General features: G+C 45.7%; 5 protein-coding genes across 5 annotated transcripts; 4 read left to right on the top strand and 1 right to left on the bottom strand.

Annotated features, from left to right (window-relative positions):
- Positions 1-25319: 25319 nt before the first annotated feature.
- LOC136540557 (multiple organellar RNA editing factor 8, chloroplastic/mitochondrial-like) lies at positions 25320-28930 on the top strand. The gene is made up of 4 exons (XM_066532557.1): positions 25320-25789; positions 27127-27224; positions 27326-27391; positions 28046-28930. Exons 1-4 carry the CDS (start codon positions 25416-25418, stop codon positions 28681-28683), a joined length of 1176 nt encoding a protein of 391 aa, XP_066388654.1. The 5' UTR covers positions 25320-25415; the 3' UTR covers positions 28684-28930.
- Positions 28931-31400: 2470 nt separating this feature from the next.
- Positions 31401-38169, top strand: LOC136540558 (multiple organellar RNA editing factor 8, chloroplastic/mitochondrial-like). The gene is made up of 4 exons (XM_066532558.1): positions 31401-31825; positions 32679-33324; positions 33623-33791; positions 38055-38169. Exons 1-3 carry the CDS (start codon positions 31467-31469, stop codon positions 33767-33769), a joined length of 1152 nt encoding a protein of 383 aa, XP_066388655.1. The 5' UTR covers positions 31401-31466; the 3' UTR covers positions 33770-33791; positions 38055-38169.
- LOC136537400 (uncharacterized) lies at positions 34078-37758 on the top strand. The gene is given in 4 exon segments (XM_066529384.1): positions 34078-35622; positions 35624-36258; positions 36744-36879; positions 36976-37758. Coding segments are annotated over 4 exon segments (3099 nt in total).
- A 5890-nt stretch (positions 38170-44059) lies between the features above and the next one.
- LOC136537402 (multiple organellar RNA editing factor 8, chloroplastic/mitochondrial-like) lies at positions 44060-46443 on the top strand. Its single transcript, XM_066529385.1, has 4 exons — positions 44060-44067; positions 44762-44859; positions 44962-45027; positions 45833-46443. Exons 1-4 carry the CDS (start codon positions 44060-44062, stop codon positions 46441-46443), a joined length of 783 nt encoding a protein of 260 aa, XP_066385482.1.
- Positions 46444-47485: 1042 nt separating this feature from the next.
- On the bottom strand, positions 47486-51435 carry LOC136540559 (omega-amidase, chloroplastic-like). Its single transcript, XM_066532559.1, has 10 exons — positions 51166-51435; positions 50952-51068; positions 50127-50351; positions 49589-49682; positions 49043-49117; positions 48651-48729; positions 48404-48419; positions 48209-48289; positions 47926-48008; positions 47486-47840 (listed from the first exon to the last, which is right to left on the bottom strand). The coding sequence occupies exons 1-10, from the start codon at positions 51385-51387 to the stop codon at positions 47762-47764; spliced, it is 1071 nt and encodes a 356-aa protein (XP_066388656.1). The 5' UTR covers positions 51388-51435; the 3' UTR covers positions 47486-47761.
- Positions 51436-64845: the final 13410 nt, after the last annotated feature.

Here is a 64845-nt window from a genome sequence, read left to right on the forward strand (position 1 = left end):
ACCAAGAGTTTGGCGACCTCCTCGCCTATGGCCCTACGCCTCTTGTCGTCAAAGCGATGCAGGCATTGCTTAGCGGGTTTCGAGCCTAGGACAAGGCGTAGTGCGTGCTCAGTGACCTCCCATGGTATGCCCAGCATGTCAGATGGTTTCCATGCGAAGACATCACGATTGGCATACAGAAAGTCAATGAGCTCATATTCCTATTTGACCAGAAGCTGGGTCCTGATCCGCACCATCTTGGTTGGATCAGTGGGGTCGATCCCCACCATCTTAGTTTCCTCGAGTGGACGGAAGGCCATTGAGGAGATTGGTTTGTTGCAGTCTGGGACTACTGGGGTCGATGACTCCCGGAGCCATGGGAGCTCGGATGAGTTGATGACCGTAGTGGCGAGCTTGAAATGCTCGCAGTCGCATGTGAAGGCGTGCGAGAAGGTGCTACCCACAGTGATGATGTCATTTGGTCCTAGCATCTTCAACTTCAGGTAGGTGTAGTTGGGGACTACCATGAACTTGGCGTAGCATGGCCGCCCCAAGATGGCATGGTAAGACCCTAGGAAGTCCACCACCTCAAAGGTGAGCACCTCCGAGCAGAAGTTGGATTGGTCTCCAAACATGACAGGTAGGTTGATCTGCCCAACCGAGTATGCCTACGCTCCTAGGATCATACCATGGAAGGGAGAGCTCGCTGGGCGGAGCTCTGACTGGGGGATGCACATGATGTTGAGGGTGTCGATGTAGAGGAAGTTGAGGCCGCTGCCTCCACCCATCAGCACCTTGGTAAGGTGCTTCTTGTGGATGATGGGGTCGATGATGAGTGGGTAGCATCCTAGTCGGGCGACATGGGATAGATGGTCCCTCTGATCAAAAGTGATCAGAGATTCCGACCAGCGAAGGATGGAGGGGACGACCGTTTTGATGATGCATGCCTCTTGGTAGCGCACTTTGTGCTGGTGCTTGGAGTAGATGGCATTAGTTCCCCCAAAGATCATGATGCATTCCTCAGGGTCAGGGAAGCCGTCCCCATCCTTGCCCGCCATGTCTCCTTTCTTGGTCGTTGCCTCTTTGCCTTTTCCTTCTTTCAGCCCACCGGCCTATCGCAGGAAATGCTTGAGGAGCTCGTAGTCCTTGTAGAGGTGCTTGATGGGGCAGGCATGGTTGGTGCAGGATCTATCTATGAGCTTGTTGAAGTGATCAGGCAGGCCTTACTGGGGCTGCTTGCCCACGTGATCAGCTGCGGCGACCAACGTGGAGTTGGTCGGTCGGCATCGATCCTTCTTGTTCTTTTTGCCCCTCTATATGGAGGGGCCCTTGTCTTGGTCCTTACACTTGGCCTTGCCTTTGTCCTGGCCTCTGTTGAAGACTACCCTGACTGCCTCCTCGCTAGAGGCATGGTTCATGGTGACATCGAGCAGGTCACAAGTGGTACGGGCTTCAGGCAGCCAAGCTTATGGATTAGGGACTCGTAGGTTGTCCTAGAGAGGAATGTGTTGATGATGTCCGTGTCGATGACATTAGGTAGGGAGTTGCACCGCTTTGAGAATCTACGGATGTAACCCTATAGGGACTCACTAGGCTCCTGCTGGTAGCTCTTGAGGTCCTAGGAGTTTCTAGGGCGGACATATGTCTCCTGGAAGTTTCCAACAAAGATCCTCTTAAGGTTCGCCCAGTCACGAATGCTGTCGTGCGGGAGGAATTCGAGCCATCCTCAAACATGTTCCCCCATGCAGATGGGGAGGTATTGAATGATGAAGTGATCATCATCCACTCCCCCTAGCTCGGCAGGTGAGCCAGAAGTTTTCGATCCATATACCGATATTCGTCTCTGTCCGCACAAAATTTTGTTCCATGCCGAGGCACACGAGCAAGTTGAAAGGGTCCACTCGATGGAGCTAGAGATCCACCTAGCTTCAATGTAGGGATTACCAATCCTATGCACTCCTCCTGAGATGTGCCAGTCAATTTGACTCTACAATTGATAAAAAAAGAAAGCTAATCAGTAATTTAAGGCAGAACATGTCGGTGTTAACAGACAGTTCCGAATGTGCGGCTCTGAGAGCTGATGTGGAAGGAAATTAACTAAATAGTCGATTCCAGCATACTCATAAGAATAAATCAGTTAAAGCTCATGTGGTTGTGAAAGAAAAATCAGTTATCATTTAGGGTGGATATTGTTATTTAGGCAAATATTAGTCAATGGCAATTGGATGTCAATAATAATCAGTTTATGCTAAGCCAATGACTGCAAATAACTGAATCCCTTTTTATATAAAAGAAGCTATCGGCATGAAATTTTATCCCGTGCCGAGGGCACACAAGCAAGCCAGAAAGGTCCGCTCGATGGAGCTAGAGATCCGCCTAGCTTCAGCGTAGGGATGGTCGATCCTACGCACTCCTCCCAAGATGTGCCAGTCAATTTGACCCTGCAATTGACAAAGAGAGAAAGCTAATAAGTAATTTAAGGCGGAACATGCTGGTGTTACCAGATAGTTCCGAATGTACGGCTCTAAGAGCCAGTATGAAAGGATATGGAGAGACTAGTTTTGTAAGGTTTTTGTGAGGAAGGGTGGAGATTGGGAACTTTATGACCTGAATCAATGCTTGACCCTTTCGTTGTCTGGGATGGAGAGGAATGACTCACTTCTGATTGCTGCATCTTATTTCTGGTCTACCACTCTAAACACCTTTGTATTTGGTCATGGCCCAATGACTATCACCCTGGTCGATGTCTACATGTTGATAGGCCTTAGAATTATTGGATCAATGTAGCCTTATGAGTACTTGAGTGCTGACTCCAAGAAATTAGTCAAAATAGCAGAATGTATAGGATGAACCAGTTACATTCTGGACCATGCTGGAGATGGATCAGTTGTCAGCAAAAGCAAATATGTGGCCTTCTTGAACATGTGGTTGGAAAGGTTCATTTTTTGCGGGTCATCTTGTGGTCCAACCTACAATCACAAACTCATGGCGGAGCATCTAGCATTAGGCAAGGATATCCCTCTTCGAAAGTATCTGCTAGGAGCTTCTTATCATCTGATGTACCAGGTGGTTGCCTAATTGCTGAAGAATGAACCAGTGCATACTATTAGTGGCCCTTGGTGGTTGATACAACTGTGGCTTAATCTGTTTATGCACAAGATTGCAAGGTCTAATCTTAGAAACCAAAGCTTTTCTTCCTCTAATTTTGATGAGGAATATGAGGGTGAAGAAGAAAGAATCCGCCAGTGCACGAGCTACGGCAACGGTGCATCGGCCATAGTAATTGATTTTGATGTTGGTCATCTCTTTAAAAAGTTCTACAAAGGGTTTGATGCAGAAGTCTTGACTTGGCTACCATACAATGGGATGAAAACAATGAGTTGATCTTTCCATTCAAATTCTGATTTGAATCAGGTTGTTCGGATGAGATGGTAGTTGCGATCTTCAATTCTTTTACCAAGCCCTATGTCCTTCTAGCCAAATTTTATCATGGCCGCGGCAAAATGGCTATAGGTTGCTTCCCCCTAGGCAACCTTTCAACTTATGATTTTTACAACCCTTCATTTGTGGCTCATGAGTTTGGCCTTGGTCAATTGCCTCCTCAACTATTCTTCAAGAACACACTGAAGCCATAGGAAGATATCAGTGATGATGAGTACAGGCCCGATCTTCCGAGAGGTAGCCGGTAAGTTCGATTTGTGGAGATCTCGACGTTGGCGATCCGGCTTCAAATCAGACACGATTCGAACCCTGCAACCGTTACACCACTGCTCCGTTGGTTATCAACCAAGCACAACTTGATTGACCTCACCAAGAAGGCTTTTCCTGCAAGCGAATCGAAGAGCACAAGCAAGAAGGTAAAACACGCAATCTGAAATTACAAATATGAATGACGCGAATATCAATAAAGGATTCAAGAACTTGGTTCCAAAGGACTAATCGACACAGTGGAGGAGATCAAGAACGGGGGCCCTGGATCACTATAAAAGGATTTGTCACCACAGTTACAATGAACGATTTAGTTCTTCGATGGAAAACTAAACTCTAAACAAAACCCAATTGTGTAGCAGTGGCGGCGGCTGTATTTATAGTCTAAGACTCGACCTAGAGTTGGGGACGGCCAGGGGTTGGGCGCCCACAACTTGGGCTTAAGGCCCGACACGATACATGGCCAAGTTGGCCCAAATAGGTGATGCAGCACCTTGCTGTGGTCACACAGAATGATCCATGGACCTTCTAGAGCTAGGACCAGATCCAAAACGACGGCGTCGTCGTCCCCTTTCCAACGCATCCAAGAACGGCCCATTTCGATGTCGTATGAGGAAGTTATGATTGAAACAGTGACAACGTGTCTGCTGAATCCGAGGGCGACGTGGACAGCTGAGTTGGGAACGAATTGGAACTTGGGGAAGACCATGGCGTCGGTGTGTCTAGCGTGGCGATGTCCTCATCATCCTCCCCTTCTCGAATTGGAGTCGTCCTCGACTCCATCTTGGCGATGTCCTCATCAAGTGAGGTGATGGAAGCCTCCAGAGTCTTTCAATTGGGATCAGAGTTATCTTATCTTCCACTCTTTTTGATTCCTAGTGGCAAGAATGGTGGTCCCACCTCTTCTGTGGGCTGGTTCACCCTTTGTGTATAGCTCTAGGCGGAGAATTTGCTTCTGATAGCAAGGTAACTTTTATTCACTTTTCAGAGAAATTACTTGGTGAATTTTCTTGCCAACTGTTTTAACCGACTCTTTTAGGATACTGAGTTTGATCCTCCAAGTTTGGATAGGAAAGGGCACTCCATAGATTATCAGCCACCATGCCTAGTCTCAAGAATGGGATTGACTACACCTTCACTGAATAAGTTGATGAAAACTCATGTTGCTTCCACTATCATCACATGTCAATCTTCCAAGCGCAAGGCAGCTCAAGGGACAACCCAGAAAACTACTACTGGGAAGAGACTCCACAGAACGAGACCATCAACTGCTCAGGTAAACAATTTATCTTCTTCTTAAAAAAGTTATTCAATTGTTGATCCCGTTCTTTCACAGCTATCATGCATTGCGTCCCAACCTGTTCTAGGTGCAGGATTGCTATCCTAGGCGTTTGACTCAGCACCAACTGAACCCCCATTGGCTGATCCTCAAGAGGAGCCAATTTCGGTTGAAATAACCGATGCTTCCATATCAGTAGAAAATGTGAGTTTTATCCTTGATGCTTGTTAGAGCATTTTCTTTAACTTTTGATCTATTCGGCTTCCATTCCTCATCTGGCTTTTACCATGTCAGATACTTCCTAAGGAAACACCCATGCAAGAGCAGAAGCTAGACAGTCCACTTACGGATCATGCCAGCGTCGAATGTGATCCTGTTGGTTCCCCAACTCAACATGCAACTGATGGTAACAAAGTTAAACCCCCCCTTTATTCTCCTACAATAGTTATGAACTAAAATTTGACATTGCAGATACCAATGTTGAAAGCTCAGAGCCGATTCAACTAGATGTTATTGGTGCATCATCAGTTGTTCCTTCTTTTTAGATAGAGGCTACTACAGAGAAGGTACTGTATCCTTTTTGCCATCCATTCATTATAAACTGATTTAAGCCTCTTAATCAAGATTTCTTTATACACAGGTACTTAATCTTCCAGCACTGAGTTACTCTTTCAATCTTGAGGAGTATTTTGATGAAGATGAAATTAGTTCGTCAGCCACTTCCTCCAAGGAAACCTTGCCAGAAGAGACCAGAAACCAGCTAAGAGATGTCCTGCCAATGTTTGAAAAGAATATAGCTGATCTAGTCCAAGATGTTGATCCAATGCATAGAGTTTTCTTGGCCATCAAGGGTAATCCATCCCTTGCCCTCTCTAGAGTCTTGTCTCCTTTTTCCATTTTTGAAGATTAGTTCTTGAAGGTGAAACAGGCTTAGAGGAATCTATTTGATCGTGAAACCCTTTTGGCCAAGGGGAACTTGAACAGGCAAGAGGCTAAAGAACTATCACAGTCGATTGATCACTTGAAGAACTCCTCCCTCAGTGTTGACCTAGAATTGTCTCGACTAGAAGCCAGGCATACAGAACTTGAGAAGGAGCTAGGAGACATGAAAGCTGTCATTGATCATCATAAGTCCATCCTGGCTCAAATACCTGATGCCATTCAACAAAAGAAATGGGAACTACTGGCCAAAGTCAGAGAAGGTAGAGCCATCTGAAGTAGCCTCGAGAGCATTCCTAAATCAGCCAAAGAAGACAAACAACATATCGTAGAAGCTGATGCTATTCGGCTAGAAGTGTTGAAAGTGATCCAGGATGTTCTATACTTGTAATTCGTATATCAACATATTTCTTGTGTAAAATCAATGACAACCACACTATCCATTGTCTCATTATGTTTTCTTTTGTTCTGGCTAAAGAGCCGATTCTAGACCCTGATCTTAATCCCATTTAGGTCTGAAAACATGGCCTTTATTAAGAGAGCCCTTCGATCTTCTATCCTTAGTCATCTGGCAACATATTCTCTTCGGTATTAGTGAGGTGACATTGCGCCTCATATTGATTGCGGTTGCCTTTTGCATGTCCCGAGGCGTCCACCCCTTCGTTCCGTGGCTTCAAATATAAGCCGAGGGCACCAGCCCTGAACACATCTGCATTTGCAACCATTCATATTCCTTTGCTTTTCTCTGCCCTCGTAGAACTCTATAGCGGCCTCCCTGTCTTCCTGTAGATCTGATCAACTTCATGACCGGCGAGGAGAACCGCGGCAAGCGCGTGGCGAAGGAGGTTCGGGAGGAGAACATGCCTGACGAACCAGCGCCTCCGACGCATGAGGTGAGATCAACATCTTCTACTTGTGATGATGAACTATTTTGACTTACCTATAGGTTTGTCTCAAATGACAGTCTTCGTCCCCTCCCTAGGGTCGGCAAGCCCTCTGACACTGCATCTTCCACGCCGGCTTCGTCTTTGAATTCTTCTAACTCAGTATAATAGCGACGATGCTCGGTGCTTCTTCTGACAATGGAGGGCGGCCGAGGACCGCTATTTCGAGGCGATTCAGAAAAACGGCCAGATGGAGATCTGTCTAGGGGTCTTCCAAGCGGCCCTTAATGCGGCTAAGGTGGAGGCCAGTACCATTCGAGTGTGGCTGGCTGAGTCTAACACTGCGGTGGTAGGTAAGATGAATTCTAGAAACATCTCCACTCTGATTTCTACTGTCTTTATATTGATAGTCTTTCTATTTCTATGATTGCCAGCTCTAATAGTGCAGTTGGAGTCTCCCCAACTAGCGACAAATGTGGCCGTGGACGCCGACAATGCTCGGGGTTCCCTCACTGACGCTTGTCCCCAAGACATCTTAGCCCATGTTCAGGAGATTGCCCTCCACGATGTTTGAAGGGGCACCGTGACTGCCTAAGAGGGGGGGGGGTGAATTAGGCAACTTAAAAATTCTACTTATCAACTATGGCCTCTTTTTCTAACCCTAGCAAAACCTATGCAAAAGATAAACTATCTAAATGTGCAACTATGATTTTGCTAGTGTGTTGCTATCTCTACCGTAAAAGAAGTAATACAATCAATGTAATTGTGGAAGCTAAAGAACAAGGTAGTGATATACAAACTCCCATCGACAACTCTGGTATTTTTACCGAGGTATCGAGAAGCATGCAAGCTTTCCCCTAGTCCTCGTTGGAGCCCCTCGCAAGGGCTAAGCTCCCGGTCAGGTAACTCCGTGGATAGCCTCAGGCCTTCTGCACGCGCAAGTGGGTCTCCGACGTGCCTTTCAGCAAGCCTCTCCCAGATGCTCCCCGCCGTCTTCACTATCAAGCTTCTGACCAAAACGCCGTAGGCCTTGTTCCCTTTGGTACATGGTGGCGGCCACACCACAAATGCAGTTGGTGTGATCTCGCAAGACTACAAGCCCCTCCGATGTACAACAATGGTGCGTGTAAGCACCGAGTGGTAAGAGGTATGCAAACCTCACTAAACACTAGGCCTAAACCTAGAGCAAGCGCATAAGTGGTGGTCTAATCAACCTAAGCACTTTGCAAAGCACCTACGCTAATCACCTAATAAAATACTAAGCACTATGCAAGTGGAGATCACTAAAATAGTGTATCAACACCCTTGGTATGTTTCCTCAGTTCCACACTATCCAAATGGCCGGTTGGGGGTTGTATTTATAAGCCCCACTAAGAAAGTAGACGTTGGGGATGAAATCCCGCTTTTTCTGCTACTGACCGGATGCTGGAGTCATCCTGATCAAACATGTCTGGTCGTCTCGACCGTTGGAGCCGTGAACAATTGATCGGATGCTGCTAGCGTCCGGTCACTTGCCACCAGACGCGTCTGGTCTCAATTTCGCCACTCTAGAACCTCTCTATACTCGATCGGATGCTGCTGTCCTACGTTCGGTCAATGCTGAGTGTGTTGCTGGGCTGATGAACAGTACCATTGGTGCGTCAGGTCGATTTACTTGTTCAGCATCCGGTCACTACTGCTGACACCTGCTATTATTGAGCCACTAATCGAAGTGTCCGGTCACTTTCCTCCAGCGTCCGGTCCAACGTCCGGTCACTTCTATGAGCTCATCTTTATGATCTTCCGTGCGGCTTGGTTCCTATCTTCGTGTTTAGACTTTGCTTGATATCTTGGGGTCTTCTCTTATGTTCCTAAGGTCTTGCTTGTGGTGTTAATCATCGGATCATCATGTCGCCTTCGTCTAAGTCACGTCTTGCACCCTATTGAACTACAAAACAAACACTTACAAATTCATTAGTCCAATTTGGTTGTGTTGGTCATCAAACACCAAAATCCAAAGTAAATGGGCCTAGGGTCCATTTTCCTTACAACGTTCATCACGGCGCTTCGGTGGCGCTAACCGCAATGCAAGTCTAGACAGGGTATGAGCTCCATGCCATGGAGACTGGCTTCTCAATGGGTGATGGTCCTAAGGAATATGAGGACCTACTCGAAGAATTCGTCGTCGCCATGGAGGCCATTGTGGACATTACGTCCGCTCAAGACGTAGTGAACAAGGTCTTCGATTAGTTTGTACTTAGGGTAAACCGATGAACAAAGACTCTTGTTCTTTCATGAATGTGCCTCAGCGTAATGCCCCTGTATATGTTATGAACGCTTTGTTTTATTCTTTGCTCTAGAGGCAATACATGCCGTATCAGCTTTTATGTCTTTTAAGTTTTCTCATTTTTTGAACTAGAGGTGATACCTTTCCGGTACCAGCTATTAGAGCCGATGACTAAACGAATCGGCTATCAAGTGTTGATCAAATGCTAGTACAATATTCCTTCAAATATGTTTTGTCAATTGCCATTAACAAGTTGCACCAGAACTCTTCAAACCAAAGGTTAAAGATCGATCTAGAGCAAGTATCTCATCAATTGCAACAAAACTTTGTTTAAGAAATCCACTCTGAATTGCGCATATGACTCGACTTAGCATTCACATATGCTAGCCTAAGCCCATCTCTAAAACTAGTGTTTACTCTTCCTTAATCCAATGGCCGACATAGAGCCGTGACTATTTACTAAAATAAACTCTTAGAGTTGATCGCTTGCATCAGCTGTTGGCTTTTATTGCTGGTTTTAATGAAGCCTCCTTCCCATAACTTGCTAGAAAAGCATTCAAAATCTCCTAGTTCCCAAAAGATTGGATCGGCTGTTGTGATGCTCATAGATTCATCAGCGCGAACTAGCTCGACATCATCTCCATGCCATTGAATCAAACACTGATGCATGGTCGATGGTACACAATAGTTCGCATGAATCCAATCATGACCAAGGAGCAAACTATATGTCCCTTTTCCATTGATGACGAAGAACGTGGTGAGTAGAGTCTTACTCCCGATTGTCAATTCAACATCCATTGCCCCCTAGGTCTTAGACGCATTACCCGCAAAGTCTTTAAGCATCATGTCGGTCTCAATCAGATCTTTTGCATTCATTAGTGGAATGAGAAGTAGCGTTATATAACTTGTAAAACTTCTTATTCTTCAACTAATTAGGGGCAACATAACATGATTACTGGGCAACTTGATTTGCCCCTTCACAAGCAAGAAATCGAAGAGCTTGTCTGATTTTGTAACATCAAAGTCATAGCTCTCCTCGACTCCTCTTTCCCAAGGATTTGGCACCATTACTATTTTCTTGCCCCAATCCCATTCAGCCGTAGCAACATCTTCTTCTTCATCTTTATAGCCGTCATCGACTGAGTATGGATTATAAGCTTCGGGTACTGTAGTGCTCTTTTGAAATCAGGTATCTCTGCGTATACTCTGAAATTGGCTATTGAGCGCTGCCACTCATTGAGCCAATTGATCCAAGTTGTCAAATTCTTGTCCCAGTAGTTTTTCATTCCACATTGGCAACATTCCTTGAACGGCTAAAGCAGCTAGTTGATCATCTGCCAAGTTTAATAAGAAGCATAAGTTCCTAGTCTCCTAGAACCTCTGAAGAAACTTAGTGCCTGATTCATTAGTCTTTTGCCTTATAGTTGTCAGATCGGTAATCTTCTTTTCTCTAGTCCTAGTATAAAAATATGTATGAAATTTCTTTTCTAGATCAGCTCAATTAGCAATGGAGTTGACCGACAGTGATGAAAACTAAGTGAAGGCTAGCCCTGATAGGGATAAGGAGAAGAAACGAACTCGATGGGCCTCCTTAACTGATGCCTCGCCTAATTGTGTAAGATACCGACTGACATGTTCTATTGTGCTTATACTGTCTTGGCCAATGAACTTAGCAAACTCTAGAAGCCTGTAATTTACAGGAAGAGCGACCAAATCATACCATTCTAGATATGGGCGCTTGTATGAAAAGGTCAGCTCTTTTGGCTTCAGACCGAACTAATTCTTCATCTTAGTCACCTTTAGCAATAGGTCGTTAGCATGTGAATTTGGATTTCTCGGCACCTACTGACCCGTGTGTGGATTGAAATCCTATGTGCCCTGATACCCTGGATTTGGAATCATATGAAGGGTGTTATAATCTATGCCATAATGATACCCTTGTGGAATATCTATCTGTTAGGTCCTTTGCTGGCTTGCTGCTTGAAGTCTCTGATTATAGACATGAGGATCTATATCTCTATGGATCCTTTGAACTAATGGTGCTATTTTTTGAACCGATGACGGTATGTAGCCTGATGTGCCAAAATTAATCACCTGGTTCTGACCTTGCCTTGTCAGCTATTGCACATGCTGTACTAACGATCCAGGATTATACTGTATTTGATTTATAGTAATACCTCGAGCTTGTTCAGATGAACTCTAAACTGTCTGGATATCATCATTACCAGCTGGTGCTGCTTCTTGATGACTAGTACCAACTTGAATAGTCCCTTAGGTTGACGAATGTGGAATGTTGTAATAAGCCGGCCCAACTTGACTACCCAGAAACCCATGAATCGTCGCTTTCATGGTGCTGTGGAATGTGTCCAAGAAAGTTTCATTATGACTTGATATGGCATCATGAACATATTTGTTTACAATTTCCATAAAGAAACACCTATGTTCAGCTTCAACTATTTTTGTCTGTCCATGTAATAGAACTCTTGGTAGTGGATATTTCTAAACAATTGTGTTGTCACGTATTTTGGTGTAGGACAACAAACACTTGTTCTGAAATTCTTCTATAGCTTTGCCGATGACATCTTTATCTCCATCAGGTAGATCTTCATAATGTACCATAAGGATGTCATTTTTGTTATGAACCGCCATGATGATTGCGGGGTCCCATCGGGCGTGCCAAGAACGTGTGTTGGCACAAAATTTCATCCCATGCCGAGGGCACACGAGCAAGCCAGAAGGGTCCGCTCGATGGAGCTAGAGATCCGCCTAGCTTCAGCATAGGGATGGTCGATCCTGCATACTCCTAAGACGTGCCAATCAATTTGACACTGTAATTGACAAGAAGAAAAAGCTAATTAGTAATTTAAGGCGGAACATGTCGGTGTTGCCAGACAGTCTCGAATGTGCGGCTCTAAGAGCCAGTATGAAAGGATATTGACTAAATAGTCGATTCTAGCATATTCATAATAATAAATCAGTTAAAGGTCATAGGGTTGTGTAAGAAGAATCGGTTATCGTTCAGGATGAATATCATTATTTAGACAAATATTGATCAATGGCAAAAGGATGTCAACAATGATTAATTTATGATAAGCCAATGACTGCAAGTAACCGAATCCATTTTTTATATAAAAGAAACAGCTCATCATTATTTAACCATTTAATAAAGATAAATTTAATGAACATATTAGATCTCATCTATCGCTGTGACTAGTGAGGCATGAGATAGAATTATGTAGGTTATAGAAACAACAATAGATTCGATGACCCTAACTTATTAATAATATCAGTGGGGCATGAGACAAAATCATGTAGGCCGTAATACAATAATAAGATCATGGGTTAACACATCTTTCAACCTATCTTTACTTCAACGGTCTCGTGACTGTGAATTGTTCGTGAAAGCACTCGATATCGGCTAAAACAACCGATTCAGGCATAGCGCACAGTTAAGGTCATGCCCTATTAGGAATAGATCTACCAAATAACAATTCCCACTCCACGGTGCTAACACTGGGTGTGAGGTAGAATCACACAGGCCATGATAATAGGCTATAGAACGGTATTCGCTAGCCAACAGATCTACTCAAGACAAAACATGCCTTAACCATACACCATGCACGATCAAGATTGACATAAAATGACCGGTAAAACATAACTCATCGTTTAAGATGTAGATTAGATCAAAATTTAGATTAACAAACGATGGGTTAAACAGGATATAAGGTCGATCTAGATCAATCCGAATCGGACGAAGTGATATCGCTGTAATTAAATGAATAATGGAAGCAATAAGCAATATCGGTAACTTAATGAATCTATCCGAAGGAATGCCACCCTTAGATAGAGCTGATAACTTGACCTTAATCTAGTTCGAGCAGTGGAGGTCGACCAGATCGATGCAGCCGTACTTAAACTAGACAAGAGTCGATAACTAGCTTATACTAGAGTCACAGTGGAGGTCGACTCGATTGATGCAGTCGTATAAACAGAAGTATAAGTCATGATGATACTTATAGACAAGCAGTGGAGATCGAGCGGATCGATGCAGCTATACTTACTGAAGAACTTGCTGAGATCTACTCTACTCCTACTCCTAAGGAGTGGTCGAAGCTGAAAAAAGTAAGTAACTTGTATTTGATTGATTGTGTGTCATTTACAATACCCGAGGTTTGATATTTATACCCGAAGCCTAAACATGAATCCTACTTGAGTACGACTCATTACAATCTTCGGCATAGAAGAAAACATTCCTAATTTAAGATAACTTGGACCCTAATCTTTCCCTTTTTGTAGAGTTCGATATGTAGTTTCCTAGCACCAATCGTAGCTCATCATCGCTATCTGCTGACGTCATCCAAAGAGATCCGACTCCAGAGTCATATCTGGATCAGCTGATATCGATCCTTATGCAATCGATTCTTTAATTGGCACGATTTTGGAAGTTTTGAGTTCCCGCGCTTTTTTCCTCCAAATTATTGTGTAAACAGAAGCAGCCCATCATCGTTTAACCATTTAATAAAGATAAATCTAATAAACATATTAGATCTCATCTATCATTATGACCAGTGGGGCATGAGGCAGAATCATGCAGGCCATAGAAACAGCGATAAATTCGATGACCCTAACTTATTACTAATATCAGTGGGGCATCAGGCAGAATTATGCAGGCCATAATATAATAATAAGATCATGGGGCTAACACATCTTTCAACCAATCTTTACTTCAACGGTCTCATGACGCAAACTGCATATGTGAAAGCACTCGACATTGACTAAAACAACCGATTCAGGCATAGCGCACAGTTAAGGTCATGCCCTATTAGGAACAGATCTACCAAGTAACGGTCTCCACTCCACGGTGCTAACAGTGGGGTGTGAGGCAGAATCACATAGGCCGTGATAACGGGCCATGGAACGGTTCTCATTAGCCAATAGATCTATTCAAGACCAAACATGCCTTAACCGCACACTATGCACGATCAAGATTGACATAAAATATCCGATAAAACATAACTCATCGTTTAAAGTGCAGATTAGATCAGTATAGATTAATAAACGATGGGTTAAATAGGATATAAGGCCGATCTAGATCAATCCCAATCGGGCGAAGTGATATTGCTATAATTAGATAAATAATAAAAGCAATAAGCAACATTGGTAACTTAATGAATCTATTTGAAGGACGCCACCCTTAGATAGAGCCGATAACTTGACCTTAATCTAGTTCAAGCAGTGGAGGTCGACCGGATCGATGCAGCCGTATTCGAACTAAACAAGAGTCGATAACTTGCTTATACCAGAGTCATAGTGGAGGTTGACCAAATCGATGCAGCCATATGAACAGAAGTATAATCCATGATGGTACTTATAAACAAGCCAGAGGTCGGCCGAACTGATGCAGCCCTGCTCACTAAAGAACTCACTGAGATCTACTCAACTCCTACTCCTAAGGGGTGGCCGGAGCCGGAAAAAGTAAGTAACATGTATTTGATTGATTGTGTATGTTTTATAATAGCCGGGGTCCAATATTTATGCCCAGAACCTATGCATGAATCCTACTTAAGCATGACTCATTATAATTTTTTGGCCTAAGAGAAAACATTCCTAATTTAAGATAACTTGGACTCTAATATTTTCCTTTTTGTAGAGTCCAACATGATTTTCCTCGCGCCGATCGTAGCTTTTGTCGTTATCTGCTGGCGCTATCTGAAAAAAGCTAATTCCAGTGCTGCATTCGAATCAGCTGATACCGACCTTCATGCAATCAATTCCTTGATAACATGATCTTGGGAGCTTTCGAGTCCCTGCAATTCTTCTTCCAAATTTTGGTGTAAACAGTCGCCCTGGTATATTTGGCAATGTTGGTCGGTGGTCGGAAGCATTGTGGGAACGACGCTCTCTAGATGTGCTGGCCAAAGGCCCGTGGTCCTAGGCCATTCGGACTAGGACTCCAATCATTGGGTCGGTGACCACGCCTGAGGTGCGTTTCATCAATCCCCTCGATGGTCCAGACGGAGCCCGTGTCGTCTGCTCTCACCACTGCCCGATGGACATCATCATCATGATGGGCCCGACGTCAGTTGCTAATGACCCTGTGAGCGTCTTGGTTCGGCCCAAGGCGTTCACACGCAGGTGGTCAGTGTCGAGCGGCTGATGGGTCAGACTGTGGCACAGCTGCGTCCTCATGTTCCGTGCATGGTGGCTGTAGAGGCGAGCGGATGGAGCGATGTGTCTGGTGTGTCCCCACTCCCCTAGTGGGGAGAGAGGCCATGAGTCGGTGGCACGATGCGGAGCTTTCCGCCTGTTGAACGGCGGCGGTCTTCTCTAGTGCCTGGAGGTTCCAGTGGATCGCCTATTCCTAGGGGTTGTCTGGCTCGGGAAGGCCGCGTTGAAGCATTGTTGCAGCGACGATGTTCTAGCCAGTCTGAGCGAATTGTGGGGGATCATTCCCCACGTCCATGATGTTGCGCTGGACCTGGTGGGCGCGACCCCGGGCGCCGCTCACCGGGTTACGCACACGGGGCGCATCGTGGTGCGCTGAGCGCACTAGTGCAGGTGGTGGCTGGTTCTGCCGCCTTTATCGTAGATCCTCGCCGTGTGCTTAGGCACACACGAGGGCATCTGTGCGAGGGTCCAGAGGGGTATGGGTCTGTAGAGACTCCGCCACCACCGGAGGCTATCCCGGAGTGCCTGCCATAGCGCACTCATGAGACAGAGGGTGGTTAGGTGCCATGATGTCACCGATGCTGGAGCCGTCGCTCTCAACATCGTCATCAACTGAGGTCATGAAAAGAGGCAGGAGCGTAGCTCACCATCCCCACGAATTTGGATGTGAGAGGGGGCGGCGCCAGCATCCTTCAGAGCCCCTAGTCGTCCGCGTCCATGGGAGACGCAACGCCGTAGGGAAACCGGTCACATGGTGGTCGCGGTAGGGACAACGAGGTCCCTCCGGAGGATTGGCGAAAGGTAGTAAAGAGTGAGTAAATAACAAAGCGTATGTTACTCATAGTTGGGTTTGAGCCCTACGCAGGCTTGGAGCAAAGCATAGGCGTCTCGTCGTAGAAGTCGTCGGGAGTCCTTGAGCCACCGGAGGACGCGCCTCCTCCAACGGGCGCTAGAACAAGTGCCTCCTCACGGAGGTGCAGCACGCCAAGCCGGTCGGCGATGAAGTCCATGCTTCCAAAGAGGAAGGCCTAGGATGGCTCAAAGATAGGAGGAACCCACATCCCAACAGGTGGGAGCACGGGAAACTCTAGCGAGCCAAAGCGAGTCGTATCGCTTGAGCCCGCCATGGTGAAGATGGTGGAATGGTGGGCCATCCGATGACCAAAAGCGTGAATGTATGGTGTCCTCTCCACGGACGACGCCAACTGTCGGTGCAGAAAGTGACCAACATGTAAATATTTAGTAGTTTTGTCATACGTTGTGATCGAATGTGGCCTAGCACTCAATGACATAAGGTTTATACTGGTTCAGGCAACGAGCCCTACGTCTAGTTTGAGTCAGTCGGTGACTTTATTCCTGAACCTAGGTGCTCAAAGTTTGATGCGGGGTTACAAATGAGAGGGATAAAGATGGGGGTACAAGAGGTTCAGTCGGACTCTGGACCAAAGGACCAAGAGAGATGGGAGCTCCTATGTGCGCTATGTATTTGAGCATGTGCTCTGTTGGAATCGTTTGAATCGTAGGTTGTGTGATTCACTGGTGGTTGAGTCATCTATGAATCGAATCGTCCGATCGATGGTCCCCCTCATTGGGAGAGAGTGTATCCTCTTTTATAGATGAAGGGGATGGCCTTACAAACGAGAGAGAGAGAGTTTACGTATGCTATTAAGTCTTGTTGCCCATGCCATCGGGTACAATGATGTTTGTAGGCACCCACAACACTGTTAATGTCAGGTACATGTGGGAGGTTTTGTCATCTTCTTCTGGTATGGCAGATGTCAGCGCCTACCATATTGTTGGTGCCCAGAGGCATGTGGGGGGTTTTACCGTGTTCGCCTGGTGTGGGAGTTGAGGGCGCCCACAACACTGTAGGGCAAACGTTGATGCCCACAATACTGCTAGGGCTCTAACATGCCTAGAGGGTGGCACGGCACCCTTCTAACATGCCCTATCGATATTGTGCTGCAGGTGTACAGGGTACGGTCCTTGGTATTACATTTGACTTGAGCGCCCTGCCTTTCTTGCTCCGCTCATTTCCTGGGTCCTCACCGAGCAGGGCGTCCCCGATCGGTTGGTCCTAGTCAGTTCTAACTGCGCGAGTCGGAGAAGAGCCGCAAGCATCGGCCAGGCCTTTCGGTCGAAGAGGCGGGCCAGAGTCGGAAGCGAGCATCGTTCCTCCTTGGCTAGGCCTTCCGGTCGGAGAGGCGGGCCAGAGACAGAAGCGAGCGTCGTTCCTCCTTGACCAGGCCTTCCGATCAGAGAGGTAGGCCGGAGTCGAAAGTGAGCCAGGATCGCCCTTCTAGCCTGTTGTGAGGTTTTTTGGGCCAGCCCAGGAGTTGTGCATCGTTCGCAACGTCGTCTGCTGGGCTGAGCTTTTGCTGGGAAGCAGGTCCATGAGGGACCCCGGGTTTATGAACCCGACACAATCCATCACGTATGTGGCAAATGAACTCACTTGTTGAAATCATGTATGCATGCATTATATTGCATAACATGATTGTGGAGGATGAGAGGGATTTTTTAGAGTTCGCTACGACAACTATGAGAGTGAATATGACTGGCCCAACTCTTCATCCACATTGTCTGGATTTGGACACGGGCCTATTCACGGATTTTCAACGCTGCTGGAGGTAGAAGAAGATATTAGGAACCGAGATATGCATCGTAAGCTAAAAGAGGACTTAGTTGAGCATATATGGTAACGATTTGGACAAAATCAAGCTTAGTATATTATGTAATTTCTAGTTGTAATGTTTATATTATCATGCTCGAATCGATGTAATGTTTGTATTATCATGCTACAATCAGTGTTGTTTACTTAATACCCGATTCCAAACTTTCATTTTAAATCCATCGCAACATACCACTATTATGCTTCCGCACTTCCAATTTGCAATATCATCAAAACTTTTCATCAACAAGAAAGGGATTAGTTGGAGGACACTTGAAGCTAGGGTCGGTTAACTACAGCTCCCACCCGAGCATCGTCGAGAGCTGTTGTGGTTGCCGTCGGTCCCCGCGATGGGGCTTCGACTGCTAGCAGCCATCGCGGTGGGGCTTGCGGCGACCCTTGCCAAGCAGCTGATGCTGATGCTCGCAACGTGGCTGGCGGCTGATGCCGGCCCCCACGACGTGTCTGGTGGCAACGAATCACGATGGGCTGGTGGCCACATCGGCTGTGCGGCATATGTTGACCTGATCGACCATGGAGAGCTATGGATTCACGATTTGGAGGAAGGCAGGCTTGATTTGGGGATGGAGAGATCGATTCACGTGGTTCCACGGGGCGATTTGGGTGGAGACGGAGAGATCAGAGCAGAGACAGAAGGGGAAAAGTCCTCGTGCGTGAAATATGGAGAAGGAAAGGGATGGTTCTATGGTCGGGGTCCACACACACAAAAAGGCATTGGTGCCGACGTTGTGGGCATGGAGGTGTCGGTGTTTTGTAAACCGGACTGGTGAATTTATATAATTGCCATGCTATTCTAGATAGACAATGGTAGCATCCAAAAGACATGAGGATTTATACTGGTTCAGGCCGGAGCCCTACGTCTAGTCTCAGAGACGATCGAGTGTGTGTTCCTCGCTTGAATGACCTGAAGTTCTTACAATGGGGGTGCAAGAATGGTGGAAGAGGTAGGAGATCTAGAGATAGGAGACATGTTGCCTGAAGGGAAGCTTCAGGAGCCCTTCTACGGTGTGAGAATGAGAGAACGAGAGTTGGATCGAATCGTCTCCAAGATGGGTGCCTTGGCCACCCTTATATAGAGTTCGAGGCCTGGGCGTACACAAAGAAGAAGGTTCTCCTGAGCGAAGGGTCGTGAGCCTGAGGGAGGTCCTAGCTAAGTTGGCTTGCAAGTTACGCCGTCTTGTCCAGCACGTGTGGGCATGGTTGTCGTCATGGTCTTGTGGCCACGTCGCGGCATGGTGTGATGTGGTGCTACTATGCCGGCCGTGGCGGCACTATAGGCACGATGGGGGTTCGCCAGCCATCCTGTGCGACGTGGGTCTCGCCGTGGCCTTCATCATCGCCTCCTGATTTTCTAGGGCGTCGTACAGGAGTTGGTAGTTGCCCCCGAGTCGTCGATCGCCTTGTTAGTTTGAGGAGCCGAGGGACACGATCCCGATCGTTGGGGTCGTGGCTCTAGCCGGGTTGGATGGCTTCTAAATCAAGGCCTTCGTCATGGATCCCATCCCGTGGTGGGTAGAATCGTACATGCGCCATGTCAGACTGTATTTGGACGGTGGATCGTTGTACTCGCTATCACCGTCGTACGGTGTTGTTATGTCTGCACAGCGTGGCGCAGGGATGTGTCTGATCAGACCGAGGCGACCGTTGTCCCCTCGGTCCTTGCGGAGTCAGAGTAGCGTGCTTACCTTTGTCAGAGTGGCGTGTTTGGTTGGGCTCCTCCCCGTTCCTCCCAGGGGTCGTGACGGTGAAGAGGTCGTGAGTCTTTTGTTCGTTATGCGGCTAAAACAGAAGGAAGGGGTTGTGGTTGACCCTAGCCTTGTTCGCTTGGCTTAGTTGGGCCTTGGTCGTTTGGGTCTTTGCTAGCTGATATATTATGCGCCGCGTGACCTACGAATTAATCGGTGTCTTGAGATACTCCGGAGTTTTAACTCTGACAGGAGGAGTTGAGGCATCGGTAGCCCATTGCAGGGTTAAATTTTTTTGAGCACCCTTAACGCTGTGGACATTCTAGCTACTATTGTCTGCAGCAGCCAGCAGGAGCCCTTGGCTCCGCTTGCTAGTACTCTACCTTTTTTTCAAAAAGAGGTAGACAATTATACGCAGACAGGCAAGCGCTCTATTTTTATGAAAAATCAAATTTTTGGTAGTCACAAGAGATGTTTCGTTGTCAATGAACACTTCGCTTACTATTAAAATAATAACACTGTTAAATCCTACTATAAATTTAGAAAAATACAAGTAACTACGTCAAGTCAAGGACTCCAACGTAGGTGAAATCTGCTTGTTGTTTCACTATTCTTTTTATACACAAACACAAACAAAAATAACACACACTACTTTTAAACATACAGGTAAACAGGCATGACCTACCGTTTATATTACATAGGGGAAATTAGCCTTAGTCCAAAAGTTATATAAAACAACAAAGGAGAACAAGATAAAAAACAATCCTGTACATTTAAAACAGAACACGCGGCAAAAACAGAGTGAAGGAAAACTTCCTTCAGCATCTTGGCAATGGCAACGCACCAGCGTGCCTCCTCCAGTCCTCCTTGATCTTCGCCACCAGGGTGGCCATAGACGAGCGTGATCTCTCAAAGACTAGCATTTTGGCACTTCGGCAGAAGATAGGTACACAGGCTAAAGAGATTGCACACAAAATCGATTCTGCAATGGCGCGAAGATCTGCATTTTGATATGTACCGTACCATTTTTTGAAAATTTGGTTGGCAACTAAACACGGGCTCACTTTAGCCCGTGTTCAGTTCCAAAAATACTTTCAAAAAGTGCTATAGTACCGATCACATCGAATCTTGCGATACGTGCATGGAGCAGTAAATGTAGACGAAAAAAAACTAATTACACAGTTTGGTTGGAAATCGCGAGACGAACGTTTTGAGCCTAACTAGTCCATGATTGAACACTATTTGCCAAATAAAAACGAAAGTGCTACAGTACCCAAATTCCAACTTTCCCTCGGGCCTTGTTTAGATTGCAAATTTTTGCAATCTGGACACTGTAGCACGTTTCGTTTGTATTTGACAAACTTTATCCGATCATAGGACTAACTAGGCTCAAAAGATTCGTCTCGTGATTTACAACCAAACTGTGTAATTAGTTATATTTTTTTTACCTATATTTAATGCTCCATGCATGCGTCCAAAAATTGATGTGATGAAGAGAGAGTGAAAAAACTTAGAATTTTGAGGTGATCTAAACGAGGCCTTCACAGCCTTAAATGGAAGGCGTGAGAGGCCTTAAATTGGCTTCACAGGTCACAGCTCCGCCCACCAAAAGGCTGAGCTTCTTCAGTTCTGGGTTCATGAGCTCCCCATGCCTGAGCCTGACAGTGTGAGGCACCTGCGGTAGCAGTGCGCAGCGGCAGCGCCTGTCGTCTTCGGAAGCCCTGTGCCCCTCCCTGTTCGGCTTTTCCTGACCTGCGGTGGCGGTGCAGGGCTGCAGCCCGTCCCTGCAGCATCGCCAGGGAACCCTGCCTCCTCATTATGCTTCCCGGCTTCCCGCAGTTCACAGGTTTGCCCTACCCTGCCATCATATCCATTTACTCTGGTACTGTGGCTACTGATGGCCAAACAAATGGGGGGATCCATTGCCACCAGGACGCGCACAAGCTAGTTCAAACTCGTAGTGCACAAAAGGAAATGGAGAGAGAGGTGTTCTTCAGTACATTAAAGTAATCAATTTATTTGGCAACTGGAGACACTTACACCGATGGTACAAACTATACTCGCCTTATTCGTCCTCTCCATCTTCACACATCAGATCGATCGAATCTCTAGACAGGGCATCGACATGCATATCATGAATGAAGCAGTACGAGCAAGCCTGCAGAGTCAACTGCTCTCCTGCTTCGTCACAGGCTCACAGCTGCGTCCAGGCTCGCTACTGAGTAGCGAGAACCAGTCTCTGGGATATCTACCAGCTGATAAAGATCGCCACGCCGTTGGTGTTGCAGAGGAAGAAATTGCCTAGAGAAGATTTCCGCGACCTCATTCAACCAAGGGTAAAGATATATAAGACTACAGGAAAGCATATATAATTTCACTCTGCGTACCCCTGCTCGATCAGCGAATAGTCTATTTCTGCTATTATAATTGCCTCCTCATGCTCAGTTGTTGCAATCACCTCTCCAAACTGGCAGTATGCAAATGGTTAGTTATGGCATGGCATATCTTTGCTAATGTACGAGTTTCAGATTGTTAGAATGGTAAAAATCACAAGAGGTTTTATAGGAAACAAAAGTAGTTTTGACGTGGTGCAGTGGTGGTTACTGATAGAACCAAAGGGCAGTAAATGGAAACCTCATGTCAACATACAGGCACAACAAGAGTGCAGTGTACCCAAGCAACATAACCTGCACTGGTATGTCGAGCTGGGCCGCATGTTGCAATAAACAGCTGGCACCAAACAGTTGATTAACATTCTAAAGCATAAAACTGGCAAAACGAATGCCAAATGAAAGTTGAAGTCCAGGAAAATGAAACACCAGCGCACAAAGAAGCGCAGCATACCTGGTTGTCTGCAGCCCTGTCATTGGAGAAATGATGTCATCAGCACAGGGCAAACAAAAGTAGTGGAGATATTTCAGATATGAAATTATCCCTAAGAATTATGATGAGTTATGATCGAGGTTTTGACTAGTTTTGAACTTTTTTTTAGATCAGCATACAAAAAAGCAGCGAGCGTTTCAGCTCGCTATGTTTCCCTTGCATAATTACCATAACTCGAGGTGCATTCAACATGACTACTGGACCATTGCATTGGGAGTTGCTGCAAAGAGCGAGTTAATGAATGACAGGATATCACAAAAAAATAAGCACCTGCAGTGAGTGAAATGAGCTTAGTCTGTTTAGTCAGTTTCAATATTTTTCAAATTATCAGAAAATAGTAGTAGTAAGCTGTAAGCATGTGTTCAGAATTGTTAATATAACTGAAAATCTGAAAATTTTAATCAAACATAGAAGAATCTGAGACTAAGTGTCTATCCATTTTACATGTGGAGTAGGTTAGAAGATGACATGGTCCAAATACGGCACATGCCACAGTGTCTTTAATAATTATAATCGTTTACTTCATGAAGTTACAGCTTAATAGAGACGACTACAATAGAAAAACACACATGAGGAAGTCATATCTCTTGCAGCATACAACATTGCTAATTCCTGGAAACAGATGCCATAGCATATACCAATACCAATTCGTCCAACATTTGAAAAAAGGAATCAATAATGCCATTAGAATATAAGAAAGACTTAAGCAACACAAACAAAAGGCATTGTAAAACTAAGTAACACTAACATAGCATATAGAACGGTATAACTTGAATGGAACTATCCCAATCATCAAACTCACATTGTAGAACCCAATTCAAATCACCTAAACTCAAAATTAGAACGCGTGCACAAAACTTGCTTTACTACTTGGTGACTGGTGTAAAACTCTCCTTTACTTATTTCTTGACTAAGGCTACAAAAATATACAGTGGAGGGCTTAGAAATTGTGCAAATGTTGGAAACCACACAAAATAGAGATACATGCTGGCATAGAATCCTGCAAACCAAAGAAACCAGACGTGTAAGTGTAAAAAAAATAACACAACTGATGAAAGCATAACCCCCATAATATAAGGCTAAAAGACCGGTATTTAAAAAATGTGAAAAAATCAAGATCATGTGTTTGGAAAAAAAGGTAAGGTCAAGCTCCTTGAAACATTAAGAGCACTTCTGTATTAATTTAGTGGCTCAACTTCTTATCTGTGTACTTTGACCTAAGAATGGCGTCCACAATGCACAGGACACACTGCCTTGTTTTCTCTAAATACAAAAGGATACTAGAAAAATTGCCTGTGTGTCACCACGACACCACAAATCAAAGTATTGTACAGGTGTACACTATTCCAATTCTATATTTCTTTTTTTTCACCAGAATATTAACGTCCAAGGAAGACAGTCAGACACTGATTCAAGACCACGTGTTTGTGTTTCACGAATTTCCTGCAACACCTGTCGTCAATAACATAAAGGACTAGGGCCTGAATACCAAATTAAGAAGCTGCAGCACAAGGAACTATAACTATTAGGCACCGTTTGAAACCTTTCTAGATTTAACATAGATTCCCACAAAAACTAGATTCTGCAAAGCAGTGCAGCACAAAAAATCACGTCGCCTTAAATCATTCAATTGCAGTTAATTATAGGATCCATGCCATCTAAGAACAAAGCAACATTACGCACACATATCTCTAATGCGCAAGATCTACTCTGCAATTTTGATAGGGCATTGGGTATTTGGGTTATAACGATAGGATTTAGCTCAAGGACTTATCAACAGCAAGACCACCATTTTGTATAAGTATGTTATTCCATAAACTCCAAACTTTTAGTTCTTTCATCAGATGAGCGATGCTCCTAAGTCCCAACGCTCAAGATGTATGCAACCATCGATGAGCTAATGGGTTTTGTCGTTAAAATCTGACAAAAAGTTGATCTAAAGTTTGAATTTCTTTAGAAGCAAACTCAACTCTAGGAACGGTTTTACCATACTACTAATTCTTCTTCATACATACATGCCCTGCTCCAAAAAGGAAAACCGTGCGGTCTGTGCCTGCCTCTAACATGCAAAGTTGCTTGATGGATTCAATACCCAACATATTCTAAACTCTTGTATCCAGTGTTTGAACAACAGTTGCAAATTCTCATTCTAGTTGGCACATGCACATTTGAGCCAAGCCAAACGTACAATCCATGCACTTACCTGTTCGCTTGGAGGAATTTGGATGAATCTGCGGGAATTTGGGAGATCGTGAACAGTGATTTTCATCCATGCACAGTGAAAACCGGCTGGTCTTTGTACCAGCCGAACGGCGCCATAGGACAATTAACATTTGTTAACATCAATCCACAGAATTGCATACGGATGCCACTGGTAACATTACTCCACAGCGTGACTAGGACCTAAGTTAAGACGGACGATGGGCGATTGAGTGCGAAACGAAATTTTACACCAACATTGGCAGGGAATAGTAAAGCTAACCCTTCACAAGGTCCACGGGCGTGGGCGCGGCAGCAGCTTCACGGAGGCGGACGAGCAGTACGGCCGAGGCGCCGAGGAAGCACCACCCGCCGCGCCAGCACGTAGGCACCGGCGGCCACCGCCACGGCCAACGAGGGAGAAGGGCCGCCATCGAGCGGCGAGGCCGTATTGGAATGCGAGCGGCGGGGAAGGCGACGGCGAGAAGAGGAGGTAGCCCATCCCGCTCGGGAGACCACAATACCGTTCGAGAGCCCACGGCCCACAAGCCCATGTACAGTCTCGACTTCTCCCGATATTTCGGCCCCGAAGCAACTAAACTAGCCTCACTCGCCGCAATAAGACACCTCACCAGTTGCGGCTTAAACCCTTATCGCCACCGCCGCGTCCTCTTCCCTCATCTCCGCGGCCCGTCTCGTCTCCCACTAGGGTTTGGCACTTTGGCCTGCCGCCATGGCGTCGGCGTCGCGCGCGCTCCTCCTCTCCCGTGCGCTCCAGGCCGGCGGTGCGTCCCGTCGCGTCCCCACCCTCCTGCGCCCGCTCGCTGCGGCCGCGAGCCTCCTCCCGGCGGGGACGGGGGCGGCGGCGGCGGCCCCCGGCGCGGGGGTGCGGTGCTTCGCGACCCAGCCGGCTACGTCCTCGCTGCGGGACTCGTCCCCGAACTGGAGCAACCGCCCGCCCAAGGAGACGATCCTCCTCGACGGGTGCGACTTCGAGCACTGGCTCATCGTCATGGAGCCGCCGCCTGGTGACGCCTCCAACCCCGACATCACGCGCGACGAGATCATCGATAGCTATATCAAGACCCTCGCCCAAGTCGTCGGGAGGTATATATGGCTGTTTCCATTTCTCTGTTTAGTTGTTGGCGTTTTCCTGCTAGAATAGATAAAAGTGCTCTGGTGTAGCATGAAGGTAAGAGTGTATTGTGTTTTATTTTATTTAGTGGAATTAGGGCTGGTTGGATCTCTTCCTGCTTGATGAGATGAATATGTAAGATCAGATGGATATGTGGATATTACAACGAATAGGAGAAATGGAAGTTTGGGTTTTAGAAGGATTTGGTTATGTGGATATTACAACGAATAGGAGAAATGTAATTTTCGGTAGAAGGATTTGGTTATGTTGATATTACAATGAATACGAGAAATGGAAGTTTGGGTTTTAGAAGGATTTGGTGTTGCTCATATTTTACAAGAGATAGTTATAAATCTGATCATGTTATAGCTCTCTAAGAAATACTTAATGCTACAGTCTGGGGAAAAAATGTTGCATAAAGAGCACTACAATCTTTGGCTCTACAACTGAACCATTTCCTTGTATCTAAGAAGAACTTACAGGTTAATAGGGAGGATGCTTGATGCGGGCTTTATTGGGTTCATGTTGAATGTAGTTTTTTTTAAATGATTTTGTTTTTGGTGACTGTACAAATTATGAGAGCCTGTTAGTTCATTCTCTGCCTGGTGTGAGCTTGGGTAACGGTTTGTCTGGATCCATTAGTTTTAATTGTTACTACCTCCGTTTGCCTGGTTTGAGCTTGGGTAACAGTTTGCTTGGATCCATTAGTTCTAAATTGTTACTAGAAGCTAAAGTCAGCACTAGTTGATCTAAACACCTTAGCGAATAGTCCAACTAATAGCTCAAAATAAACTACTTAGCTTAGCTGGAGTTATTAATTGGCTTCCCTAACCTGATCACTACTCCCTCCATTCCAAATTATAAGACGTTTTGGCTTTTCTAGATACATTGATTTAACTATGTACTAGGCATAGTGTATGTCTCTGTCCATAGCAAAATCTATGTATCTAGAAAAGCCAAAATGTCTTATATTATGGGGTGGAGGGAGTACTAACTATTAGATGGAGGATCCAAAGAGGGCCCAACTAATAGGTTAACTAATAGCCCTGCTATTAAAAAGCTATTAGCTGGCTTCCCTCTGCTAGATGCTAATTATTGGCACCAATGGATCCAAAAGGGGCCTACTGATCTGCTGCTGTAATCTTTCTGATTTGTTCTTTAAATTGGTCCAGTTATGGTTCTTTTGTGCGTCTAGGACATTAGAGTTTAGAGTGTTAATATCTGTGCAATTTTCAGTTCAGAGAATGAAGTTCTTTTTGCCCATTTTATCTCTGCAAGGCCTGCATCTAAAACAAATTCCTTGTTTCAGTGAGGAAGAAGCTAGGCAAAAGATATATTCGGTGTCGACTCGTCATTACTTTGCCTTTGGTGCCCTTGTATCTGAGGAACTTTCTTACAAACTGAAAGGTATTTATGATCTCATTAAGTAATATAGGAGTAGGAAGTAAATCATTGTTGAATACCATAAAATGTGTCCTTGGAATCTTATGCCTCTTAATCATTTGCAGAAATGCCCAAGGTCCGTTGGGTTCTTCCTGATTCATACTTGGATGTCAAAAATAAGGACTATGGAGGTACTGATAACATGTTTTCTATCCAAGTATAGACTATAGACTATTTGCATTTTCTTGGTCATGTACAAAAATCCTCCTCATTATACTCGAATTCCCTTTTTCACATTCTCTTTGTTGTTTGTTGACACTGTTATGTCTTTCTGGCTTGTACACAATATATTAAACTTGAGTAATTTAAATCTTCATTATTTTGTATGGGATGTGAATGTCTTCTCAATATTTGCTAGTGTCCAAAAACTGTTCTATGAAATTTTGCTCCTCACTACTTAATTGACTCGCCTGTTTTTCTGCCATCTAATTTTCTTGTCTATAGGCTTGTGATGTAAGGGTATCAGTGTCCTTGGGTAAAGTATAATGAGGTGTTTGGTTTGCATCTCGTATGTGTTCCTTGTGTCTTGGAAAACATCAATACAGATTTAAGAACCTATATCTTGGGATAGCAGTTCACCACACATTACACCCTCTGTTTCGATCAATTATGCATGTGTGCCATTCGAAGCTGTTTTAGATTTTTTTATTGATGTTTTTAATTGAAGTTTTCTGCAGCTATAGTTTATGTCCATCCATGTTTGGACAACTGATTCTACAAGTATATAATGTTAATATGGACTGATTATTCCACAAGCTTATGATACCTTCTACTTCCTGTTTCAGGAGAACCCTTCGTAAATGGGGAAGCTGTTCCTTATGATCCTAAATACCATGAGGAGTGGGTGAGAAACAATGCCCGTGCCAATGAAAGATCCCGGCGCAATGATAGGCCCCGCAACTTTGACAGGTCAAGGAACTTTGAGAGGAGAAGGGAGAACATGCAGAACTACCAGAACAGAGATGGGCCTCCTGCGCAGGGTTTCAATGGCCCCCCACTTCCACCTGGCCAGAACCAGATGCCACCTCACCATGGTCAGGGCAACATGCCGCCGCCACCGCCGCCACATGCTGGTGGTGGCCAACCAAACTATCAGAACCAAATGCCAAACCCACAGGCGGGCTACAACACTGGCGGTGCTCCTCACTACCAGCAAGGTGGTGCTCCTGGCTACCAAGGTGGACCTCCGGGGTATCAAGGTGGTAACCAAGGTTACCAAGGGAACCCAGGCCCGGCCTACCAAGGTGGTAACCCTGGCTACCAAGGTGGCCCACCTGGTTACCCTGGTGGCAACCCACCACTTCCACCTCCCTACCACGGAGGCAACCCCAACACACCGCCATATGCGGGTGGTGGCAATCCTGGCTACCCTGGTGGCAGCACTGGCTACCAAGGTCAAGGAGGCAACTCGAACTACCAATGAACATGAACATGACCACGAGTATAAGTAGGCACCCCTGTTCCAGAGTGAGATGGTGTGCAGTAGCATAAATCGAACCCTTGTTGCTATCTGAATTTCATTGTCGCTGTATGCACCTAATTATTATGTTCTATATAGTACTCCAAACTGTGATTGGTGTGAGTGATGTACCTGGAATTCTGAAACCATGGACGATGTGCCATCAGCTCTTGTATGCGCTTGCCGAACCAGATACTCAGCAGTTGCCATAGTAAGCTTTGTCTATCTTCGTTTGTTTCGAATGGTTGGTTAACCACAAACTTGTTACATGTTCATTTTGAATGGTTGGTTAACCTACATTGAACAGGCCGCACGTTCATACCATGCTCGTATACTTGAGACACAAACTCATCAGCGACAGTGCTTCCACGAACAGGAGCTCACCAACGACAGTAATGAGAGTAGGTCCTGCATCTTTCAAAAACCGAAAATACACGAGGACGTGATGCACGAATGCATGCATGCAGCACCTCTATCATCTTCGTCCCCTGACCAAAACCACTTCTTCAGAAACCGTTCAAAGCTTCATCTGCTGCCACATTGGCGTAATCACTGCCTGGCACATGAGCGGTTGAGAATAAATCCGCATCAAAAGGGGAAAAAAAATTGGGTGCGGCCCAACCTCACGTGGACACCGTGCGGGATGTGCCACTGACAGCATAGCCTCCCCATGCGAAATCTTCGGATCTCCAAGGTACGTGCGTCTGGGATGCTGCTGCAATCCACGCGTCCTGAATCAACAGCAAGTCCGCACGGTGTCCGCCACAATAAGTAGAGTACCCAAAAATACCAGTTTTAGTGGAAGTTTTATCTGCTGCCACATAGGTTCTTAAGAAGAGAGAAAAATAGAGTTTTATAGGATGAAACTCTGTTAGCCTAGTTTCCAACTCTAGTGAGTCATAAAATTAAATGTCTACGAAACAATAAAAATAAAATTATGCATCGAAGGTGGGTGTTTCATCCGTATTTCATTCCATTCTATGTGATGTGACAGTCTTGAAAACAATGTCATCAAACTCTCTATTAAGAATGGTCTAATACACACTAAATACAACATGATGTCATGAATAATGATAGTCGCTAGCTCTCTCCGATTTCATTAGCGATGCAAGTGAATTTTGGATGCATTTTGTCAGCTAAGATTCTCCGGTTCCGTTTGTTTAGTGGCGGGCCGTAATGATTTAACTTGCACGGGGCTATGACAATCCAACATTTTCTTGTTTGTTGCGCTTTAACATGCTCTGGCGTTAACTTTTCTTGTGAGTTGGTGTTACCCAAATACTCCCTCCATCTCTGAATCAGTCAATTCCTAGAGTTATTAATGAATATCTAAACACCAAGGTTACACAAATCACTTAACACCATCTTGGCGTAATGGCTCGGGGGCTATGCGCTCTTACACACACATATTTCTAATGTGCAGGATCTACTCTGCAATTTTGATAAGGTATTGGGTACTTGGGTTACAACGATAGGATTTAGCTCGAGAACTTATGAACAGCAAGCCCACCACTTTGTATAAGTATTTTATTTCATAATATAACTCTAAAATGTTATAGAGTGTGTAGTTTGAGGAATCACTCCATCTTAAATGAGGTGGTGCATCATAATATAAGTCCATTTCTCAAATTTGGTGGAATGACTCTATTGCTCGTATTAGAACTAATTATTAGTTTGTGAGAAATTAGACGATGATGATACATCAATCCATTCTATTTCATAAACCAAACACAAAAGTCTCCCAAGTCCCAATGCTCAAGACGTATGCAACCATTGAGGAGTTTATGGGTTTTGACGTGTAAAATCTGACAAAAAGTTGATTCAAAGTTTGAATTTCTTCAGAAGCAAACTCAACTCTGGGAAGAGTTTTACTATCTAATAATTCTTCTTCAGACATGCATGCCCTGCTCCAAAAAGGAAAACCGTGCCTGCCTCTAACATCCGAAGTTGCATAGAGCATACTCCTAGATAGATTTTTTAATACCCAGAGTATTCTAAACTCAAATTCATCCACTCCTGGCTATTATCCTATATTATATAAGGCCACACCACAATGCAGCCCTGTATACGGCTTTCACTGGTAACATTACTCCACAGCGTAACTAGGACCCAAGTTAAGACTGACGAGGGACAATTGAGGCTACGTTATAGTCTTGTCTGGAATGCGTCTAGGAACTATTCCAGCTTATGGGCTGTTCATTTTTCTCGGAATGCACCGGGAACGATTCCAGCTCCTCAAGATTAGTACAGATTATTGAATCATTCCGGCTAGAAATTATTCCGGGGCCCTATTCCTGACGAACGAGACCTTATGGGAATCGTGAATGAGACCTGAGTGCGAAACGAAATTTTACACCAACACTGGCTGGTCCACGGCGTGGGTGCGGCAGCAGCTTCCGGAGGCAGACGAGCGCCGAGCGGCCGAGGAGCACCGGCCCACCGCGCCAGCACGTAGGCTGTGGGCATCGGCCGCCACCGCCGCGGACGACGACGAGGTGGCCCATCCCGCTCGGGACGGCGGGAGACGCGAAGCCCTAGAAGGCCCACGTTTACCATTCGAGAGCCCACGGCCCACAAGGCCATGTACAGCGTCGACTCCGCCAGATATTTCGGCCCGAAGCAACTAACCTGCCTCATTTGCGGCAATAACACACCTCACCAGTTGCGGCTAAACCCTTATTTTCGCCACCACCGCGTCCTATTCTTTCTCTCATCTCCCTCCAGGGTTTGGCACTTTGGCCTCCGCCATGGCGTCGGCGTCGCGCGCGCTCCTCCTCTCCCGTGCGCTCCAGGGCGGCCGCCGCATCCCCACCCTCCTGCGCCCGCTCGCTGCGTCCGCGAGCATCCTCCCGGCGGGAGCGGGTGCGTCCTCCCCCGGCGCCGTGGTGCGGTGCTTCGCGACCCAGCCGGCGACGTCCTCGCTGCGGGACTCGTCCCCGAACTGGAGCAACCGCCCGCCCAAGGAGACGATCCTCCTTGAAGGTTGCGACTTTGAGCACTGGCTCGTCGTCATGGAGCCGCCACCTGGTGACGCCTCCAACCCCGACATCATGCGCGACGAGATCATCGATAGCTATATCAAGACTCTCGCCCAAGTCGTCGGAAGGTATATATGGCTGGATCCATTTCTCTGTTTAGTTGTTGGTGTGTTCCTGCTTGGATTGTTGTTGGTGTGTTTCTGCTAGGATTGATAAAAGTGTTCTGGTGTTGCATGACCGTAAGAGTGTATAGTGTTTAATTTAGTGGAATTAGGTTTGGTTGGATATCTTACTAATTGATCAGAAATTCAGAATGAATCTGTTGGTATTATTGATTCTTGCGTGCGGGCTGTATTGGGTTTATGGTGAATGTAATTTTTTAGAAATTTATTTTGTTTTTAGTGACTACAAATTATGAGAGCCCATTAGTTGTTTATCTGTCTGGTGTGTACTTGGTAAGGGATTGTTTGGATCCATTAGTACTAATTGTTAGAAGTTAAAATTAGCACTAATGAATCTAAGCACCATAGCTAATTATCCGACTAATAGCTTAAAATGAATTACCTAGCTGATGATAAGTAATTAATTAGCTTCTCTAACCTAAGTACTACTCCCTCTGTTCCTATACATGCGGCGTGCAGAGCCTGATTTCAGATACCAAGACGCGCGCTTCATATTAACAGCGTCGCGATTAGCACCCGCGCCGCCGGCCGCGAAGCCATCTGTCATTCATGCACGCTAGTGCATGCAGGCACTACTGGAAAGTCGAAATACCCTGACGGTTTCGGTTTTTTTTGACGGTTATTGAGAAAACCGTCAGGGTAAATTCAATTTTTTTGACGGTTACTATAAAACACACAGGGAAAATGAATAACCATCAGGGAAATTTGTATTAACCTGTGTGTTTAAGAAACCGACAGGGTAAATAATTACTCTGTCGGTTTTTGAATTTACCCTGATGGTGATTTTAATTACACACAGGGAAATTATTGGAAGGCGCGAAAATGCTGAAAAAGGCCCGCCAGAAGTTTCCGCCATCCCTCCAAAGAATGAGAGGCGGGCTTTCGGCCCGCCAAAAAATTCCATCCCGCATCCCTGCCTTCAAGCTCTTCAGGTGGCCGATGCTAAAAAAAAGTGGCTGAACGTCGTAGAAGAGGGAAAAAAGAAAAAAAAGAAAAAGGCAAACCCTATCTCCCCACACCACACCGCACGGTACTCCCACCTCTCCCAAGCGCCGCAACAATTTCTTCTCCACTGCGCCCGGCGCTGCCTCCCCACGCCGACCGTTCCTGCTCACCCTCCCCCACGCCGCCGCCCCCATCTTCCCCACGGAGCTCCTGCGCGCGGGCGCGGTCTCCCTCTCACGCCGCCCCCATCTTCCCCACGGAGCTACCGCACGCCGCCGCCCCCAACTTCCCCCACGCCGCCCCGCCTCGTCGGCCTCCCTTACGCCGTCCGCAACCCCATCTGTGCCCTCCACCACGCCGCCCCGCTTCGTCCGCCTCTTTGCTACTCCACGCCGCCATGGCTCCCCTGCGGCTCCTCCACACCAAGTGCCGCCCTTGAGACGGACAGGACGCCGCGGCTCCTCGGGACACCACTCGGCTCCTCCACAGTCTCCATACAGGTGTGTTCCTGTCTTCCACTATAGATCGATTGATTCTTCTTGTTAACTGAGCTGTGCATGTATCAGTTATCACACCTGTTAATGGCAATATAGAGTTATTTTATTTGAGACAAATCAGTCTCCATTATAGGCACGTTCCGTATCTAATTGATGTACGTAGACTATTGAGTCTTGGATGCAGGAGAACATATATTACATACTGTTTCTTTGTACAGCTTCTGTTACAACTTGATAGTTTGGACCCTTGTTAGATAGATCTTTTAACAATTAAGATCTTCATTATTGGGATAACTAACAGGAGTCCAGGATTCCGCAGTCTCCATTCAAGAACTCATCTGCTGCTCCATCGAGAAACACACGAGCAGTGGAGGTCCGACGGAAGGCAGGTGACACTGGATCTGGAGAAGACAGGATCCACGCTGGAGGTGAAGGGCCCGTGAGCTGAGCTTCCTGGTTCCAGAATCAAGGTTAATCTATATTCCTTTCTCGTTGTGATGTTGCCTGCATTTATTTTCCTTTGGCATTTGGCTGTGATTCAATTCAGCGAGAACTTCACTTGAGCAATGTTAAAGAATGGTGAACCCAGATCGTTTTATGGACAACTGTAGTTTAGTTCTATATTAATAAAAAACAAATCTTTGATTGTTTCTTGATCTAAAACAGTGTGGTTTTCATGCAGTGTAGATTTTCTGATCTAAAATAATACTAAACAGAAATCTAACATGTTAATCTTTCAATACAGAACTTATTAACATGTCAAACCGCTCATGGATGTATAGTGGTTGGCAGCGTGGTAACTTTTCTAATGAATGGATTAATCAAAGCACTGTGTTCTTGAATCATGCATTTGCATTTCCGGGTGTAGCTCAAAATGGTACCATCAAGTGTCCTTGTGCCAAGTGCCGGAACTATTTTAGACACCCAAGAAAAACTGTAGAATTGCACCTATGTAAGCATGGTTTTAAGGAAGGCTATGAAACATGGACAGAGCATGGAGAGGGGACTGTTAGTCATACTGAATTTGACAATGCAGTAAATAGAGAGGGTTTTGATGAGACCGACCATATGGATGAAATGCTAGTTGATCTAGCTGGGGCCCATCCACCTGCAGTAGATGAACCAACACCATATGCTAAAGCTTTCTACAGGATGGTCGCTAGTGCAGATGAGTTGGTGCACGAGAAAACCAATCACTCATGCATGTCCGCGGTTGCTCGATTACTTGCCGTAAAGTCACGATACAACATGCCTATTGCAGAATATGATGACATCTTAGATATTGTCCATGAACTTCTTCCTCCAGATTCTAAGCTACCTGACAACTTCTACCAATCAAGGAAACTATTAGAGGGTCTTGGTATGCCATATGTGAAAATTGATGTTTGCTACAACAATTGCATGCTTTTCTACAAAGATAATGAGAATAAAGAGAAATGTGATTTTTGTAAAGCCAATCGATATGAGGATGGTGGGAAGAAAATTCCACGCAAAGTTTTGCGTTATCTTCCCATCAAAGATAGGCTGCAAAGGTTGTTTCTACACCCCGAAACAGCCAAACTAATGTATGCACCTAGTCCCTCAACGAATGGTAAAATGGTGCACCCTTGTGATGGAGAAGCTTGGCAGAAATTTGATAAAGACAACCCTGACTTTGAATCAGATAGAAGAAATGTGCGACTAGCTGTAGCAACTGATGGTTTCACACCATTTAATCTAAATGCTGCTCCTTATTCATGTTGGCCAGTCTTTGTGACCCCACTAAATTTACCACCTGGCACACTCTTAAGACAGGAGTATATTTTCCTCTCCCTTGTTCTTCCTGGTCCAAAGCACCCTGGTAAAAAGTTGAACATTCTAATGCAGCCCTTAGTTGATGAACTTCAGGACCTATGGGTAGGGGTTAATTCTTGGGATGCTTCGGTAAAGAAAGAATTTACATTAAGGGCAGCCTACCTTTGGTCTGTACATGACTTCATGGCATATGGTGACTTTGCTGGATGGAGCACACATGGTAGATTGTCATGCCCATATGGATATGGGTGCAAAGGTTTTACACTACGTAATGGTCATAAGGCTTGCTGGTTTGATTGCCACAGGAAGTTCCTGCCTGTTGATCATGAATTTAGACAACAAGCAAATGCATTCCGTAAGAACACTAGGGTTTCTGAGGAGCCTCCTAGTATCTTAACAGGAGAGGAAATGCAATGCCATTTGGATAGATTTGTAGGTGATTCAGATACCTATGGAAAATTGCATAATTGGACACATGCACTTTGCTTTAGGCAGCTTCCATATTTCCTAGAAACTTCTTCTACCTCACAATATTGATGTGATGCACAATGAAAAGAATATGGCTGAAGCCATATGGAACACATGCTTTGATATAGGAGATAAGACCAAAGATAATGTGAAGGCTAGGCTAGATTTAGCTCAAATTTGTAATCGTCCTTCGCTCCATTTGGTGCAAAGAAACAATGGGAAGTGGGATAGGCCAAGAGGTCCATTCTGTATTGGTAAAGATGACAAGCCAACCATTCTCAAATGGATCCAAGATTTAAAGTTTCCTGATGCATATGCTGCAAACATAAGGCGTGGTGTAAACCTTGAGCAAAAGAGGGTTTTAGGCCTAAAAAGTCATGACTACCACATTTTTATTGAACGGTTGCTTGCTGTTGTGTTCCGCGGGTTCTTGCCTGACAATGTATGGCGCTCTTTGGCTGAGCTTAGTTACTTCTATCGCCAATTGTGTGCGAAAGAGCTTAGCAAAGATGTTGTCCGTTCTCTGGAACAAAATGTTGCAGTGCTTCTTTGCAAATTAGAGAAGATATTCCCTCCTGGTTTCTTCAATGTTATGCAACATTTGATCATCCATCTACCTTATGAGGCAAGGTTAGGAGGGCCAGTCCTAGCTCGTTGGAGCTATCCATATGAGAGGTAATTATGTAAATAAGTTATGTAAGCTGCTGTCCAAATTAAAGGACCTTAGTTTATTGATCATGGGTATGTTGTTACTTCATAGGTGTATCCAAAAACTTAAGAAGAAAATTAGAAATAAGGCTCGAGTTGAAGCTGCCATGGTTGAGGCATTCCTAGTTGAAGAGGTTACAAATAACCTTAGCTTGTATTTTAAATCCACTGCTCCTTCAATGAGAAACAAGATACCTCGCTATGATGATGGTGCATCTACATTTCAAGCTACATGTGACCTTGAAATTTTTAAATGCTCGGGTCGATGCATTAGTCCAAGGGGTATCCGTGACCTCTCAAATGAGGAATACAAGGTTGCTTTCCTGTACATATTAACAAACATGCCTGAGATGGAAGATTTCTTCATGTAAGTTCTAAAAACACATGAAAAATCTGAGGTTTCTTTAGTAGAATTTGTGCATATAGGGATAACAATAAATCTGTTAATGTAGACAATTTGAGAAGGAGCAGTGGAAGAGCCGTCTTCCTCCCACAGAACAGCAACTTCGTGATTTAAGGTTAAATGGTTGGAAACATGGCCGTGGCACGGAATCAGGGCCAAATTTTTTTGAATGGTTCAAAAGAAAAGTAATCTTCTTCCCTTGTTCTAAAAAGTCACATTATGCTTACTTTAAATTATAAGAAAACTTAAACAAAGTTAACATATAAATTGTTCTTTTTCAGTGCCAAAAATCAGCTAGCATTCACAATGTGCTGTGCCAAATGTCTTATGGTTTTCGCACTCAAGTTACCTCATATGGGTGTTATGATATCAATGGATATAGATTTCGGTCTGAGAAATATGAGAAAGGAAGACCAGGGCTAACAACCATTAATACCGGTGTTTGTGTTACTTCATATGATGAATCTGATAACGCTCTTGAGTATTATGGTGTCATAGAAGATATCATAAAGATAAAATGGGAGGGTAGTATTAAACTAGAGTTGGTTTTGTTTTATTGCCGCTGGTTTGATCCAACACCTAATGGATTGAGGCGCACAGAAGACCTAGGGTTGGTAGAGATCAAGCATGCAGCAAGATTAAAAAGTTTTGACCCATTTGTGATGGCTAGTCAAGTTACTCAAGTTTACTATCTGTCGTACCCATGCAAGAAGGAATTGTTACCATGGTGGGTTGTGTATCAGGTTGCTCCACATGGATGTGTACCCCGAAATACCGATAATACTATGTCAATGAGTTCTGAAGACACAATACATGATGTCTATCAAGAGGAAGGATTGGATGGTACCTTTGTTATTGATTTGGGGGATGCATTGGACACCATAATCTCATTGGGCTCTGACGAGATAACTGACCCAAAAGACTTGGAAACAATAGAGAAGGCTGCTGTTCAAGATGAAGGATATGATGAAGAAGATATTGAGGAAGAGTATGAAAGCACAGAAGAAGAGGAGGAACCAATGGATGAAGAGGCTGAGGAGACTTATGATCCAAATGATTTCTGATCTAGTCATAAACTGCAATTTGGAAAAAACTTGTTGTTCCAATATATAGTCCTAGTAAAATTAATGTGATGTAATGCAGTTGGTTGTCTGACAACCAAAACTTTTCAATCTACTATTATTACTTGTGTGGACTATATAATTTTAGCTTGTTGTTCACCTTCTAAACTTATATTTGTTGTTTTTTTACTTGCTGGTTATTCATTGCATCCATTTACCTTTTATGCAGACTTAACTTTTGTCCTGGCTATTTAATTCCTATGCTAATTTACTTTTTGTGGACTCTACTTTTTGTGCAGATGACTCGTGCCATTCGTCATGTTCCAACCAATCGTGCTACTAGCAATCGTGGCTCCCATGGCAGTGCATCTCATGGTACTGGTACAGTCCTCTGCTAGTGATGCCACCCAAAGGACCAGAGGTGCTCTTGCCCGAGAAGAGCCACCTAAAAAAAGAGGAAGGAAGCCAGGGCGCGTGACAGAATTAGCACTACCTAAGCCTGGTACCAAGGTGCTTCTTAAACCAAGTGGTGACGAGTGAGTACATTACTAATTGATGATTCATTGTTATTATAAATATATGAACACCTCAATAAAACAAATATGTATGACTGCAGGCAGTTTAGCTATGTTGACTATGAGAACAAGGATCCCCCTTACAAATACACGACTCAAGTTGGAGTCGTTCTTAAGAGAGAATACCCTACTGTGTTGGTTGAGGACAGAGATGAGAATGGGGCACTCATTAGGAAGCGTGCAGCACTGGAGTGGGCAGATTATTTTTTTCTAGATCCTGCGAATCAAACGGGAGTGTCAAGTGCAGATCGTGTGCTTTCTGAATTTTGGGTAAGCAACACATAATTTTTCAAGTTAGGAGTATAACATGCACAGATAAGTTGCTTTTGTTGATCTAGCTTGTCTTGTACACATGCAGCGCTTGTTTGAAGTCAGTATAGATGACCAAGCAGAGGCTGATCGTGTTCTTGAAAAATATTTGAAGAAAAGAGTTAAGGACCTGTTGTATCAATCCCGTGTGGATTGTGTGAAGGAGTACTACAGGGATCCCAATACACTTGAAACAATTGATGATGCACATGCTCGCCCGATACAGCTGCAGTATGAACAATACTTGGCTGGTAGGCTGAAGTGGTGCAGTGACGAGGTGTGGCCTAGGCTGTGTGCTTATTGGTGCACTGATGATTTCAAGCTAAAACGAGCGAGAGCACAGGAATGTCGCTTCAAATCACAAGATATTGCTCAAAATCATGGAGGTTCGAGGCCATTCACGGAGACACAACAAGTTCTGGTATGATACCCTTGCTAATGAGTGTCTTCTTACTCGTAAGAATCTATAAAGACTACTATTTGAATTATAAGTGCTATATCTGACAGAAAAGTGATAAGAGAAACCTCAGAATGTAACAAACAGCCAATATGGACAAACAGACAAATTATTTTTTTTAGCACAAGGTAATCTCGTCCAATACGAAAACAACCAATATGACATATGGCTGAAGATTACTAGCAAATCTGCATGTTCTAAACAAGTACAGATTAGTAGTTTTTCTATTTCTTTGCTGATGTTTACATTGAAAACCTATTCTATCTTATAGGGAAAGAACTTTGGTCCAGCAAAGGCAACATTTATGAACACATTTGCTGTGATGCATTCTGGTTTCAAAAGTGTGGATAGCACTGGCAGTAGTGGTCCAATTCATTGTCAGAAAGCACAAAAGCTGATTGTAAGCACGCTCTACTTTGATATATGGAAACCATTTACTTTTTAGATTCTTCTTTTATGGTGCAAGTGACTACTTTATGTATGAACATTGTTTCTAGGATGACTATATGTCAGCTGTTAGGAGGGTTGCACATCCAGATGAAGTGGATGGAGAGCATGAGCACATGGAAGGGGAAGGGGATGTGGAAGAGGAAAGCCAGCAAGTGCATGAGCAAGAATTGAATGGCAAGGTCTTGTATGACCTCTCTGGTGGCACGCCCCATGGACGATTTGCCATTGCAAATGGTGCTGTTAGGGCAGCTGATATCAGGGCAGCCGCGAAGGAAAACAATATCCGTCCATCAAATTCAGTTTCTATGCAAAGCATGGCACGAGAAGTTGCACATCTACGCTCTGAAAACACAAGGCTACAACAGGAAAAGGACAATGTAGGCAAAATGGCACTAGGCTTGATAGTGGTATGTGCAAATATCTGAATCTAAGATTTGTTGTTTCGAACAACATTTGTTCACATTAACGTGGTACATATTCGTGTGCAGCGACTTTATCGGCGCGTGGGCGAGGAAGTTCCAGAGGAAGCACTAAGCATTCTATCAACAACACAACCAACTGTGAGTATATAAAAAATATTCTATTAGCTATAAATCATAGATGGAAAATAAACAAAGTGAAGGGAATTTTACTCTTCTTTGTATGGCATTCAATTTAGGCATTTGGCTCCTATCAGTTAGTCTAACTAGAGCTTTTTGGTATTCAGCATGGCAGTACCCAGTGCACCAGTGAGGAAGTGGCCTCATGTTGATTCTTTTGTAGCTATGGACTTTAGTTGCACAGAATCACATAATCATGTTACACTGAGATTCCAATGTTCACATCTGGTGGTAAGGTAGAAATTCACACTTTTTCGGTTTTGAAGAACTGGGAAGAATTAGTATGTTATGCAAATAGGGTACCACAATTTCTGTTAGCTGAACTGATTCTAGACTAGTGGTATTAAAATAATTAGTAAACTATTCTTAACTGAACATGTATACCTTGGTCAGTAACACATTCTTAGGTGAACATCTTTTGTTTTTAGCTGAACATCTTAGCTGAACATTCTTAGCTGAAAACAACTTTTGTTTTTAGCTGAACATGTTTTAGCCTTGTACTCATATTGACTGAAACACATGCAGCCCGGTGACTAATAATCTTTTACTTTTTCACATGCAGCCGGTGACTGGATCATCTCATGTGGGTTCCGAATCGACTAATGACGATGTTGCAGCAAATGAGAGACTCCATGGTGGAAGTAGAGCTGCATTAGAAACCAGGAACTATCATAATGAAGCCACATGTGCAGGTGCTGGTGCTGATCTCACTGAAGACTGAATGGCTGTGTAGCCTGTTCTTTTGAAGTGTTTGCCCCTGCATACAATTTGGTTGGTACTAACCTTCAGCTAGTTCTTAGTGGCATGGATGTTGAGCTAGTACTAACCTTTAGCTCGTATTCTTTTGAAGTGTTTGCCTCTGCATACACTTAGGTCAGTACTAGTGGTGTGGTTGTTGGGCTAGTACTGATCTTTAGCTAGTACCGGTGGTGGAAGGGAGTTATGTTGATGCCAAATGTTTGGAGAAGTTATTTTGGGTAGATGGGTGCTAAATATTTGGACATCTCATGTATTTACCAATGTTGATGCAAACAAGACATCTATGTATGTAATGAATTTATGCTAGACTAATCTATATATATATGATGGTGTATTGTATTTATCTTGGTATATGTCTCCATGGTTCAGTGTATATTATATTCAATATATCTGTTTTAAATTATATGGAAAACAGTATGTCAGTTTTTTCCTGTCGGTGTGATTTTTCCTGGTGGTTTAACACCGACAGGGAAAAGAATTTTCCTGATGGTCCTCTTTCGACAGGGAAATCACCACCGACAAGGAAAAATATATTCCCCTGATGGGAAGAAATCGACAGGGAAAACAGGCACCGGCAGGAAAAAACGATTTTTTTACGGTGTGCAGACCGTCAGGGTAAATGATATAATAGCTTGTCGGTTTTGCACCGCCAAGGAATTTTATTTCCTTGTCGGTAATCCATTTTTTTTTGACGGTTTCTACCGTCAGAGAAAAGAGATTTTTCTTGACGGTTTCGAAATTAACCTGTGGGTTATCCACCGGCAGGAAAATAAAATCGTATTTTCCTGACGGTACACCGTCAGGGAAATAACATCATCCCTGTCGAGCCAGCCCTGACGGTTATTCCCTGGCGGTTCACCGTCAGGGAATTTACTTTTAGATTTCCTTGACGGTGTTTTACATTTCCCTGACGGTCCGTACACCGTCAGGGAATTTTGGCTCTCCAGTAGTGAGGCGTCGCTTCAGTTCTGGCCCATGCATGCATGCAGCATGCGTTGCTTGGTAATTTGAGTAGTAATTCGGCAGAGTAATGACCAGGCTCCTAGATACTCCAGTCCGCCTCCTATTGTGGTCAAATAAAAAAAAAATGCTTCCACGCCGCGTATATAGGAACGTAGGGAGTGTTGTTGCCTAGCTGCTCTCCACAGGTAAGCACACTTATTTATTATGACTAGAGATAGAAAAAGATATTGAGAACAGCTCACACATACCGCATAGGCCCAGTGTTGGCCGAAAGCTCTACTTCTGGAGGTGGCAAATTAAACTGTCTTTACTGAGTTACAGTGGAAAGTTATATATATATAAATCTACCTATCTAATCCTAGTATACAGACATATCAGGCTACCATGATGCTTCAGTGGCTACATGTGACAACAGAGCTGACTTTGGCGCTTGCCCCTGCTGTGGCTACAGCACGGCAGGGGAGCCTTTAGACGCCTGTCCCTGCAGCGGCTACAGTGTAGCAGCAGGGGAGCTCTTTCTGCGCCTGCCCCTGCCGTGCGTACAGAGGGAGAGCGACAGATTACTTTATAATTCTTCCCCTAATCCTGCTGCTAACCCTAGAACATCAACCGTGTCGATCATCTTCTTCAGCTCCGTGAACCGAAGACGGTCGAGCGGCTTGGTGAGGACGTCCGTGAGTTGCTGGCCAGTTTTGACGAACTTGATGACGATCTGCCCTCCATCGACACAGTCCCTAAGGAAGTGGAACTTGGCGTCGATGTGCTTGCTTCGGTCGTGAAGAACCGGATTCTTCGTGAGGGTGAGGGTGGGCTGGTTGTCCACCATTAGTGCTGGTGGGCGAGCTGGGTGAGCTTCCACACCGGTTAGCTCGCTCAGCAGCCGGCGCAGCCACACAGCTTGGCCATCTAAAGGGTCTGCTCGTGAGGTGGACTTGGGCGCGTGGTTCAACGAGGTTGACAGCCTTCAGAGCCTTAACCGTTGTCGGCTCTGCTGCTGCAGGGGTCTGCTCCGCTGTTGGAGTGCTCGACACCTCCTCTGGAGTGGTCGACTCCACTCCTGGAGTGCTCAGCACCCCCTCTGGAGTAGTCGGCTCTGCTGCTGAGGTGCTCAGCACCCCCTCTCCAGCCTTTAGAGCCTTCTCGTGTCCTTCCACCGCTATCACCTCTCCTTTCTCCTTGGCCTCAACGTCGTGCAGAGCACATAACATCGCCATCAGGAGAGTGGCTTCATCATCATCATCAGCCTACGCCAGATGAGCCTCAGCCTTCTTCTCCTGCTTGCGATTTGGGCACTCCTTTGCCCAATGGCCTGTCTTCCTGCAGCACCGGCAGGCGTTGGGGTCGACCTTTTTCTTCTTCTCTGAAGAAACCTTGCCGCGTCGCTTGCCATCACCACCGCGGCTAGAGGAAACTTCCTTAGACTTCTTTACCTTCATCCGAGCAGCCCACTCCTCCTCTGTCAGCAGCAGCTTACCGCTGTCCGTCGTTGCTGTCACCTGCTCTAGGCGCTCGTCCACCGTCCACAGATGGCCTGCCGCATCCTCAATGGTGAGGGTGGACAAGTACAACATCGTCTCTATGGAGAGAACGATCTGGATATACTTTGCCAGCACGGAGTGGAGGTAATTGAAGACCGCCTCTTCTTCATCAATGGTGACACCGTGGCTCCTCAGCTTGTTGATGAGTGACTGCAGGCGGAGGGAGAAGTCCTCCACCGACTCACCATCCTTGAACTTGAGGTTGGCGTACTCCTGCTTCAGCAGCTGGGCAGTCGCCTTCTTTGCGTGGTCGGAGCCGACGCGCATCGCAACAATGGCCTCCCATGCCTTCTTAGCAGAGTTCTTCGCCCAAACGGCTCCCTGTACTCCGCCGGCACAGCAGCGAGGATGCCCTCCAATGCTGACATGTCGTCTTCTTCGTTGTCGGTTCCCTTGTCAATGGTATTCTAGAGCCGTCGGGCTCTGAGCTTGCTTCATGGTCCCTGCCCACTCGCCATAGTTGGTGCGAGTCAGCGTCGGCCAACTGGTGCCGCTGACCTCCCGCACCGTGCGCACGACGACCTTCTGTCATGGCTGGGCAGCCACAGCAGCGCCGCTGCTGTCGCCTATCTCCAAACCGTTCGTCATCGCCAGCGGTTAATCTGACGACGGTGCTTGTACGGCTCCGATACCACTTGTTGGTCCCTCGCTGCCATGCACAGGTAAGCAGTAAGCTTACCAGCACACTCACTCACTATGGCTAGAGGTAGAAGAAGATATTGAGAACAGCTCACATACACATCGCACAAGCCCAGCGTTGGCCGAAAGCTCTACTTCTGGATGTGGCAAACTGAACTGTCTTTACTGAGTTGCAGTGAGAAGCTATATATACAACTCTATCCATTTAATCCTAGTACACAGACATGTCAGGCTGTCATGCTGCTATAGTGACTAGATGTGACAGCAGGGCTGACTCTGTCAACTGCCCCTGTTGTGGCTACAGCGCGGCAGGGGAGCCTTTCGGCGTCTGCCCCTGCCACGCGTAAAGAGAGAGAGAGCAGCAGATTACTTTACAGGGAGTATTAACTATTAGATGGAGGATCCAAACGGGGCTCAATTAAAAGGTTAACTACTAGTCCTGCTAATAAAAAACTACTAGCTGCCTTCCCTCTGCTAGCTGCTAACTATTGGCACCAATGGATCCAAAAAAGGGCCCAAGCCACAAACTGATCTGCTGCTGTGATATTTTCAGATTTGTTCTTTGATTTGATCCAGTTATGGTTCTTTTGTGCGTCTAGGACATTAGAGCTTTAGAGTGTTGATATATTTGTGCAAGTTTTAGTTCATAGAATGCAATTCTTTTTGCCCATTTTGTCTCTGCAAGGGCCTGCATCAAAACCCAACTCCTTGTTTCAGTGAGGAAGAAGCTAGGCAAAAGATATACTCTGTATCGACCCGTCATTACTTCGCTTTTGGTGCCCTTGTACCTGAGGAACTTTCTTACAGACTGAAAGGTATTTATGATCTCATTAAGTACTATAACAGTAAGAAGTAATTCATTGTTGAATACCATAAATGTTTGTCCTTGGAGTCTAATGCCTCTTAATCATTTGCAGAGGTGCCCAAGGTCCGCTGGGTTCTTCCTGATTCATACTTGCATGTGAAAACTAAGGACTATGGAGGTACTGATAACACATTTCCTATCCAAGTATATGCATGGATAGCCTTAATGAATTAACTGACTTATTTTACTTATTAAAATACAATTGAAATTGAAATACAAAATTAAAAAAAAACAGACCTGTTAGCATTCTAAGGTCAAAAGTATATATTTGCATTTTGAGGGTCATGTACAAAAATCCTTTTCATTATTCTTCGAATTGCCTTTTTCACATTCTCTTTGTTGTTTGTTGACACTGTTATGTCTTTCTTGCTTGTCGTACGCAATGTACAACATCTGAATTTTAAACTTGAGTAATTTAAATCTTCATTATTTTATATCATATGTGAATGTCTTAAGTTATTTGCTAGTGTCCAAACAACTGGTCTATGAAATTTTGCTCCTCTACTTAATTGACTCGCCTATTTTTTTCTGCCCTTGTTCCTCTAGTTTTCTTCTCTAGGCTTGTGATGTAAGGATATCACTGTCCTCAGGGTAACGTATTATGAAGTGCTTTGTCAAATCATCTAAGGCGATATAATGTTAATATTGTTTGCATCTCGTATGTGTTCTTTGTGTCGTCTCGAAAAACACCAATAACACCAATACAGGTTTAAGAACCTCTAACTTGTGATAGCAGTTCACCTGACATGACAGTATGACACGCCATTTGTTCGATCAACTATGCATGTATGTCTTTACAAGCTATTTCAGATTTTTATTTTAATTGAATTGAACTGAAATGTGGGTGGCCATAGTTTATGTCCACCCATGTTTGGACAACTGATTATCCAGAAGTTTTTTATACCTTCAACTTCCTGTTTCAGGAGAACCCTTCATAAATGGGGAAGCTCTTCCTTATGATCCTAAATACCATGAGGAGTGGGTCAGAAACCATGCCCGTGCCAATGAAAGAAACCGGCGCAATGATAGGCCCCGCAACGACAGGTCAAGGAACTTTGAGAGAAGGGAGAACATGCAGAACTACCGGAACAGGTCAACGAACTTTGAGAGAAGGGAGAACATGCAGAGGTACCAGAACAGAGATGGGCCTCCTGCTCAGGGTTTCAATGGCCCCCCACCTCCACCTGGCCAGAACCAGATGCCACCTCACCATGGTCAGGGCAACATGCCTCCGTCGCCGCCGCCACCGCTTGCTGGTGGTGGCCAACCGAACTATCAGCCCCAAATGCCAAACCCACAGGCTGGCTACTACCAGCAAGGTGGTGCTCCTCACTACCAGCAAGGTGGTGCTCCGGGGTATCAAGGTGGTAATCAAGGTTACCAAGGGAACCCAGGGCCGGCCTACCAAGGTGGTAACCCTGGCTACCAAGGTGGCCCACCTGGCTACCGAGGAGGCAACCCCAACGCACCGCCATACCCGGGTGGTGGCAATTCTGGCTACCCTGGTGGCGGCCGAGGCTACCAAGGTCAATGAGGCAACTCAACTACCAATGAGCATGACCACGAGTGCATAATTGACAGCTTTCGTTTGGCTGTGGCTCGTCGTAAACGATCGTAAATTTCTAGCTGGAACAATATTTTTCTCTCACAAACCAGCCAGCAGTACTTCTTCACGAAACAGGCTGTGAGATGTTAGGTCGTCGGATAAATGAATGGTTGGTTAGCCTCAACCTTACAGACCATTCTGCTCGCCATGTGGCCCACGTGTACATTTTCGCATGCATGTGTTATAATCTGCCATAATCCATTATTTCGTTTTATAATTTTTTGTTTACATTTTTTATAAACCGAAACCACCCCGAAAAATACAAGAGGACGTGCACGGATCCGTGCATGCGGTTTGTGTCTGTCCATCGTCGTCATCTACGTTTACCGACCAGAACCATCACTGCCTCGCACAACACAAGAGCGGCTGAGGATAATAAATCCGCATCGTAGGGCCATTAGCCAGCCTCCTGAGTCCTGACGGGAAGTGACAGCCCAAGCCCATGCAATTTAAGATGCTGGTGAGAGGACAGAGGAGGCCCATGCGACGACGGCGAAGGTACTGGCCAGCATTAGTCCAGTCTCAATTGGGTTTTACGGGAGTTTCATAGTGACGTCTTATCGAAGAAGAGAGATAATAAAAGTTTTTATGGGAGTAGAGAGAGTTTTATAGGAATACGCTAGTACAGTAATGCTCTCTCTTTTCCGAATAGGCAGTATACACTCACACTCAACTTTATGGGATATGAGCAACTCCGAAAGAGAGATGGTCAGTTTGGTGGAAGATAGGTACATGCTCAAGAAATTGCAAACTAAATCTATGTTCTGGTGAGTCTGAAACGATAGATATCGATTCAGCAATGGCGCGAAGATCTACAATTTAGAACGGTAGGAATAGTTCGCAGGTTTACTCTAGTACTGTGGCTGCTGAAGTGCTGATGGCCAAACAAATGGGAGGATCCATTGCCACATCAGCTCCAGGTCGCGCACAAGCTAGTTCAAACTTCAAACTGGTAGGGCCCAAAGGGAAATCCGAGCAAATCCTTCGTTTATCTTTGTTTCATGGAGAGAGGTTTTCTTCGTACGTTCAAGTAATCAATTTATTTGGCAACTTGAGACACTTACACTGAAGGTACAAACTATAGCCGCCTTACTCCGTCCTCTCCACCTTCACACATCAGGTTGATCGATCTCTAGACAGTAGACAGGGCATGGACATGCATCTCATGAACGAAGTAGTAGGAGCAAGCCTGCAGAGTCAACTGCTCTTCTGCTTCGTCACAGGCTCACAGCTGCATCCAGGCTCGCTACTGAGAACCCAGCCTCTGGACATCTACCAGCTGATAGAGATCGCCACGGCGTTGGTGTTGCAGAGGAAGAAATTGCCTGGAGAAGATTTGCATGACCCCATTCAACCAAAGGTGAAGATATATAAGACTATACTGGAAGCCTAGAATTTCACTCTGCTTACCTCCTCTGCTCAATCAGTGAATAGTCAATATCTGCTATTACAGTCACCTCCTCATGCTCAGTTGTTGCAATCACCTCTCCAAACTAGCAGTATGCAAATGGTTAGTTATGGTGTGACATATCTTTACTAGCGTACAGCTTTCAGATTGTTGGCAAAAAATCACAAGAGGTTTTATCAGAAACAAAAGTAGCTTTGTGGTGGTGCAGTCTTAGTCTGGAAGCTAGATAAGTAGTGTTACTGGCAGAACTAAAGGGCAGTAAATGGAAATCTCAGGTCAACTTACAGGTCCAACAAGAGTGGAGTGTCCCCAAGCAACATAACCTGCACTGGTATCTCGAGCTGGACCGCATGTTGCAACAAACAGCTGGCACCAAACAGTTGATTAACATTCTAAAGCATAAAACTGGCAAAACAAATGCCAAATGAAAGTTGAAGTCAAGGAAAATGAAACACCAGCACACAAAGAAGCGCAGTATACCTGGTTGTCTGCAGCCCTGGCATTGGAGAAATGATGTCATTAGTACAGGGGAAAGAAAAGTAGTGAAGACATTTCAGATATAAAATTACCTCCCAAGAATTATGAGGAGTTCTGATCGAGGTTTTGACTAGTTTTGAACTTTTTTTAGATATATGCTAACTAGCACAAATAAAAGTAGCGAGCAGTTCATCTTGCTATATTTCCCTTGCATAATTACCATAACTTGAGGTTCAAAGTCATTTATTACCTCGCCCTTTGCAGCAACTCCCAGTGTAGTGGTCCAGTAGTCATGTTGAATGCACCAGGATAGCACAACAAATGAGCACCTGCAGTTAGTGAAATGAGCTTAGTCTGTTTCGTCAGTTTCAATATTTTTCAAATTAACAGAAAATAGTAGTAGTAAGCTGTAAGTATGTGTTCACAATTGTTAGTATAACTGAAAATCTGAAAAATTTAATCAAACAGAAAAGAATCTGAGACTAAGTGTCTATCCATTTTACATGTCGAGTAGGTCAGAAGATGACATGGTCCAAATACGGCACATACTACAGCGTCTTTAAGAAGTATAATACTTTACTTCATCAAGTTACAGCTTAATAGAGACCACTACACTGAAAAACAAACATGAGGAACTCGTACCTCTTGCAGCATACAACATTGCTAATTCCTGGAAACGGATGTCATAGCATATACCAATACCAATGCGCCCGACATCTGAAAAAGAAATCAACAATGCCATTAGAATATAAGCAAGACTTAAGCAACACAAACAAAAGGCATCATAAAACTAAGTAACACTAACATAGTATATAGAAAGCTATAGCTTGAATGTAACTATCCCAGTCATCAAACTCACATTGTAAGACCCAATTCAAATGACCTAAACTCAAAATTAGAGATACATAAAAGGGCAGACCCAGTGCCGGAGGCTCCCACATGAGTGGGGTCTGGGGAAGGGAAAAACTGAGGCAAGCCTTCCCCCCGCAAAATCTGCGGAGAGGCTGCTTCGAACCCGCGACCTGGTGACTCAGTGAGACAGCTCTCACCACTGCACCAGGCCTGCCCTTCAAAATTAGAGATACATGGATAGCCAAATATTAGGCTTGCAATAAAAAAATGGATGGCCTGATATTCTCTTATCCTACATGCTTCATTAGCTGTAGACAGCAGATTAATTGGACAAACCTGTGTCTACAACAGTAGGGCTCTGCCCAGCAGTAAGAGTCTTTGATTCCTTGAAAGTGATCTTTCCTGGAATGTCAATGTCGAAAAGATGGATCTGCAGGTGCACAAATTTTCATTGTCAGAAAGCACCAGGAATGAACTAAACTTACTACTCATAGAGCACAATGAAAGGAAACGAGGGCATAAATATGACAGGAGCAAGCAAATCAGAACCGGAATTTCAGTGTCGTCCACAATGTGATCAAACTTGCTACTCTATTGATCACACTCAAAGTAAAAGAAGGCATAAATGCCACGGACATGATCTAATATGCATCTGTCAGCACTGCGGCATGTTCTGTGCTCACGTTGGAGCTGAACTCATTGAGGTACTGTTGGGAGCTGGTATGATGGGGGATAGGATAGTGCCAACATTAATTTGGTATATACAATTTTCTCATGATAATGTCCATACAGTAAACCATAGCTTCTCATCAAATCTAATTTTAGCAAATAAAAATAGAAAACTGTACTCCAGCTACTAGAAGTTTGAACATACCTTTCTATGTTTACCCTTAAGCTGGCCATCTGAACCAAAGACACAGCATGTATTGTATAAGTTGTTGCCAGAACGTTCAGCTATGGACCCACCAACAAGAGTAATTTGTAAGCTGTGAGCAACCTCCGACATCATTGAAAATGAAGGGGCTGCATCTCCGCCAGCTTCAATGTCCTCGGCGTACTCTGGAAAGCTGTCATTTGAATACGGACCATTCCATATCTCCTACAGGCATAAAAAAAATAACTACAGGTCAATGCAAGAAGCAACATAAGCAAAGCTAACATTTCTGAAGCATGGCCTTATAAGAGAATATGCATATATGTGCAAATTTACAATGAACAAGGTGAGAAATTTACTATTGACTAAACCTAAAGGCCTGTCTGTTGAGTAAAACACTTCAGTCGTGTCCAAACCTGAAAGAGGAATTATGCTACCACAGCCTAATCCTGAAAATTAGCTTTGAATCATTTCCATAGTGAATTTTACGCTTTTAGCTAAAAAAAAAGGTTTGTGATCTTGGTGTCATACTGTCATCAATAATCTTCCCACGGGAATAGCTAGCTTGGTTATGTAGCATTTCATGGAAATAGCCCAGTGAACACTACCCCATGTCCAATGACGCACTCCTCTGCCAGAGGACGAGAGTAGCCTTCAATTAGTGTACCTAACACTGTCGACAAGGGACGCACCCATGAACAACCGTCAAATGATTAAACAACAACGCGATCACTACCAACCGAAATACCGTTCCGCTTTGATTTCAACCCGGCATCAATACCAGAAGAACAGATGGTAACATAAGGCCTGTTATCAGAGACTCACGGGGAGGAGCACGAGCTTGGCGCCGTCGGAGGCCGCCTTCTCGATGGCCGCGCGCGCGTGCGCGATGTTGCGACTCTTGTCCGCCGTCACCGAGAGCTGGCACAGCGCCACCTTGAACTGCGCTCACAGAAGAAAACTCGCCCCGAGGTCAGATCAAAGCCCCGACCTGCGTCAGAAGCCAAGCCCGAAGGAATCCGAATCGGAAGGGCGTCACCTTGGAGAGCGGCGGGGTCGGAAGCTCGAGGGCGGGAGGGGAGCGCGCCTCCTCCGGGCGGAAGGAGGAGTTGGGGGCGGAGGCCATGGCGGCGACGCGGCGGAGTGGGAGGCGGGAGGAGGAGGAGAAGGAGACGCGCGCGCGTCCGGCGCAGAGCTTTACACCCGGGGCGAGGAGCGCGGCGGCTGTGGCTGTGGCTGTGGCTGCGGCTGCGGCTCTCATCTCATGGGAGGTGCCGTGGTAGTAGTGTAGCGGGTAGCGAGGAGGCGGCGTGAGTCGCGACGGCGACCGGAACGAGAGTTGTTGGCGGATGGATGGGCATCAGCAGCTTGTGGGCCCGGTTTGTCAGTGGGATGTGCCCGTAACGTTTGGGGTCCACACGAATTTCACAAGAATCAGTATAGAAAAAACGTAGGAAAAAAAAAATCCCGCCATCCAAACAGTGATGGTGTGGCACAGCACTTTTGGTGCCGGTTTGACGGAAAAGGCCCTAACGGCCGGCGCCACCAATGGATGTCCATTTCCATGCCAATCGTCCGCGCCGTCGTGTGGCTCGGCTCAGTGTCCTGTGTCTCGTGAATTTCCATCTCCACATTGGAACGTTTGCTGAGTGGTCTGGAGAATTGGAGAGGGAATAAAAAAACAGCCCTGCTCGACGTAGCAGCTGGTTACGTTCCGTGTTGCGGCCTAGTAGGTGGAGCAGTGTCGCAGAGGCACAGTGCACCGCCAGAGATCGGCCCAGCCCAGGGACGCTTCTGCAAACACTTACATAGGCCCAGTTAGTACCAGGGCCGCGGCACGTGGGCACCATGACGAATTTAACGCTGATCAAAATGGCTGGCCTCTTTTGCAACAGGGGCGGGCGTCCGTCCGACTAAACGTCTACACTACTAGTCCAACAAGCCTGTATACGTGTCTCTCATGTCTCTCCGAAAAATCTCTCTCGGCTTACTCGCTCGTTGCGTGCTTTTTATGCGACGTGCGGCCGTCCGCCCGCCCCCTCTGCATCGCCGCGGTAGCCATCTCCCCGCGCGCCCCCATCCTACGCCGCACTGCCCCTCTTCGCCTCGCCTATCGCGGCCATCGTTGCGGGATCCCCCGCCGCGCCCCACTCTATGCTCGCCCGTCGTGACACCACGGCGTGCACCACGTCACCAGGAGAAGGTCGTTGCCGGCTGGGACAATGTCTCCTGCGATCGGCCGAAGACACCACAACAGGAAGAAGCACATGTTGCAAGTGTATGTATGAAGTGTCAGGATGTTGCATATGTTGCAATGATTGTACACGTATGTTGCAAGCTTCTCTTCCCAATGTTTCACCCGTTTTCCAGACGTATGTTACAAGTGTTGTTATTTGGATGTTGCATATATTTCACAGATATGTTGCAAGCGTTTTTTCTGGATGTTGTGTATGTTTTATAATGGTTTTAAGTGTTTTCAGGTGCTTTTGCAAGTGTTTCAAATGAATGTTTCAAGTGTTTCATCTGCCTTTTCAGACGTATATTGTATGTGTTGCATCTGGATGTTTTAAAAGTAGATCGGATGTTGCATCTGCCTCCTCGCTTTCTATTGCCTCGCCTCGGTGGCTCCTCCTCCTCTCGGCGCCGGGCTGAGCATCCCCCCCCCTCCTCCCCGTCTTCTCACTGCTGGTAACATTCAGGGCGACACGGCCCCACGTGGGCACGCAAGACGGTGTGGAAAACGGTCTGCATGTGCAGGCGTCCAGACGTCCGCGCGCTAGCAAGCACGTAAAAGAAAAGGTACAAAATTTATCTAAAAAAAGAAAAAGGTACAAAAATACTCACCCCATCTAAAAAACAGTAAATCAATAAATTTATTTTTGAAATATATGAAATCTTAATACTCCCTCCATACTGGTATTAGAAGTCGTTTAGGACATGATTGCGCATACCAAGGAGTGCCAAAGAGTGATTAAATAGGGGGTATTTTTCCATGTCTGCCCCTATTAAATAGCGGTGCGGTTGCCTCCTGTACAGAAGTGATGAGTAGCCCGAGCGGCTATGCCTCTGCATCCCGATGCAGGAGATCGTTGGTTCGACTCCTCGAACCAGGGACTATTTTTGTTGGCTTATTTTGCATGGCAGCATGGAGGGCTGGGTTCACGCGCGCGTTTTGGCCACCCGTGGCATTTTTGGCCGTGTTTTCGCTGCTGATGCTTGCGCGCGTGACTGCTGCCGGTTTTGGTCGATTTTTTCCGTGTTTTCGCTGCTGCTGCCTTGCGCGCCGACTGCTGCCGCTTTTTTATTTCAATTTTCATCGATCAAGCGCCTGGTGCTGCTAGCCTTTGCCACTCTATAAATAGTCTTTTTCTCTCCAAACGAGCGTTCTGTTCGTCTCCTTGTGTTCCTGTTTATGCTGCTAGCTAGTTCAGCTACAAATGTCGGATTATATTCCTAGGTTCGATCTCAACTTGCTGGCATCCCAAGATGATGAAGGCAACATGTTTGATCTCAACGAGCCCGTCGATCCCGCCGTCGACGTCGTGTTTGATTTCAACGAGCCCGCCGACGCCGACATCGACGCCGACGCCGTGCTTCATTTGGACGAGCAACTAGACGATGACGCCAACGACGTTTTAAATCTCGACGAGCCAGAAGATCACCACGGAGGTAATGCATCACTTAGTTGTATCCTTCCGTTGTTCAGATTATTTTTGGTTCTCATCATTTGTTTCATTTTTTTTACAGTACTTGATTTGAACTTACCAGTAGATGAGTTCGGTGCTGTTGATTTCGACTACATACAAAATCAAGCTGGTAACTTCTTTTCCGGCGAGACGATCTCCTCCGACTCTGGCGAGATGAACTGCTGCGACTCCGGCGCGACGAACTGCTGGGACTCCGGCACGACGAACTGCTGCGACTCCGGCGCGACGATCATCTCCTCCGACTCCGGCGAGATGAACTGCTGCGACTCCGGCGCGACGAACTGCTGGGACTCCGGCACGACGAACTGCTGCGACTCCGGCGCGACGATCATCTCCTCCGACTCAGGAACGATCTCCTCTGAGTCCGCGGCCATGGAGTCCGCAACCTCCTCCATCATCTCCGAGTCCGCGGCCACGGAGTCCGGGGCGAACTGATCCGGCGTCGAGTCCGCCGCATCCATGGAACTGCTAGGGCGATTAATAGCAGCATGCAGGAGGCGAAGCAATAGGCGCTAAGTCAAGGTTCCTAGAATCGCGGCATGCAGCGGCGCATGCGCTATTAACGTGGACACGGGAGCCAAAGCAGAGGGGTACCGGCGTCCACTTTTCTCCCTCGAAGCCAAAATGACTTCTTTTGCTTGATTTCAAACTGAGCCCAGAACGACCTCCTTTAGCAGTATGGAGGGAGTATTTATGATTATAATAAGTGAAAGGATCAAGATGCCCAAGAGGGGGGGTGAATTGGGCTAATTCTAAATTCACTTGCAATAATCAAATCCTACGGATAGCCCAATTAACCCCTTGTGCCTAGAAAAGTGTTTATATCAAACTAATGCACAACAATCTCTCAACCTATGTTCTAAACTTACTCTAGCAAGCAATTCTATGGATGTAAAACAAGTATTGAATTGCTCAAAGTAAATACTCAAAGTAAGAGCTCAAAGTAAGTAGAGAGAGAGAGGAACGCGGTGATGTTTTGCCGAGGTATCGGAGAGTCGCCACTCCCCACTAGTCCTCGTTGGAGCACCCGCGCAAGGGTGTAGCTCCCCCTTGATCCACGCAAGGATCAAGTGCTCTCTACGGGTTGATTCTTCGACACTCCGTCGCGGCGAATCACCCAAAGCCGCTCACAACTTGAGTTGGGTCACCCACAAGCTCCGCCGGGTGAACACCAAACTCCCAATCACCACCAAGCCATCTAGGTGATGGCGATCACCAAGAGTAACAAGCACGAACTCTCACTTGACCACGCGAAGCCTAATGAGAAGATGGATGCACACTTTGCTACTCTTGATTTGCTAGTGAGGCTACTCTCTTGGATTCTCAAATCACAAACACCTCACTAGGATCTTGCTCTTCTTGGCACTCACAAACGTATTTCTCAGCTGTTGGAATGAGCAAAGGATACTCCACTCACGAGTGGAGCTTTTATTTATAAGCCAGCCTGAAAAACGAACCGTTATGAGCTTCTGCGGGATGACCGGACGCTCCAGTCGTGATGACCGGACGCTCCGGTCAGTTCAACCCGTGAACTAGCATTCAAGTGATGACCGGACGCTGTCAGGGTCCGGTCAGTAGCGACCGGACGCGTCCGGTCACTCTTGGATGCTTACTGTAAACGACCGGACGCAGGATACTCAGGGTCCGGTCACACTGACCGAACACGTCCGGTCACACTTTTCCAAGTCTGGACCCTTATTGGAGTTGACCGGACGCTGGCCCTCAGCGTCCGGTCACATGACCTCCCAGTGTCCGGTCACACCAGACTTGATCTTCTCGGTCAAATGAACTGACCGGACCCTGCGGCCAGCGTCCGGTCGCACCGGAGCCGGCGTCCGGTCAGTATTTGACCCTCCATTCACTTCTAACTTCCGAACATATGTGAATGAAGTTTGCTCCAAAGGATCTTAGGCATTCATAGGAGCTACCTAGAGCTAGTTTTAACAAGTGTGCACCACACTTAACTCACTAGACTCAACTAGGTCAACCTACCCGTTCATACCCCCCTTCATAGTACGGCCAAAGGAAAAAACAAAGTCCTAAACTACTCTAAGTGTCTCTCCAACTTCAATCGACACTTAGAACTAGTTATCCTTAACCTTGTCGTCCATCCTTTGAAAACCGAAACGATTTCCATCGTAGGGGCATGACAACCTCGATTGCCCAATCGATCTCCATTACCATGACCTAACTTAATTGCCTCTGCAAAACACACGTTAGTCATAGTAATCTTGTATTGACATTAATCACCGAAATCCAACTAGGGGCCTAGATGCTTTCAATCTCCCCCTTTTTGGTGATTGATGATAATACCACCTCGAGTATGTTATGGAGTGAGGTTTTTGACGGGCTTGGTTCATATAAGCTTTTGTCAATAAGAACAAAAGAGTTAGTCAAGCTTATATGACCCAAGCCAACATAATGTACTCAAAGGATATGAATTAAGCATGAGTACAAATAACAAAGCTCATTTGCTTCGAAGTAAAAACGCGGAAGCAAAAGCAAATGAGCATTCCACAAGTGATATGACATATAGATAAAGCAAAGTAGAGATCACACATGTCAAATATCACAATTATGTAGATAGCACTATCACATGTATATATAATAGTATGCATGAAAGAAAACACACGAATGCATAAGTAATAGTGTATCACACAAATAAAACTCCAAATGTATATAATAAGCTAATACTAGATAACTAGCTCCCCCTAAACTCGCTCCCCCTAAGTCTACATACTCAAACCCTCTCCCCCTTTGACGTCAAACACCAAAGCCTAAGGGTCGATCGGCGGGGCTGCAGCGGACGAGTCGGGCGCTAAAGTACGTGGAGCAAGGTGGAACTGGGCGCCATCATCATCTGACCCTGAGCTCTGAACTGACTGACCCTCTGAAGAAGGAAGTGTCGCTGAAGCGGTCTGGGTCTGAGCTAGGGCTAGTGCTGCCTGTGAAGCTGCAAGTATGTCTGTCGTAGGATCTGACGAGGCGACAGACGAGGGGAGCCTCTGAGTAGTCATGATAGCTGGAGCTGCTGTAGACGGACCAGTAGTATGCATGTGAGGCGGAGTAGGCATGCCGGTCAACTCGCTGAATGATGCTCTAAGACTCTTGGAGACTGACGACTCAGGCACGAATAGCGAGTAAGTCTGCTCTGGTGAGAAACCCGTGTGATAAGGAGTGAACTGCGGGGCTATACCAGGTGAAGCTAACCACTGGGACACCTGTACAGGAGGTGAAGTAAACTGAGCTGGAGGCTGTCCCTGACTCTGAAGCCCGATGGGCTGTACTGCTGGAGTCGTCGAAGTGGTAGGAGGCTGTGCAAGCTGGGGCGAAGTCTGTGACAGTGAAATCCCAATGGCTATCACTACATGCTGCATGAATCCCATGAGCTGCTGCTGCATGAGTAACTGCTAGTGCTGAAGGAGCTGCTGCTGCCGCTGAAACTCGTCCTGACGAGCCTGAAACTGTGCGAAGTTTGTAGCTGTCTCCTGTGCCTGTCGTGTCTGATCCTGCTGCATCCTCTCAAGAATAGCAATGAGAGCGGGGTCTGTCTGTGGAGCAGGTGGAGCAGAACTGGAGCTACCGGCCTCTGCATCATGTCTGCGTGGAGGCATCTGAGGTATAGGCTGGTAGTCATCGTCAGAGCTGTCACTGTACTCACTCGCTCCCTGCTGTGCCTCTAGCTCCTCCTCCTCAGTGGCTGCAATCCCTCTGATGATCTCGTCCTGCTGAGCTGCAGACTCTGGCACATCGGGGCGACGGCTAGGCTGACTGGGTGCCTGAGGAGTGGCGTGTCTGATCCTCTGTGACAGGTTGTAAGCTGGGAACTCTGTAGTGGCACCTGTATACTCATCCATCATGCCAGGGGGCTTATCAATCACAACTCTGTGGATGAGGAACGTGATCCAGTGAGCATAGGGAAGCTGCCTGCGACCCTTGAATCCCTCAGCTATAGTATCCTCCATCTCTAAAAGAAGGAGGTCCCAGATGTCAAACACTGTCATCTGCATGATGGCATTGAGAAGCCAGAGCTGTAAGCGAGTCAGGCCCTCCCTGTATCCTAACCTGGGAAGCAGTGTCCTCCTGATGATGGCCTCTAGTATCCTCGTTGTAGGAGTCAAGTCACTGGGGTTCCTGCTCGACCCCTCACCAAATGGCTCCTTGAAGCAATGGCGCACTAAGTCTGTAGGGGGCACCAACCCTCCATGAGGACGCCTAGGAGGCTCCTGATGTCCATAGCAAACCTCATGCATCCTTATAGGCTGCTCCTGTAGTCTCAGTATCTCTCTGGCCCTGCTACTCATCACTCTATAGTCTTTGCCGTTGAAGGCAAAGTGAATGAATCTGTGATGAGGATCGATGTAGAGCGAGGCATAAAACTGACGAACCCAAGAAGGTACATATATCCCTGTCCGTCCAATCAGATCTGACAGTCCTGGCAGATATGACAAGTATTGTCGAATGCCCTCTCCGGCTGCTGCCACAATGGACTCTATCGGACAGACCCTCTGTGATCTGAACACTGCCCCACTGTTTAGATATGCATTGTAGAAATCCTCCTGTAGTGGCGTGTAGAACCCCTCAGCTGCTCTCTCATCCCTCCTCGGAGGGAACCAAACCTCAAACTCAACAAACCGCAGCTGCTGAACCTGTCTGGCTGTAGCGGCCCTCAAGTCGAGGTGAACCACTGGAGGCGGACCCTGTGGTCTGGGCGGAGGGCATGAACCCCTACGCCGTGTAGCTGGCCTTGGTGGAACTGCAGCACTGGTATGACTCGAGCAGCGTAGCTGAGGTGCCGGCTCGGTCTCCTGACTCTCCTGAGTCTCCTAGGCTAGCTGAGGCTCTGCTGGTGGAGGCTGCTGCTGTGCTGACGGACCCTCCTCAATGGCAACCCGTCGTCCTGCAAACGTGGCAGTCCCTGCTGGACTACCATGACGACGCTCAACCTCCTCAATCGCAGCTCTGACTGCGGGTGAAACTGACTGATCTGCAATGACAACTCCGCTGCGGGTGCCACCTCTCTCGGCACGCTCTGCGGCCTCTGCAACAGCTGCTGCTCTGGCTGTCTCTGCGTCGGGGTACTTCCGCTTCTTGGATGTTACTTGCTTGGTTGATTTGCCCTTGGATCCAGCTGGCTGACGAGGCAGGGGCCTCCGATCATCTTCACCTGGGCCACCACCAACATTCTTGGTGCGAGCCATCTGAACAGACAAGATGGTGAACTGACGCTAATGAAGATCAACTGTCAAACTGTCGCTTTCGAGGCTTGGCCTCGATCCTTACTCACGAGCTTGGCTCTGAGTTAACTGCCAACTGCCAATTGAACCACAACGGAACCGACTCGCTGCACGATAGAATAGATGGATATACAAATAAATACCATATTGCTAATAGATACGAAACCCTAATAGAGAAAGCAATGTAGATGCGAAATTGAATCGAGTGGCTTTCTACCTGACGATCAGCGATCCGAGAATAGATAAGACGTCACGTGGGGGATCTTGGAACCGGTTAGGGTTAGGTCAAACACCCTGAATGCAATGGGAAATCAATGTATTTAGAATTTGATCTAGGTCACAATTGGAGATCAAGATTGAACCACAAGATTTGCCTTACCAAACAATGGAAGGATAGGGCAAGAGCGGCGAAGATTGGTAGCCTTGGCAACGATGAAGCAACGAGCTAGGGCGCGAGGAGGCCGGCGAGGCACTGAGCAGAGGCAAGGCAGGGCCGGAGCTCGGCGGCGCTTGGCTGCGACGGACCGGTGGTGGCGCGGGACAGGGGCACGGAGGCGCGCGGCTGGGCAGGCGTGGTGGTGCGCGGCTGGGCAGGCGTGGTGGCGCGGCGAGGCTGCGGCGGCGTGCGGCTGCTCGGGCTAGGGCTGGCGAGCGAGGCTGCGGCAGCGCGGCTAGGCAAGAGGTGGCGGCTTGGTTGTGGGCTCACGGAGGCGCTGATAAGGCAGGTGAATCGAAGGTCCAGATTTATAATCCCCCAAACGCGACAGAAAAGGAAACCGAAAAGAGACTTGAAGTCGCGCGAGATCCACTGACCGGACGCTCCGGTGGTAGCGACCGGACGCTACCACCCAGCGTCCGGTCGATTCCAGAGAGGTCCAAATCCTCTGGAATCGCGACCGGACGCGTCCGGTGGTCCATGACCGGACGCAGGCAGGGTCCGGTCAGTTTAACTTTGTCATCCTCCGATTGACCGGACGCTGAGCCCTTTCTGACCGGACGCACAGACGCAGCGTCCGGTCACTCCTTCAACAGCAGTTCACCTCCTATGAACTGACCGGACGCTGGACAGCAGCGTCCGGTGCAGCGTCCGGTGCACCTTTTCCAGCAATCCTTCAACCTTCCTTTGCGCTGCATGTTCCCAATCAAGTCCCAACTTGAATAAGATCCAAATAAACACCAATTGGGACTGATGTGAGTGACCTCTCTCAAACCCTCATATTTTTCAAAATATTTTGCCTTAGGCTATAATTCTTTTTAAGAAACTAGGCAACAAGAGGGCAAATGGAACAAAACGACAAAACAACATTCATGCATATGTAATGCTTGTAAGTAAATCTAGTTGCTTGTCAAGTTTGATCCATGGTTAAGCTTCTTCACACGCTTTTCGGTGGTTATCTTAACCATGTTAGACAAGCCCTATATGCATTGCCACAAATTAAACAAGTTGTATATTACAATGAATGCAAGGGACAACACAAGCTCAATTTTTAGTGAAGTTACTAAAATCAAGTACATTGAGCTCATTCCGCAATCTATAAAATGTAGCTTCATCTAGCGGTTTAGTGAAGATATCCGCTAATTGATCTTCGGATCTTACACCTTCTAGTGATATATCATTTTTAGCTACATGATCTCTTAGAAAGTGATGGCGGATATCTATATGCTTGGTGCGAGAGTGTTGAACCGGATTATTTGCAAGTTTTACCGCACTTTCATTATCGCACAAAAGAGGTACATTCTCTAGAACTACTCCATAGTCTAGTAAAGTTTGTTTCATGTATAATATTTGTGCACAACAAGTACCCGCGGCAATGTATTCCGCTTCGGCGGTGGACAAAGCCACACTATTTTATTTCTTGGAGGACCAAGACACAAGAGATCTACCAAGCAAATGGCACCCTCCGGATGTGCTCTTTCTATCAACTTTGCATCCGGCGTAGTCCGAATCGGAATAGCCAATTAATTCAAATAAAGCTCCTTTGGGATACCAAAGGCCAATGCTTGGTGTGTGCTTAAGATGCCTAAGGATTCTTTTTACGGCAATTAAATGTGTTTCCTTAGGACTAGCTTGAAATCTAGCACACATACACACACTAAACATGATGTCGGGCCTAGATGCGGTTAAATATAACAAGCTACCAATCATAGAATGGTAGAGAGTTTGATCAACCGAGTTACCTCCCTCATCTAGGTCGAGATGTCCATTGGTAGGCATTGGAGTCTTGATTGGCTTACATTCATCCATCTTGAATCTCTTGAGAAGATCTTTTGTGTATTTTTCTTGAGAGATGAATATGCCTTCTTTCATTTGCTTGACTTGAAAACCAAGAAAAAATGTAAGCTCACCAATCATTGACATCTCGAACTCCTTAGACATCAATTCACCAAATTCTTTGCATGAGTCTTCATTTGATGATCCAAAGATGATATCATCAACATATACTTGACAAATGAAGATATGCCCATCAAGCTTCTTGGTGAATAGTGTGGTGTCGACCTTCCCAATGGTCAAGCCTTTCTCAATAAGGAAGTCCCGAAGGCGCTCATACCAAGCTCTTGGGGGCTTGCTTAAGCCCATATAGTGCCTTGGACAACCTATAAACATGATTAGGATATCTAGGGTCTTCAAACCCGGGAGGTTGATCAACATAGACTAGTTCATTAATAAAGCCATTTAAGAATGCACTTTTCACATCTATTTGATATAGTTTCATTTCATGATGTGATGCATATGCAAGAAGGATACGGATGGCTTCTAATCTTGCAACCGGTGCAAATGTTTCTCCAAAATCTAAACCTTCAACTTGAGAGAACCCCTTTGCCACTAGTCTTGCCTTGTTCCTCACAACAACACCTTGATCATCTTGCTTGTTGCGGAACACCCACTTTGTTCCAATGACTCTTGTATCTTTTGGTCGCTCTTCAAGATTCCAAACTTCATTGCGAGTGAAGTTGTTCAACTCTTCATACATGGCATTGATCCAATTTGGATCTTTAAGAGCATCTTCTACCTTGGTAGGCTCATAGCAAGAGACAAAAGAGTGATGAGCAATAAATGAAGTAAGTTTTTGAGATCGAGTCATCACCCTCTTTGTTGGACTCCCTATGATAAGATCTTGTGGATAATCTTGTAGGAGAGGTGTATTTCTTCTATTGACCACTTGAGGAGGAGATTGTGGGGCATCAACATCTTGTGCTTGTACCACCATTTGCTCATGGGAGATATGAGTATCTTCATTTTCTACTCTTCCAACTTTTTCACCATCTTGTGGTACATTTGATGAAGAGGGTTGATTAATGACTTGTACATCATCTTCATCATCTTTTGGCTTGATGTCTCCCACCGGAATATTCTTCATAGCCTCCCTCAATGGTTCATCACCTACATCATCAAGATTCTCATGTGCTCCTTGGGAGCCGTTAGATTCATCAAATTCCACATCATATGTTTCTTCAACCAAGCCGGTGGCATGATTAAATACTCTATATGCTTTGGACTTCAATGAGTAACCAACAAGAAAACCTATATCACAACGCCTTTGAAACTTCCCTAGGTGTTGCCGCTTCTTGTAGATGTAGCACTTGCAACCAAACACCCTAAAGAAGGAGACGTCCGGCTTCTTCCCATTTAGCAACTCATATGGTGTCTTTACAAGGAACTTTTGAAGAAATAGGCGGTTGGATGCATAACATGCGGTGTTGATTGCTTCTGCCCATAGAGCTTCGGGGGTGTTGTACTCATCTAGCATTGTCCTTGTAAGAGTGATCAAAGTCCGGTTCTTCCTCTCAACTACACCATTTTGTTGAGGAGTATAGGTTGCGGAGACTTCATGTTTGATTCCAACTTTATCACAATAAGCTTCTATATTTGTGTTGTCAAACTCTTTGCCATTGCCACTCCTTATCTTCTTGAGCTTCACTTCAAATTCATTTTGAGCTCTCTTGGCAAACTTCTTGAAACAAGATGCAACTTCGGATTTGTCATGAAGGAAGAACACCCATGTATATCTTGAATAGTCATCCACAATCACAAGACAATAGAGATTTTCTCCCAAACTCTTGTATGTTGTTGGTCCAAATAAATTCATGTGTAGGAGTTCTAGCACTCTTGTGGTTGACATGAAAGCTTTGGTTGGATGAGTGTTTGCAACTTGCTTGCCGGCTTGACATGCACTACAAAGCTTGTCCTTCTCAAACTTCACATCCTTCAACCCTCTCACTAAATCATTCTTCATAAGCTTCTTGAGTGAGCTCATCCCAACATGAGCAAGTCTTCTATGCCATAGCCACCCAAGTGTTGTTTTGGTGAATAGGCAAGTCTTCAAGTTTGCAGCTTTGGAGGTGAAGTCAACTAGATATAAGTTGTTGTATCTAAATCCATTGAATATCACTTGATTGTCATCTACCTTGGACACAACCACCTCCTTCTCGGTGAATAAGCATTGAAAGCCAAGATCACACAATTGCCCAACGGATAGCAAGTTGAAGCTCAATGAAGCAACATAGAGTATATTGGAGATGGAATGATCATTTGATATTGCCACTTTGCCCAATCCTTTAACCTTGCCCTTTGAATTATCTCCAAATATTATTTTCTCTTGTCCATCTACCTCTTCATCTAGTGAGGTGAACATACGAGGATCACCGGTCATATGTTGAGTGCAACCACTATCAATAACCCAATGACTTCCACCGGTCTTGTAGTTCACCTACACACAAGAGATTCAAGCTTTAGGGATCCAAGCTTGTTGAGGGCCCTTCACCTTCTCAACAAGTGACTTAGCCACCCAAACTTTCTTAGGCCTACTCTTGTTGGGGGGGACCTAAGAACATGACTTTCATCTTTCCACTCGAATCTTTTCTAAGCATGTAGTGAGCATTGAAAGCCTTTTTAGCATCTTGGTGGTCTTCTTCACCATGAGGGCAAGGCTTTCTTCATCATCTTCATTACTTGAGCTCTCATACTCAAGTCTTGCTTTGCCCTTGTCTTGGCTAGCTTTGAATGCTAAGTCCTTCTCTTTCTTCTTTGTAGAGGATAAGCCATCTTGTGGTGTGATGTGCATGTATATCTCATGAGCATTGATCTTTCCCAAGATTTGTGTCGGTGTAGCGGTGGAAAGATCACCTTGATGTAGCAAGGTCATAATGTGTCCATATTTATCAATGGGGAGGACACTCAAGATTTTTCTTACAACATCGGATGGTGACATTTGAGTAAGTCCAAGCCCATTGACTTCCTCTACAAGAACATTTAATCGAGAATACATCTCATTAGCACTTTCTTTGGGAAACATCTCAAAAGAATTTAACTTTTTAATCACAAGATGATAGCGCTCCTCACGCTCACTCTTGGTTCCCTCATGGAGCGCACAAACGTCCGACCATAGAGCATGGGCGTCTTTGTGGTTCCTTACACGATTGAACACCTCTTTGCAAAGGCCTCTAAAAATGGTGTTGCGAGCCTTTGCATTCCATTTCTCATAATTCACTTCATCGCCTTGAAGTTGTGCGGCATTCCTAGGTGCGGGGAACCCTTGAGAGGCGGCTCTAAGAATTCCAACATCTAGAGCTTCTAAGTATGCCTCCATGCGGATTTTTCAATATGGAAAATCATCTCCCTCAAAGATAGGAGGAGGTCCATCTCCGTGAGACATCTTGCTCTAAGCGATTAAGCTTAAAAAGTGAGCACGAGGCTCTGATACCAATTGAAAAGATCAAGATGCCCAAGAGGGGGGGGGGTGAATTGGGCTAATTCTAAATTCACTTGCAATAATC

Source organism: Miscanthus floridulus, chromosome 2, assembly GCF_019320115.1.
Source record: "Miscanthus floridulus cultivar M001 chromosome 2, ASM1932011v1, whole genome shotgun sequence".
Taxonomy (NCBI): Eukaryota; Viridiplantae; Streptophyta; class Magnoliopsida; order Poales; family Poaceae; genus Miscanthus; species Miscanthus floridulus.

Bases quoted from the DNA above. Each gene is read 5' to 3' on its own strand.
- LOC136540557 (XM_066532557.1), top strand. From the start codon at position 25,416: ATGGCGTCGGCGTCGCGCGCGCTCCTCCTCTCCCGTGCGCTCCAGGCC. The intron at 25,790-27,126 runs GTATATATGGCT...TCCTTGTTTCAG, and splicing joins CTCGCCCAAGTCGTCGGGAG to TGAGGAAGAAGCTAGGCAAA. The intron at 27,225-27,325 runs GTATTTATGATC...AATCATTTGCAG, and splicing joins ACTTTCTTACAAACTGAAAG to AAATGCCCAAGGTCCGTTGG.
- LOC136540558 (XM_066532558.1), top strand. From the start codon at position 31,467: ATGGCGTCGGCGTCGCGCGCGCTCCTCCTCTCCCGTGCGCTCCAGGGC. The intron at 31,826-32,678 runs GTATATATGGCT...AATTACACACAG, and splicing joins CTCGCCCAAGTCGTCGGAAG to GGAAATTATTGGAAGGCGCG. The intron at 33,325-33,622 runs GTGTGTTCCTGT...GATAACTAACAG, and splicing joins CCTCCACAGTCTCCATACAG to GAGTCCAGGATTCCGCAGTC.
- LOC136537402 (XM_066529385.1), top strand. The intron at 44,860-44,961 runs GTATTTATGATC...AATCATTTGCAG, and splicing joins ACTTTCTTACAGACTGAAAG to AGGTGCCCAAGGTCCGCTGG. The intron at 45,028-45,832 runs GTACTGATAACA...TTCCTGTTTCAG, and splicing joins GAAAACTAAGGACTATGGAG to GAGAACCCTTCATAAATGGG.
- LOC136540559 (XM_066532559.1), bottom strand. From the start codon at position 51,387: ATGAGAGCCGCAGCCGCAGCCACAGCCACAGCCACAGCCGCCGCGCTC. The intron at 51,069-51,165 runs GTGACGCCCTTC...CTGTGAGCGCAG, and splicing joins CGACCCCGCCGCTCTCCAAG to TTCAAGGTGGCGCTGTGCCA. The intron at 48,730-49,042 runs GTACGAGTTCCT...CACTAACTGCAG, and splicing joins AATGTTGTATGCTGCAAGAG to GTGCTCATTTGTTGTGCTAT.